This window comes from Gossypium hirsutum, chromosome D11, assembly GCF_007990345.1.
Source record: "Gossypium hirsutum isolate 1008001.06 chromosome D11, Gossypium_hirsutum_v2.1, whole genome shotgun sequence".
Lineage (NCBI taxonomy): Eukaryota > Viridiplantae > Streptophyta > Magnoliopsida > Malvales > Malvaceae > Gossypium > Gossypium hirsutum.
Window position 1 is genome coordinate 6768650 of NC_053447.1, and position 70375 is coordinate 6839024.

Below are 70375 nucleotides of genomic sequence, written 5' to 3' on the forward strand. Positions count from 1 at the left end.
TAAAAATTATTTTTAAAATATAAAATATGTAAAATTCAATTTTATCTAAATTAGACCAGACCAACTAGTTGAATCGAAATTGGTTGGGGTATTGATTCGATGAGAGATAAAAACATAAAAATTTTAAAAAATATGAACAAATAAAAACTCTTTAAAATTCAAAAAAAAATTAATTATAAAAAATTAATAAGTTCAATGTTATTTAAACCGGATCGAATTGATTGGATAAAAAACCAGATGGGGATATGGGTTCGATAAGAGGTAAAAAATTGAATCACCCACAAGCTGGTACGAAATGGTTAATCTAAATTAAAAAATCAATTGAATTGGTAGATGAACTGATTTCTATAATTTTTATTTTTGACTTTTTATAATTTATTTGCTTTGAATCGTCTGGTGCTCTAGGAACCAATTGGTTAGACCAGTTCAAATTTGATTCAACTAATTTTTTTAGCTCGATTAAATCAGTTGGTTAAATCAGTTTGTGCTAGTTCACGAGTCAACTGATTTTTTACCTCTCATCAAACCAATACCCCAACCGGTTCTCAGTCTGACTAGTTGGTCCAATCTGATTTAGATAACATTGAATTTTGAAATTTTATTATATCTTAAAAACATTTTAACTTTTTGTTTTTAAATTTTTAATGAGTTCTTTTTTCATAATTTTTTATTTTCATTTAAAATATGAAAAATAATTTTTAAAATTTAAATTTTATATAAAGTATATGGATCTAATTTTAAATTTTAAAAGTGTATAAGGATTTGAAAATCGAAATATCCCAAATCGATTTTCTTATACAAATTTAATTTCTTACATTATTTGATTTGACCACTATAATAAACTAAGACCGACTAAGGGTGAGTTTGGATGGGCGATGCGTTTACTTGCGGTTAGTGTAAAAACAGCGGTGACGGTGAGATTAGATACTGCAGTAACACTGTAGCGTGAGACAAAAAGTAAACTAAACGCACCGCACAGCACCCAATCGCCCATCCAAACCCACCCTAATACTTGACTAGATTGACACCCGACACATTTTGTTTTTATTTTTTTTCTCAAAAAATTATTTTGAGATGAATAAATTTGATGAGAAATGTTGAAATGGATTTGGAAAACAATGAATTTCCTCTCTTTTAAAATTTGTTCTATTTTGGAACATTGGGTATTTTATTTTGGAATTTTTAATTTTATTTTGTTTTATTTTTATAAAAATAAAGAAGAGTGTGCACTAGTTGCATAGAAATGGAAAAACAAGAATAATAATAATAATAATAAAAGAGAGGCAGAATTTGTGTATTTATTCGTCTGCTGAAATTGCAACCTTTTTTTTTCCCTATTCATACAAGAATGAATATTCAGAGGCAATTTCCTGTACAAACACTTGCCTTTACTTGACAAATTGAAGATGAGAAAAACCACAAAAAGACCTCCCCATGTAATTTACACATTCCCCGTACAAAATAATAATAAACAGCCAAGAAAAAACCCCTCCCAACTCTTATAAATTTCAACTGCAAAAATTCTTCAAGTGCAGAAAGAAAAACAAACGTATTCATCCATTTGATACGATAGGAACGGGAGCATACGGAGTCAAGTGCCTCGGTAAACAAGGCAGAAAAGCTGGTCAATGCTTGAAAAACCCCCGGCAAGCCGGTTTGAATATTATTCAGTGTCATTGCTCTCGTCACCTCTACTGCTTTGGCATGCCTCAACATCTCATCTTCCACTCGCCTTTGACAGCCTGCAAGCTCCGATTTTTTCTCAGCAAGGGGATCCCGAGCATCTAGAACCTGCCCATGATCAGCCCCAGAATCAGGAAGTCCAATACCAACCATTGAGTACGAGTGGTAGAACTTCCTCTCTATGTTCCGGAGAGACGATGCCTTTTTCTCAAGCTCCTTTGATGCAGTTTCGGTTCGCTTCTTAATCTTAAGCTCTTCAGTTTGTTTAACAGATATCACATGGACAACATTAATGAAACTTTTGATAGCTTCAGAAGCTACTGTGTCAGGGACACGTTCGAGAGCAAGCTTCCACTCATCACAAAAAGCGTATACATCAGAGAGATCTGTTTTGCCATTGCCGTCAACATTGTCATTGCTGACAGGACGAAGGGTGAGCTTGAACCAGCCATGGATGGAGTGGATAAAATCCCGTTGAAATTTCATTAAACGGCAAAAACTAGAGTGCCAGGCAGAGACAGCTGACTCAAGATCACGCGTTGCCTGCCGATGCAGTTCAGAAGTTGAATCACCTTTTCCCGATCTGTTTATAAGACCAAAGACTTGCTGCACAATATTATTCTGAACTTCATGATATTGATGCATCGACCCCCACATATACCTGAAGCTGCATTCAAATTCATTTGATTCGTAAAGATAATATTCAAGTTGAAATTAATTTAGCACCAACATTTTACAATATTCTAAATTTCTATAAATGGACAACAAAAGTTACTCCATCCTAATATAATAAATCTAAACAACTAAAAGAAAAGGTAATTCAGAATAAGGTTTTCATCTAAATAAATCTGCCTGTTGAATTATTATTCTGTTCAACTTTCACGTGTGTCAAGTTATCTTTCTCTTCTCGTAGAGTGGTTGTATAGAGACGCAAGTTTCCAAAAACCACTGGCAAATTTTGTAGTATAAGCACCAAAATAAAATAATAAGGAGCTCAAACAGCCGATAACCCAGGAATTATGACCCATTTGAAGTCAGCATGCTTAATCTAACAACTGATGGTACGCTACAGATGCTGATAATATAAGGGCTTTGACCAGTTCAGCAATTTCAAGTTTCAACAACCCGTCAAATTAGATTATGGTGGGTCATATGTTAGTTAACTCCAATGCACCTAATCCCCATCCCCTACTTGTTCTTGGCTGAAAAGGTCTATAGAAGAAGAAACACTGTCAAGTGGAACTGGGGCCACCCGATTAAAAGAGCCAAGACCACAAGGCACATGTGCTCGGAGTGGGGATGATCAAATGGCATAGCAGAGCAATGAACCATTATGGTTCACCTACCCTGCAAGCAGCTAAAATCCACACTGCATGTTTCACATGAGATAAAACCATTTTGAGATTCTATTCCCCTCATGAAGCACTCAAGCCACTGAGATTGAAAAGAAATTCACCTCTACAATATTTTACTCTACTGCTAACATTGGACTTGGATCAGTATTTCATGATTCATATAATTATCCAAGAGAATACATAGAATATTTAATAGTCTATGGATCCAGATAGTTGCATTGCATCATTAATGTTTCAAAAGAATTTCTTATCAATATAAAGACAAAACAGAGAGTAAGAAAAGGATACTTACCCATGACATATTTCAATAAGCTGTGGAACAAGATCACTGTCTCTAAGCCCAATAATGGCAGTAGAGGTGGTAGAGACAGCCTGGGATGTGACAATAATTAGCGACTGCAGCCGTGTTATTGATGCCTTGGTTTTGTCTATTTTGGTTTCGTCCTCCCCCTTGTATTCTTGACTTTGCAACGTCGACAATTTTTTCTCATGCTCAATCTTTACTCCTTCTCTAGCCTGAAATTGTTGAACATGCATTGCCTATACATCAGCCCGCATCTCAAACCAACCAGGTGAATTATCAAATTATCTTTGCACCACATGTTTCTTACTATTTTCTTATCCACAGATAATATGCACCAGAATCAACATGTCCAACCAATTCAACAAACTTACAATTCAAGCATAAAGGCAAACACCTTCACATTCTCTACCAACCAGCAACAATTTAAGTAGGTGGGAGGTAAGAAACTAAAGTTCATTCACTGATGTAAAAAGAAAACATTCCCCAGACATGAAATCTCCCACTACATTACCAAAGGCAAAATTGGGAATCTAGAAGAAGCACGGGTAATAGAAGCTAAATTAATATTAAGCCTACAAGATCAGTTAGTTGGACACGGAATTCATGCCATTAATCTAAGCATGTCGAGGGTATTTTAGTCATTGCAACTCTGTTATACTACTTATGATACTGAACAGCAAACAAAACAAGGGTGATTGAAGTAGAATAAAAGAATTAAAAAAGATTAACACTACGACAACTATCCATTTTGACGACAGTGCCCCAAATGGAAAAAGCACATCACCATTTCAACAACCTAAAACTGCCGTGGATTTACGCTACCGAGCATCAAATATTTATCAGAAAAAAGCTAAATCTTTTTTAAAAACAATAAATATATGAAAAACTAAAAGAACCCTTTTACCTTGACTTCGTCGTAGAGCTTCTTCTCCCAAGCCAAGAGCCGGTCTAAAGTAGAACAAAGGCTCTTTGAACCGCCCGATTCATTGAGCGCGGTCGCGTCGAGCCGATATTTCACCGCCAACGGCGGTTTTGAAGTCCAGCTGGAGTTCAAGTTACTGAACATGCTACTTGAATGATACACAGTCTCTGTAAATGGAAAACAAATTAAAAAGAATAACAGAAAGTAAATGGGATTAAATCATTTAATCAATTTCAGTTTAAATTGGCTTAAAATAAAATTCTCCACATCTGGGACTTACTTTTCAATTGCCTGAAATTTTTATCAAGCTGAGCTCTACTGATCTCGAGCATCTCCGAGACCTGATCTCCGGCGGCGGCAGCTTTATCGAAATTCTCTTTGATCGCATCGACAATCTTTTTCAAATCCCTATGTCTAACTACCATCTTCATCTCCATCATAGCACCCGTTTTATAACTCCCCGCCGACGATCCCGCATCCTCCGATTTATTGTCCATTTTAGTCCCCGCGACGGCCCCATAAATCCGCGGCTGTACCGACGGAGGAGTCTGATGATGAGGATGATGGAACTTCTCAGACTCCCCTGTCATCGAAGAACCGAAATTGGAGCGATCCCCAATCTCGGATCTGGATGCGACGTCATCATCTTCCTCCTCGTCTTCATCCGATGAACTGGTTGTAGTGTAACGATCGTGGTCTCCCCATTCACTGCATTGCACTTCTTCCCTTTCCGTTTCCTCGTCAAAATTACGCTTGGAGTTAACGGAATTGGAATCGTAACGGTGATTCAGGTTTTGTGGACGGAAGAAATCGTATTCTGATTTTTCCGTCTCGGTATCTTCCGTATATTCGGGGTTGTTTGAACCCAAATGATGCTGCCAATGAGGTAGTTGTCGCATTCGCTGCTGTTGTTGTAATTTTTGTTCAAAGAATTCGGAGTCCGGTGGAGATGGAGGGTAAAAGTTTTCCCAGTTCCAAACGGAAGAATCCTGAGAAGGAGTGGTTGAGTAAGTGGAATTATTTTGATAAGCCGCTGGGAAAAAGCTGTTGGAGAAACCGGATTTTGAGCTTTGAGGAGAAGAACAAGGACTTGATTCGGACAAAATGTGCGGGAGTTTCGGGGGTAATTTACGTGGCCGACGACGATTGGATGTAGGAGATGGGAGGCTTGAAGCCGAGAGTATGTGAGGGAGTTTGGAGCTAGCAATTGTCGGAGAAGGGGAAGGGGAAGGAGATAAAGGAGGAGGCGGAGGAGGAGGAGGGGAGGGAGATGGAGGGGCACGTGGAGGGATCAGATTAGCAGTTGGTGGAGATGGGGTGGCGGGGTGGAGGAGGACGGCAGTGGTTTCGTCAGAGACGGAAAGGGGTTCACCAGCTGCGAAGGTGGAGAGAGCAGCGCCAGCAACACGGAGAGAACGGCAGTAATCGGCGTGAGCGGCGGCTAATTGATGCCGAGCGTGAACGGCCTCCTTCATCAGGCGGCGCCTGTCTTTGCATCTCCTTACCTTGTCTTCATTGTCTAGCTTCGACGCCGTACAGCCCATCCCACCACACTAATTACCCAAACCGAAAAAAAAAGGAAAAACAGTAAAATCTAAAAAGAAAAAAGAAGCTCAAAGCAGTGGAGCGTACTGCTGTAACGGTGGCGCCCAATTATTGCTTACTAGATTGTAGTACTTGAGAAAGAGAGCAAGAGAAGAATGAAGTGTAAGGCAAGGCAAAATGGCTAATGGACTATTTCAACTGTTCTCGGTGTGTGTCGCGGGGAACTTCCATTCCATGTTCAATTTTTCTTTTTTCCTTTTCGATTATTTTTTTAAAATACTTTTTTTTCTCACAGTCTGGAGCTTTACTGATGACAGTTTAGACTTTAGAGTGAATATTTTAATTTATGTTTAAAAATTATTGGTTGGCTTTTTAAATATTTATTAAATAACTTAGTGTAGCAGAAGGCTGCTTTTTGTTTTGACATTGTGCTTCACAGACGAAAGGCATAGACGGATGGACCTTAAATTAAGTAAATAGACATAAACTGTAAATTGAGATTAAAATAAAATCAAAACTCATATAAGGCAGCTAGGGTTAAATCTCTGCACCTGTAGGAACTAAATTAATCTTCTTTTTTATTAGGCAGAAGGGATCTACATCTACCCATAGAGAAACGCAAAGCAAAGCACACTGCCAGGCATATTAGAAAGGCAGAATCACGTATTCACGTTACTTAGATATTCCAATATGAATGATACTTTAGAAGAAAAAAGCAGTGGGAGGTGGTGTAACTTTCCCTCCTCTTTTCTCTTTCCCTTTTGGAACAGATTTAAGACGAAATAATGAAAATTTAAGGGTGTGAAAGAACCTTTATTGGGTGATGAAAGCTTAAAAAGGCCTTCCCTTTCCAATCTAACTAGCGAAGGAAGATGCCACTCGGTTCTTATGCTCAATTCTTGGGCATCTGATTCTCCATAAGGTTGCCACCCGTACCAGCAAAAAGCAATAATAATTACATTTACAGTACCTGAAAAATCTAAACACCTTATGTTTAAACACATTTCAAAAATCATAAACAGTTAGTTGAACAGCTTTAAATGGTGTTAGATTGGTCCAGCTCAGATAAGAGAGTAAAAATGGTAGGCGGCAATCCAAAGAAAATGATGCAACTCTTCTCTTCCCAATAGGCCAACATATGTGGACCCAAAAGGAACTGCATTTCTCTAGTTTGGGTATCATTTATTCTTCTTCTTTTTCTCCTTGGTTTTTGGTTTCCTGGACATGTTGATGCCAGCTCCCTAGACCCACATTCTGATTGTGGGCCCAATCTTTTATTTATTTTCTATATAAAATATTATTTTACCAGCAATTTTTTTATTACAATATTATAATTATTCAATCATATAAAAATTTACCGTTTGAAAAGTAGGTATGTTTTTCTTTTTTTATAAAACATTCAAGAAGATTATGATGGTAGTTGTAGGTGATATCACATGCGACAAAAAGCTCTAATCAGGAGGTTTTGAGAGACTAATTAGAGAACTCAAATCACCTATTTAATTTTGATGCCACAATTCCCTACCGCTCATATTAATGCCCCTTTGTATGCGTCTAGACCTCTCCATGGCTCACTTCGAGTAAAGTTTGAATTGACATCCGGACTAGCTCGAAAAATAGATTTTAAATTTTATTTAAGTTTGGCTTGGCTCGGTCTGCTACACTAATTTTTTTATATTATTTTTTATATAATGTTTAAAATATATATAATACATTAAAAATACTAAAAACATTACAATAATTATTTCTCAATAATTTAACATAAATTTTAAAAATTTATATTTAAATAATACTTACATAGGTACAACTTAACAATAAAATAAAAGTTATATAATAACCAAACGATAATAATAAAATAGTAGCAACATAATATTGAAATAGTAATAAAACAGTGAGAAAATAGTAAGAAAACAATATATCTTTTCTTTTTACAAATTTAGGCTAGGGTCAGGTCAAAACAACCTTACCCGAGGCCAGCTCGTTTCCTAAACGAGTCTTTCTTTTGCCCAAACTTATTTTTTGGATCTATATTTTTGTTCAAATCTTTTTACTTTTTAAGCCTATCCATGAACAAATCTATATACAACTAATTCTTCCCATTGTACCCCCATTTCATCTTTTCTTTTAATGTTAACCACTACATATAATTTAAGATTTTTATCATAATAGTTATTCAATGTAAAATAATTTTAGTACATATTATTATTAATATAAATATAACATAAAAATAATGTATTTTATTATAATTTTAACACAAATATAAATATAATTTTACATACATGTAATTTATATTTTATTATTTAATTTAAATATATTTTTAATAAATTTTAATAAATTATTATTATACATGCATTTTAGTTGAGTATCCTTAATAGCACCTTCTATCTATCTAAGCTCTTGTTTTTTTGGTGAGGTGAAGGTAAACTTATTTATGGGTTGGCTTATTCGTCTAAACTCGAAGGTTCGTCATAAAAATGACAGGATTTGGTTAGTAATTTATATAAATATATAATATAAAAAATATTTATTATATTTTTTAATATAGTAAAATATTTTATATTTATGGTAATGTTTTTAATATAAATACTTTTTAATATAAATAACATCAAGCTTTTTTTTAATTAATATTTTTAACATACTAGCTTATTTCGTTAGATGGTTAAATAATTGCGATTAAATCATTGAGTATGAGGTTCCATTATTTTTATAAGCATATTAATGTATTTTTTATTTCATACTCTGTCAAGTCTTTTATTTTTAATTAATGTTTTGATTATTTTTTATTTTTTTATTTTTAATTAATGTATTTTTTATTTTTAACTCTTTTTTATAAAATCTAATAATTATTACAAATATCATTAATTGAAAGAAAAATAATAACATGCTTATAAAAATAATTAAAATTAAAAAAGCTTGAAACAATATGAAATAAAAAAAATACATTAATATGCTTATAAAAATAATGGAACATCATACTCAAGGATGTAATCGCAATTATCTAACCATCTAACAGAATAAGCTAATATGTTAAAAATGTCAATTAAAAAAAAGAAGCTTGAAGCAGCATGAAATAAAAAAATACAAATGTAAGTGGTAGAGGAATCGAACTCGAGACTCAATGATATAATTACAACTATCTAACCATTTAGTGAAAGAACTAATATGTTAAAAAAATTAATGCACGTTTAGTTGAGGGGAATGGAATAGTCATTCCTTCATTATTCTTGGATGAACAGTGAAGCTATAGTTTGATTCACTGTTCTCTTCATTCGATGAATGTTTATTCCTTTCTTATTCTTTTGATTTACCGAGTCATCATTCGATGAAGGGTCTAAAAATAGCCTATTTAACAACAGACATAATAAAATTTTGTCCCAAACAATTTTACTCTGTATTTGTTCACCCGTCGATTCTGTCGTAACAACGAACGTAATAGTGGTGCCTCTCTCGATTCCGTCGTTGAGAACCATCGATTCATCTCCGACTCGTTCACCTTCACAGAATAATTCTCCCTACCTCCCCAAAGTTGCCTCATTTCATTTACGAGAACCTCTGTAAGTTCCCATTTTTTCTTCCTCAATCTATTATATAAATATTTATTAGAAATAAATAGATATTATAAAAAGAAACTAGATTATATTAATAATACAAAGTATAAGATCAATGATTGGTTTAACATAAACATAAAAAAAGGGAGTTAACCTTCATTTTTTCCATTTTCATTCATTGATTCACTCATTATTACAACGAGACAGGCATTTTTCTATCTCACATTAAGCCGGTAAATTAACAAAAAGTAAATCAGAAATTTTTGGAAGAGGCAGCAAGAAGTTATCAAAAATTATGTGTGTGAGTTTTTTTTCTAAAAAATTGGTTCGGTGGACAAAGCAAATCCCTTCATCACATGTTTCGATAAAATATATTGGATCTATGTCGAATTGTTAAGGTACATGTATTAATCAAATAAATGAATTTCGTTCTATTCTGATAAGCCAATTATGATTGGCCTTGAAACAATTCATTGCATTGATATTTATCAAACCCAATATCAATAAAACCATTTTACCCTCTACACGTTAAGTAAATTAGAATTTTCATTCCTGAGAGCTACTAACCACTATGAGTCTACTTCATATACATATATATAAACAGATCTTATCCATCTACTGATTCTGTAACACACCTTACATGTATTTAACGCCGGAACAGGGTTCGAGGCGTTATCAGACTTCAACACAAGAAATCATACTATTCCGAGTCATGTGAATTAATCTACATTAAAACCATTCAAAAACAATCATATCGTCCCTTACACGGCCCATGAGGCCCAAAACATACATTAGGAGTAGTTCGGGACTAAACCGATAACTTTGGGGTCTTTTGGGAAACTTAGTAAATTTCATCATGAATCAGGGCCACACGCCCGTGTGGTTTTGGACACGCCCATGTGGGTAGGCCGTGTGGTCACACATAGCATACTTAGGCAAGCAAATGACTATAAATAAGTTAATAACATATCATCCTCATATCATCATTTGTCTTACTTAATCATCCTATTTAGATCATTAAAAAAAATATGAGCTTCACATTCACACAAGACATTATCACATCCATAAGCTTATAATCAACATAAGCAATCATTCATAGTTGTATACCAATTGAACCATAAACTATATTAGGCCAACACATTTGGCCTCATTAACAATGACACAAAAATTTAAAAGACAAAGTCACCATACATGCCATAAACTTAAAACACTTACGTTCACTTATACCCAAATGATAATTTGATAGTGTGATAACATCTTCGGCGATCTCCAACCCGAACTAGCTGTATAAACATATAAGATGAGAGAAAGGAAAAAGAGTAAGCTATAAAGCTTAGTAAGTTAATATATAAATAATAAACAATTTATTAATATGCTTTTATCGGTCTTCACAATATGTTCTCAAAATAATACAATCATAAAAGCACATAGTTCCAATATTTACTCAAGTTTGTATCTAACTATCTACTCGCTCACTAAATTATTTATATCTTGAGTTACAGAACTCCAAATTAAGTTCTGCAAATTTTCCCTAAAACTAGACTCATATATCTTCTTACCATAAAATTTTCAGATTGTTTTGGTTTAGCCAATAAGTACATTTATTCTTTAAAGTCGCCCATGTTCTGCTGTCCGACAGTTTTGACCTTTCTACACTAAAAATTAATTATCTTCTTGTACAGAATTTAGATGATATTCTCGTTTGTTTTTCTTAAAAATAGACTCATTCAGGATTTTAAACATATAAATTCTAACCTATAATTATTTTTATACAATTTTTAATAATTTTTCAAAATTAGGACAGGGGATTCCAAAATCATTCTGACGCTGTCTCACTAAAATTCAAATATATCATAATATGAATTTTTTTTTGCTTATACTGTTTCTTTTATATGAAAATAGACTCAATAAGCTTTTATTTCATATCTTATTAAACCTCTAATTAAATTTCTACCATTTTTAGTGATTTTTCAAATTCACACAACTGCTACTGTCCAAAACTGTTTTATTTCAAATTTCACTCTTTCATGAAACATCATAACAAAATGCTCAACATTCAATAACATAATTCAACTTGCATGCATGATACAAGACTTTATCACTCCACTTACTCCTTTTCAACTTTACCACATTTCGATCACATACTGAACACATTGCTCGAGTATACACATACATATACCTGCACTTATCACCACATAGTCACACATAATTTCACTTAGTCGATTTTCCCAATGAACACTTTGGAATGATAACAGATACAAGGTGGTTCCGCACATAGCACCACCCTTATGATCAATGCTATCCGGTACACATAGTAGCCTACACTTAGTACTACACATGTGACCAATACCATCTGGTACATGTAGTAGCCTGCACATAGTACTACACATGTGACCAAAGCTATCCGGTACACATAATAGCTTGCACTTAGTACTACATATGTGACCATAACTATCTTATACTCATAGTAGCCTACACATAGTACTACACATAAGTTCTCATAACGTCCTTCGTATCCTTTTCTATTCCGAAAGTTCAACCAGGAAATTTCTCACTTATTCTCACTTTGTCAATTTCATCCATAGTCAATCTCAATTCATAATTTACATCAAATAATCATTCAATATACAACCACATCTCATGTAATATAACAAAATATTATAACATGAGTAAAAACGATATATTATTTACATACAAACTTACCTCGACACCAAAAGGGCAAAAAGGGACATAACCATCAATTCTCATTTTTCCCCCCATTCTAGGTCCGAACCTTATTTTCTTTGATCTATAATATCATATTTAGCCTAATTATAAGTCACATTATTCAAATAAATCCACAATTCATACTTTTGTAAAATTATAGTTTTACCCCTAAACTTTTACATATTTACAAATTAGTCCCTAGGCTCGTAAAACAAAATTTATGGAATTTCATCCACATCAAAGACTAACTGAATTATTTAGGTGCTTATAGCAGCCCATATAATCCCCAATTTCACTCATATAACTCAAAATCTTCATACTTTTCAAATTAAACCCTAATAGCATTTTACAACAAAAATCACTTAACAAGAAATGTTCAACACACAACAAGGTTTCATTTTCCTCCATTAAATTTCACAATCAACTATCATGCTTTCATGGCCCAAAACCCTAACCTTTCAATCATCTTGCAAATTAGTCCCCTATTTAGCTAGCTTAAGTTTCAAGGGTTCCAAAAACATATAAATCAACAAAAACAAACATAAATTTCACTTACGTGCAAGGGTTTAAGTTTTCTGAAAATTTGAGTTCTCCAATGGCTATTCTCTTGGTGAAAAACGGTGGAAGAAGATGAGCAAAGAAATAAAAATGATATTTTTAAGCCTTTTTGTTTATTTTATCATATAATAACCTAATACCAACCTAACCCATCCAACATCATAATTACACTCCATGTGCATCCACTTTCTCTTTTAATGGTCTAATTACTCAATAAGGACATCAACTTTTAAGTTTTATAGCTAATTAACACATTTAGCTAATAAAACATAACTTTAGCACTTTACGCGATTTAGTCATTTTGACTAAATTGAGTGCCCAAACGTCAAAATTTTCAAACGAGATTTTCACGAAATCATTCCGTGAAATTGTAGACCATAAAAATATAATTAAATAAGTTTTCTTACTTCAGATTTGGGGTCCCGAAACTACTATTCTGATTAGGCCCAAAATCGAGCTGTTATAGATTCATTCAGTAATTGAATCGAACTGCCCTTTTAACTCAGTGGTAGAGTAACGCCATGGTAAGGCATAAGTCATCGGTTCAAATCTGATAAGGGGCTTTTGACTTTTTTTTCACAAAACTCCTATTTGTTTTGTAATTTCAACTATGTTTGTATTATTGGTTCCATTTTTCCATTTATTTTAAGAAATATTTTCAGTTATCATTGTTATAAGAATGACCCAGAAGAATATTGAGAAATCTAGTTCGCATTAAGTAATTATTTTCCATAATTTTCTTGAATTTTAAAGAAAACAGAATTTTTTTTAGTTGTAAAGACTGTAGTCTGGGGATAATGTTAGAAATTGTAGATTTTGGTATCGGGACCTTTTTCATTAACCAACTGGTTAAATCCATGTTCAGAATTGAAAGTATTTGTTATAACCTGAATTTGATTTTTTATACTTATTGGCGGGTTGATTTGTTTAGTTATTGTTCACCATGGAAAGTTTCAAACAAGTAAAGGGAAATGGTGGTGTCATTGATCAAACTATGGAGGACGCAGGGGCCACTAATCCCAGAGTTCAGTGGAAGCAAATAGGGTACGAAGAGAAGACCATTACGGTTCATGAAGAAATGAAAAATTTGAATCAGCTTCCTACGACTAATTCTTATGTTACTCATCGCATGCGTGTTCTTAATAAAATTCTTCAACTATTGTCTATTTAAGTAATCAAATATGTTGGCTTGATTGGTTTAGTGATCTTGAAAAATACAAAGTTGAGTTTAGATCTTACTTGATAGTTTTGTGAAGGAGAGGGATTTGATGATTTATTGCCTTCTTGTTTATGCCAGATAATTGCTTTACAAGAAGAGGAGTTGGAGTTGCTCTTTGCTGGGTTGTCCTTATGAACTGGCACAATGGTAAGCTTTTGAACTCGATATCTACTTTAACCATAAGGATGGTTTTTGTACTTTATGTTCTTAGATGATTAGTGCTAGCTTATGTGGAATTGGAGGTGAAACTTGAATAAGCCACTGATTAATCTGAATATGGTAATGCTCATTAAGAGGTAGCTTACGACGAGTTATGATGCATTATAAGATGTAATGACCGTTACCATATGTGTCTTAGTCAGTAGCTTATAAAAAGTTATGATGCATGATAAGATGTAATGCTAATTACATATTGTACTGCATCATAACTTTTAAGTTACTGGTTAATCTACATAGGGTAATGCTCATTATTTCTTACAATGTAAGTTACTGGTTAGTCCACATAGGATAATACTCATTTCATCTTATAATGCACCATAACTTGTTCTAAGCTATCATTAATCTTGTCTACCACTAGATTAATGAAATATAGCTAACTAATGCCATTTGTTATATGCATTTTGTTCCTGGAGTAATTGTTGATTAACATCATGGCAAAACGTTAAACTAAGGGTCGTTTTCTGTAGACAACTTTTCCCAAATGTTTTATGCTATGTAAAGTATATCTCTTAAGTACTCGAATGAATTTATCTTTTTTCGTGCGATTTAAACTAGAAATTATATATTAAGCATTGTATTGGTTTTGATTTTACTTGTGAAGTTAGGTAGAATTTTTATTATTATTATTGAATAATGTCTTTTTTACGTTGCATAAATAAGATTATTTTATTAAAGTATTTTTTTTTCTGGGATCTCATTAGAACCAAGAATTCTGAAGACCCAATTTTATTCCTCAAAAAAACCATGTGAAAACCATGTATTGTCAACTATTTCTTCTATGATTTCTCATGTTTGTGTGTATTATTAAAGATATAGTGCTAATTTATTTATTTATTTATATGCTTATTTTCAAGTGCTCATTTGAGTAGGATTTTTTGCATGTTCTTTCGAGTTTTGACCTTCCAACTTCTAATTTTGCAGGTTTTTTGTAACACCCCCTTACTCGACCCAGTCGCCAAATCCGAATAACGGAATGTCACATTCTTTGCAAAAGCAATCCACGTCAATAACCTTCAAATTTAAATAAAATTTATAACCATTCCAAATCACATACCATATATACATAGTAAATTGAATTAGTAATGACCTAATCATGAAAATATAGACATGAAATGAGATTAGATTGTAAAATTTCAAGTTTTAAAGTTAATATAAAAAATTCATAGTTGGTATCGATATCGTATTGATACCTTTTTAAAATTTGATACCAAATTAGGATTTTCTTTCTTTTACAAATTAAAGGTATCGATATTTATCAACTAGTATCGGTAGTTTATGAAAAAGTATCGATACTTATATAAATATCGATATCATTTTGGCATTCTGTTTATTTTAAAACTGTTCATATGGTCAAGTATCGATACAAAATGCCAAAATATCGATACCCAAAGTTTAGAAATGGTAAAATCTCATTTTTAAAATGTCCATTTCATGCCAAAAAATCTAAACTCAAATGGTACCTTACAAACACAATTATAACATAAAAAAGCATCAACTAAGTACCTTTCTATTCATTTTTAATATGTCAAAAACATTACTTTAAACAATCAACCTAATTGTCTAATCAATATGCCATAATTGACACCTCAAAACATTGAACCTTATCACTTAGATGCAAGAATTAACAAATCATTTTAAACATGGCATAGCATAAGCATCATCTTTCCCTACCTATATCCTAGTATATCACCTAAGTGACTTATACTCAAATAACATACTCATCAAATACTTAACAAGTTATTATTGTAACATCCTTATTTTCAGTGGTGTCGGAAACAGTGGTTCGAGACCACCAAATCCAACGAGTAAGCTCGTAAATTTTATTATTTATTATTTACGAGTTAAATGTGATTTTAGAAACAAATTTGAATTAGTAATTTGTGTTTTATAAGAATTTATTTGATTATGTGGTTTTGAAAACGAGGTATCGAGACATCGATTTTATAAATCAAGCTGTAAATATTTTTATAAATATTTATGGAGTGTCATTAAGGTAGTATTAAAGTTTCGTTAGAAAATTTTAACGTTTTGATAGCTAATTAATTAAAAAAAGACTAAATTGAAAAAGGTGCAAAATTTTCTAAAGTGATTAAATAGCATAAATGGTAAATAAGGGAGGACTAAAAGGAAAAATATGCCAAGTCGAATGGCTAAGGCGGCATAAGTGTGAAAAATAAAATAAAATCATGTGATTTAAGGGCAAAATTAGAAATAAAATAAAATTAAATAGCCAAAATTTGATTTTAAGGATTTCTAGACTTTTCTTCTCCAAAAGTTCAGCCAAAACAGCCATAGGAAAGCTATTTCATTAGTTTAATTCTTGCCCTTTTCTTATAATTTTTATGTTTTTAAGAATTTTACAATTAGGTTGTAATGGCCTAAATTCAAGGTTATCGGAACAGTGGTTTCGTAACCACAAATCCGATTTAAAGAGAAATTTATTTTAATATTTTTGCATGAATATTGATATGATAGGAAAATCATATGAAAATATCGATAGAAAAATTTTACCGATTTAGTGGTTAGCTAGAAAAAAAGAAATTATTGAAGAAATTAGGTAAAAACAAGGTATCGAGACCTCGATCTAGTATATCCGAGTCAGAAATATTTTTATAAATTTTTATGAAATGTTAGTAATATGGTATTAAGATTTCGTTAGAAAATTTTAATGTTTGGGTAGTCAATTAAGTAAAAAGAACTAAATTGAAAAAGGTGTAAAAGTTAATAGAAGGATTAAATAGTTCAATTGTTAAATGAGGAGGGACATAAATTGTAAATAAGCCCAAAAGGAGATATTTTGGGCTGCATAAGCTGAAAAAAATCAGGAGAATTAGTGGAATGAGGGTAAAATGGGAAAATAACAAATTTTACTAACATAAAAATGGGACCAAATTGGAATATCTAGAATTCTCTTTATTTTTTTGCATTCTCATCAGCCAAAAATGTCCTAAGGGTTTATTCAAGCTGGTTTTTCATATTTTTTTCACCGAGTGAGTTAATCCTTGCCTTTTTCTTGTAATTTTTGTGTTTCTAAGAGTTTTACAACTGGGTCCTATTACTAAGTTCATTAGTTTTTGATTTTATGAATGAAATTGAAAGTTTCTATGAATATGTGCTGGAAGTTTATGATGAAATAGCATGAAATTGAAGCTTTAATTTATTTATGAGATGATTTTATTAGGTAATTTCAATAGAAATTGATTTGTAGGACTTAATTGTGAAAAAAGTTTGGAATTAAAGTCTAGTGCTAAAATTCTGATTTCCAAAGGTTATAAAATAGTTTAAAGTGATATAATAAAGTGTTAATTGAGAAAAATCAGCTCAATTGAGAGGTGAATTGAGCAGGGATGAAATTATCATTTATTGAAAGCCTAGGAGAAAAATAGTAATTAACATCATGCACTAAAACAGTTTTGGACAGCAGCAGTAGATTAACTTTGAAAAATCACCAAAATTGTAGAAATTGAATTAGAGAATGAATAAAATATGAAATTAAAGCTTATTGAGTCTAATTTCTTATAAAATAAACGGTGTAACCAATGGAATTATAAATCATGAGCTATAATAGATTTTATGAGATAAGGTCAGAATGAATTTGGGTTCCCCTGTTCTGACTTTAGAAAATCATTAAAAATTGTACAAAAATGATTATGAGTTATGATTTATATGATTAGAATCCTTAATGAGTCTATTTTCAGAAGAAACAAACTAAAACATCATCTGAATTCTGTACAATGAGATAATTAATTTTTAGTGAAGAGGGGTTGGAACTGTCAAACAGTAAAACAGGGGAAAATTTAAAGAATAAACTGTACTTATTGGCTAAACCAAAAATTCTGAAAATTTTATGGTAAGAATATATGTGAGTCTAGTTTCTGGAAAAATTATCGAATCTTAATTTGGAGTTCCGTAGGTCACGATATAAATAATTTAGTGACTATGACTCAGTGAGACAGCTTTGAATGCACTATAAATAATAATGGAATTATAGAGAATGTTACATATGAACATGAAATGTATTAGTTTAATGATTAAATTTATTTATTTAGATCCAGAAAATTCAAATACGAAGCTAGATCAAGGAAAAGAAAAAGTTCGGGATTAGTAGATTTTTTTGTTTACAAACAAGTATCGAGGTAAGTTCGTGTAAGTTGAAATATATTCTTAACTGCCTGAAATGTTTTTTATTGATGTGAATATGATTTGAATGTTCATTGTATGAAAATTGATGAAACATTGATATATTTGATAAAAAGGGGAAGAAATCCCGGTTGAATGGAAGGAAATTCGATGGATCTCTGAAAAGGAATTGGCGGTAAAAAGGATCTAGCCCGGACGGGTGGTCTTATCCTGATATAACCCTCCCGAAGAATATGTGGAAAATGGATTTAGCCCGGACGGGTAATCCGAATTAGGGTCTGAATTTAGCGTGGACTGGTAATTCAGATCCAAGCTTATTAGAGTAATTGTCGTTGCAGGGGATTTAGCTTAGACTGGTAATCTCGACAATACTCTATGAGTTTATATTACAGGGGATTTAGCCTGGACTGGTAATCCCGCTGTAAGCATGAGGTTCGCGGGAGTGTGCTCTCTGAAATGGAAATGTGCGCAAATGAATATGAATTGACGAACCCAGATTTGTACACTTAGGTGTACCCCTGAAAATCCATCGAAATTCTGAGAAGTTCAACGGGATAAATATGGAAAAATAACAAGGAAATGAAAATCATGGAATTGATGAGCTCATCAATCATGGTATAAATTATTGATACATGGAAATTGTTGGACTAATTTGAATGTTGAGTTTGTGCATGATAGGGGAATAATGTATGGAATGGGTGTATGAATGTTTATTGCATTGTATTGAAAATATTAGGTAAGTATAATTCTTGTTACATGAACTTACTAAGCACAAAGTGCTTACCCTGTTTCTTTTTCCCCTGTTTTGTAGTGTTAAGAGCTCGGACGTCGGATTCAGTCAGAGGCGTATCACACTATCAACCTCAAGATCTCGGTATATAAAGAAACTTTATTTTGGAAATCAATGACATGTATAAGCTAGTAAAGTAAATGTTAATGTGAAATGAATGTATGGTTAGCCATTGGTATGGCTAACAAATTTTGTTTTTGGTATGTGATGAGGTTATCTGATGAATACGTTAAATCTATCTTGAAAATATGTTGAAATTGATTGGTTGTGTTGGATTGGTCTCGGTTTAAAATTGCACGGAAGATTAGATACTTGTAAAAGGGGTTATATTGAATTAAAATTTTTTTGGGATTTTGCGAAAAATTTATTCGGTAAAATTTGGTAATGTCTCATACCCTATTTCGGCGACGAATATGGGTAGGTGGTATTACATAGGTCCAACTAGCTATTTCATTAGTTTTTTTATTTTATTGGAAATTTTGAAAGTTACCATTGATAAATACTAGATATTTTTGATGAAATAACATGGATTTAGAGATTTAATTTTGTTAGATATTGATTTTAGGACTAATTTGTGAAGAATTAAAAAAATTAAGGTTTGGTATTAAATTTATATGTATCAATGGCTATAAGATAGCCTAGAATATTTAGATAAATTGCCAATTGAGAAAAATTAGTTCATTTGATAGACTAATTAATAAGGGGCTAAATTGCAAAAGTTGTTAAAGTTGGGGTAATTGTGTAATTTCAAAAATTGAGGGGTATTAATTGTGAAGTTAATAGAAACTGAAATATATACTAATGAATGAGTAATTTTATATTTTAGATCATGAGCCCGTAGATACTAGTGAAAAGGGGAAATTAGCATTATAGTCCCTAAACTACTACAAATCTTACAATTTAACCCAGGTAAGTTCGTATGGTTAAACTTTAATATTTATATATTAAATTGATGAATGATATTATGTATGTATTCATATCTATTGTTGAAAGAAAAATATTATGGAAATTATGAAATTGAATTGAGTGTTCCAAACAAATGAAACACGGGATTGAGTACAATCGTTCTGTGGCAAAAAGACAGCAAAGGAAGAATTGACAGCAAAATTACCCAAGTAAAATGAGGTTCAACATTTGTTGTGAACTTTCATGTTTACTTTTCGTTTAACTCTCACGAGCTTCTGTTTAACTCATATGAGTTTCAGTTCAACCCTAATGGGTTTCCATTCAGCTCTTATGAGCTTCCGTTCAATCATTATGGGTTTTTATTTAGCACTTGTGTGCTTCTGTTCAGTTTTCGGGCTTCTAAAAATGATGTACCCATATCCTTAAGCCATTCTCTGATTCGGTAAGATTTAGTAAATGACTTATGATATTGAAATTGAAAGATTTATTGTTATTATTGAATTTGATTTGAAAGAAGTGTGTTCATCAATTTCTGTTGTGATTGAAAGGGAGAGTGCATAAATAATTTACTATTTAATTTGTTATATTAAGTTTGGTAAGATTTATGTTTAACCTATCGAACTTACTAAGCTTCATTAAGCTTAGTTGTGTTATTTAATGTTCTTGTAGATTAATGTGAGGTCGGGAGATCATATTAACACAGTAAGCCACACTATCCAACTTGTTTCGATAGTTTTTACAACGCATATTAAGGTTTATATGGCATGTATAGGGTTGGATTGGTTTGTGTAAATTTTAAGAATTACATTTTGTTTAAATTCCCAATCAACTTATATATGTATGGTTTAATCATGTTTGATATATGTGTTTGGAGCAGTTAGTTGATGGATGACTTATAGGTATATAAGGGAATTGACTAATGTGGTAAATTAGAATGTTAGGATAAATGTGATAATATGAAAATATTAGAGCTAGGAATTGGTTGTTTTGAAGGCATTGTTGTGGCTTATAAGTATGAAATTTGAGATGTTTAGGTTGAAATCAAGATTGGGTGAGAAAAATGGCCTTGAAAAGGCCTATTTTCGTCCACACGAGCAGAGGCATGGGCGTGTGTCTCAGCCGTGTGCGGCACATGGTCTAGCACATGGGCGTGTGGTCTGGCTATGTGTCCCCTGCATCTTTAAAATTGAGAAACAAAATGCCCAAGTATTTTCACACGACCTAGCACACTAGCATGTAGCTTGGCCGTGTAATCCAAGTCAGAGTGTTACACGAGTATGGACACGAGCTGGGACACAGCCGTGTGCCTCACATCGAATGCCCACATGGCCTAAGACACGGGCATGTCTCTTGGCCGTGTGAGCCACACGGACGTGTCCCCTGCACCTAAGGAACATTTTGGAATTTTGGAAAAAAATTTCTAAGTTTCCGGTTTAGTCTCGATTTACTTTTAACGCGTATTTTGGGCATTGAGGGCTCATACAAGGGAGAATATGAGTGATTTATGATTGGTTTTTGATATGTATTTTAAATGTTATGCTATGACAGCCCGATTTCGACCCTAATCAGACATAGTGGTTTTGGGACCACAAATCTGAGTCGAAAAAGTATTTTAATATTATTTTGTGTGTTTATAATGTGTGAATTTGATTGTGTGAAATTTTCGTATTTAAATTTTATCGTTTGAATGACCGATTAAAGAAAATGGCTTAATCGCGTAAAATGAAAATTTGATAGTTAAATGTGTGAATGCCTAATTGAACTTGTTTTTATAATATGATGCATTTATTTTGAAATTATGTCATAGCTAATATTAGTGGACGGCATTGACATTAATATATAATAGTTATATATTGTTTTATAAGGTTATAATGGTAAAACATGAAATAACTTATGTTAAATAAAATAAAAACAAAATATTCATGCATGAAAACTTTGTTCTTGCTGAAATAGATAAATAAAAGAAAAATAAGTTAGGGATACGACTATGTGCTTCTTCAATTGAGGTATGTTTTGCTTCGGTTTTTGATAATTTTTACGTTTTTGTGAGCGTTGCTTTGAAAACTACAAAACCTATGCCTTAATTTTCGAATTTGATGATTATTTTGTGAATTTTCATTGATGATAGCTTGTAGTTTTAGTGGTTGATGATGAACTATTAAAGATATGTGAAAGATTATGATGTTTTGTTTTTGAATTTTTGATGAATTTAATTATTTTGAGTTAAATTGTAAAAATATTAAATTGATGGACTAAAATGTGAAATAAATGACATGCATGGACTTATATGAGTCTAGGGAACATTCAGCCAAGCTATAGTGTGGTTAATTTGGAATATTTTGGGTTTTGTACAAGTTGGACTAAATTATAAAAATGTAAAATATTAGGGGCAAAATGATAAATTGCCCATTTATGTGTTTTTGGATTAAATTGAATGAAATTATGTTTGAATGAGTACAATTTGAATATGTTTAGATCAAGAATTAAAGAAATCGGACTTGGATCGGGGGAAAACTAAAGTCGTCGATTAATCGTTTCGTTTCGGTTTATCATCGTCTGAGGTAAGTCTATTAGCAAATAAACTTTATAAAAAAAAAATTGTATTTACATATAAGTTTTATAAGCTGAAAATAAGTGAATGAGTTGTAGGTTTATGATAGTCGAATATATATATTTGAATTCTATAAGTTAAAACTAAAAGTATGAGATATATATATATATATATATATGTGTGTTAGCCAAGGTATGTTTTGAGTACTATAAGTTGAAATGAATTTTATAAACTATATATATATTCTTTAGCCGAATATATGTTTGAGATTTATATGCTGAATGTAATTATGTGAATTATATATATTTATGTTAGCCGAAAGTATGCTTACTAAGAAGATTTGGGTATGAATTCGATTTTGTTGAGATACGATAATTGAAAAGTTTTATACGAAACTTAAAGAACATTTAGAAATTTCTTATAATGTATTATGTGAAAGATCAACTTCGTATCCAAGATATTCAGGCTCTATGTGCCTAGCAGGCTTGATGCCGGTGAAATATTTCAGATTTTATGTCTAGCAGGCTTCATGCCGGTGTATTAAATCAAGTTTTAAGCCTAGCAGGCTTTGTGCCGGTGTATCATTTCAAGATATGTGCCTGGTGAATTCTATGACAATGTGATATCAAATAGAATTGTAAAGGTATAATGACCAGGTATGTGTTATATCATATCTTATTCGATGACTAGGTAAGTACATTGATTAATTATAAAATAAAAGATATTTATGTGTGTAAGTATATATTAAGTAAATTCGGCCTTATGCGATTGATATGTATAAGTTTGAAAGATTATTAAATAATTATAATTAAAATGTCTTGAGATTAATGATTGTTTGGTAGTTGTTGTATAATGTTTATTCGGCTTCGGTAAAATTATCAAAGGAATTATATGATTTATATGTATTTTTATGTTATGCTAAAGATTTACTAAGCTAAGTTAGCTTACTTTGTATTTTTATTTATCTTTGTTTTATAGATTTTTGGAGGTTGTTACGAGCTCGGGAATTCGTCAGTAAAGCTCACCACACTAACAAATAATTACGGTATCTTATAAATTGAAAATTATTTTGGGATTATGGCATGTATAGATTAGCTTTGAAGTTTGCTTAAAATTCGAATGTGTATATATATTTAAGCCATGCGAAAATGGCTTAATTAGCTTGTTGTGTTCGATTTTGGATGAATGGTGGTTTATACATATTTTGACTCAGGTTTGGCATTTTATGGATAGTAGTACATATGTGTGGAAGTTATATGTGACATGTTGGAATAGTAGTAAAGTGAATATATAATATGAACTATAAATGGAAGTGTATTTTTAGATGTCAATGATGAGTTACTTACTATTAGGGTGAATGAATGTTTATATGCTTGTTTGTGTATTGATCTGGATTTGTGGTTTGGATATGAAATTTGAAGATGGTATGTTTAAATGTGAGAGTTGAATTTAAATGAAAGTTTATATGAATATGTTGTTAAATTAATGAGTTTGCCGATGGATATAAATTTGATATTTGTTTATAGCATATAATTTCACGGTATGTATTAAGTGATTTAATTATGAGCAAGTATGTGCGTGCATAAAAAAATGGTCAATTCAATTATAAGTTTTTAAACAGATTCATGAAAAGTTGTATATGCATTGGAATTTGATAGATAATTTGGTTAGTAAGGTTGGTTTTATTTTAAGCATATAATGCAATTTGAATTGGTAATAGTTGGACCACATTGATTCGATTATTTAGTAGATTAAATTTAGCTATGCTTGGGTGAGCATTTGGTTATAAGTAGGATAAATTGGTTTGGTCATCTAATTTTAATATAATCATATTTACATTCGTTTTATTTTACAGATGGAACCATTAAATATATGTCTATATTATGATTGAATGTGAACGGATCATTTTTAATAATTATAGTAAATTGTATCATTTATTTTATGCAATAAGTTTGTTTGTAATATGAAATGGTTAATGACGCATTCATCTAAGAACATCGAACCATGTTTAAACATGTATACATATATATATATACTGTATAACTTTAAGGCATGTTTAGTTGTCTGAATATTATGACTATATTCTTAAAATGAATTCGAATAAATTTATTAAGGTATGATTTGTGCTTTGATGTGAGTATGTTACTCTAGATCTTATTTATTTGGTTCTAGATTATAACTAGTTTTATAATGTTAATTGGAAGTAAATTTCTTAAGTATATAAATTAAGAGTAAATTATTGGTATATGTATTTGGTTTAAATATTAAGCATGCAAATTTGGTATATTTGGGTTTATCTCATTTTGTATGAGTTATTTTTTTTTGTTAGAAAAAAAATAGGCATTAAGTCTGGTAATGCCTCGTAACCCCAATCCGGCGATAGACACAAGTTAGGGGTGTTACATTTTATTGGTATCAGAGTTGCAGTTTAGTTGATTCTATGACTAACGTAGCGCATGCGAGTCTAGCTATACATGCTATAGTTTATACTATGATAGTCTGATGACTTCTGACTAATGAAAATGTGTTTTTGTATAGTAAATGGATCCCGATCGAGCCGTAGCAGATGATGTTGAAAGTATAGCGCCTGTTCCCGCGCAAGGGACAGTGTCAGTTGATTCTCGGCCTACCTCGAGTAGCCATGAGGGGGGCTAAACAAGCCTTCTATCAAATGATGGACGATTGGTTTACTCAGTATATCCGAACTAATTCGGCTGTTCAACAACCCCCACCCCAGAATAATCCATCTCTGATACCTGTGGTACCTCCGATGATTGATCTGATGAGATTTAATAAGCCCCATGTTAATAAAATTATAAAATACGAGGCCGAAGAATTCAGGGCCACAGTTAATGATGATGCTGAGCGGGCTGAATTTTGGCTCGATAACACTATCCGTGTATTAGAAAATATGGGGCCGAAAAATTCAGGGCCACATTAAGTCTGGTAATGCCTCATAACCCCAATCTGGGGATGTTACATATGCAATGTTCATAATTGATCTGAAAAGTCCGGTAATACTTTGTAACCTTGTTCCGGCGAAGGATAAGGGTTAGAGGTGTTACAATCATTATCATGATCTTTACCATCACACACACAAATATATACATATGATTCACAAGATGCCAAATAACCCAAAATGGACATCATATAACCATAAAACTTATTAGGTAAACGCCAAGACCCAAAAGGAAACACATCACCAACACTTGAGTACGGGATTACTGTTGGATGCTGAGTTGACACTCAAACCGATAAGTACCTAATTTGTGCACAGAAAAGAAAACCGTACACTAAGTATAACTCAGTAATATTTCTATAATCTGAACATAAAAGCAAAACATAGACCATAAAGATGTACGAGTTAAAAACCAAAATGCTATGCAACTTAACAATTTCAAAATATCAATTCACATATTCATAGATTCAAAACCAATTTATTTCTATGATATTAGTATATGACTATCAAATTTCAAATTTCATTTTATAACATATTCCTTGTAATGGCTCATTTCATTTTAATTTCTACTCTCATGTTTTCATGGAACATGATATTTCAATGTTCACAAACCAATCCACACTTTCATATTTTATTTCTCATTCAAATCCATTTCTTATTCTTTTGACATATCAAAATCAAATAACTCATTTTATCGTTTATATCCATATTAACACAACCCGGACTCGGATGGATACACTAATTCAACCAACACACCAGTTTGGCACCTAGTGCCTCATCGGATAAATCCAAAGCAAATAGTTGTACCCAATGCTATAAATAAGATGACAGCTAGTGTCTCATTGGTTAAACCGAAGCAAATTGACACCTAGCGTCTCATCGGCTCATAGTTGAAATAACCTTGAACTCTTTCTATCCTATAGCATGCTATCTATATTCGACTCAGCTCGAACATTTAATAGGGTTTTGTTCCTTACTTCATACTCAATCAATATATAAATTTACCTCAATTATATCATGAATTCATTTGTTAAATCATATGACAACATCAAACATATCAATATGTATTCAATTTCATAATTATACAAATATTCGCATCTTTCACATATATTCAATTTAGTCCTCAAGAATATTAATTATTTTGACACAACCCAAATACATCTCATCATCACCAATTGACTTACCTTATATTCTCAACATGCATATATAGTTCAAAATGCAACAATTTACAAGTAGTTCGAATTATAGAAACACAAACCATAAACTCTGAGCTATTTGTTGATGACTTTGTTTTTTTCCTTTCTTTCTCGAGGAATTCGGGTCGACGTTAGATACAAATTAAAAAAAACACATCAAATTATCAATGTACAACCATTTTCGCATTCAATTGCTAAATTATGAAACTTTTATATTTTATTCAATTTAGTCCTCAAAATCGATATTAACATAACTTCCAAATTTAACCCTAAAATTTATATTAATTTCAGTCTAAACCTAATTTAACTCCTTATTTCTCATTTCTACACAAAAAATTAATATTTTATTTATAATTTGGTCCTTATTGCACCAAATCATCAATTGATTTTACAATTTAGTCATTTTTTGATTCTAAACTTAAAATCTATCAAATTAATCCCTAAAACTTCAACTATTCAACTGTAGTAACATTCTCAAACTTTAACAATACCAAAAAATATGATATGAGTCTGCTAACTCGAGGTATCAGAATTCCAAAAACATAAAAATTACAAAAAAAAAAATTAAACTAGCCAAGCTTGAAATATTAAAACCCTTGCGGTTGGTACTTCTCCCTTCTTCTTTGTTTCGAAACTTTGTGAAATGAATAAGAAAAGATGTTTTGTTTTCCCACTATTTTAGTTTTATTATATTTATATTTTATTGATTTTATAACATATATTATTAAATATAACCTTTATAACCTATATATATATTAATAATTTGCCTCATGACCGTCCACTACAATAAGAACATGGGTGTAATTGCTTTTTAAGTCTCTTAGCTATGTTTTTCCTTATAATTTAATAGCATTCACACTTTTATCATTTATGTGATTTAGTCTCTGTACTAAAATTAAGTACTAATTTGATAAAATTACCTGACCAAAATTTAATTCACTATTAACGTAACTCTGTAAATATTAAATAAAAATATTTACGAGCCCAATTTATGAAATCGGGATTCCGAAACCATATGTTCTAACACCATTGACTTTCGAGTCGTTATATTTTTATATTTATTTATTGGAGTAGGCGTGATTCTCTTCATTATCTAATGTTTTTATTGTATTGGCACTGCAACAAGGAATTTATGTTGCTTGACTTGTGTATCCTAATTTCTTCCATTCAATTTTACATGTTTTGGCCATATGATAACACTTAAACTTGGTATTTTCAGAAATTAGGAGGGCATTTTGCATTGGATTATTGAAAAATATACATAATTTGGCATCGTAGTATGGATACATGGAACTTAGGGAAACAAGATGAGAAATTCGATTTATATACATATATTAGATTGTAGGGATTAAGCATTGTGAAAATATAATCAACTAACCAACAATCCAAGTCATTAATTATTGCAGACTTCTACTTGGTAGGAAGAGGACGTTGAATTGGAGGTATCTTCTGCATGATGTAGTTGAGTAATCGAATGACAACTAAACACAGTGATACATCTCACGCATAGATGGTGAAGTTCAATGATGCACAAAATAAATTTTAATTATAGATTTCTTTTAAACCTTTTTGTTCACATTTCCCTGTAACCAAACCCCTTCTTTACACGAATCAAAGTAAGTAACATAAAACTTGTTTTTTGCATTTCTTGTTATCTCATTGATTTAGATAGTAATGAGGAAGAAATGTAAAATTCAAGGTTGTTCATATCACTTGTTGATAAACCTCAATCTATGTAATGTTAAATTTCATTTTTTTTCCCTAATGAAACAACATATTGTGCCATAAAATTGACCTCCTGTTCTAGCAGGTACAGTGCAAGTGGTTGTGATTTGAAGGTTTAAAGATCATAATAAACCATGCAAATGCACTATGTGTTTGTTGTGTGTCAACTATAATGAAGATAACTTAGAGAAGCAATGGATTCTAATAATAGTGTATTATTTTAAAATGTGGTAAATAAAATATTTTAAATATTTTAATATAAAAATAATTATATTAAAAATGTTATTAAATTATATATTATTTTTATTTAATTATATTTAATAATAATTATATAAAAATATGATTAAACTTTTTATTCTTATCTTTATTAAATTATATTTAATAATAATCCTATTAAGATTTAATAACAAGAATCACCTACCTAAAAAAGTTCTGCAAAGGGTACACTGGTCATTTCAACTTTTTTCCTTATGCTATTACAAATTTATTCCATTCAAACAAGAACAAAAATACTATTACAATTTTATTTTATTCCAGTTAACCAAACGTAAAAGTTTGAAGTAAGATGAAATAAAAAATACAAATGTGAGAAGAAGAGGAATTAAATTCAAAACTCAAGGATGTAATTGTAACTATTTAACTATCTAACCAAATAACTAATATATTAAAAAATTAATTAGAAATTTTAAAAGCTTGAAGCACGCTCTAAAAAGATATTAATTTTTATTTTTGTATTTATCAAAATTTCTTATTTATACTAATATAATTTTTTTTAACAAAAGTATTAAAAATTTTGGTAGAAGTTAAAAATTCTTATATGCGTTAATATAAAAAATTCTTTTTTTTTTTAATTATAAAAATTAAAAATTTTGCTATGCGGGAGTAGAATTTTTGAACAATTGTTGCTCCTTGCGGGCAAGTTCTCTTTTTTTGTGCGTGTGTTTGACGCTTATGCTTGTTTTTATGATGGTCCTTGTTAGGGGAAAGATATTTAACAATTTGTAGTAGTCTGGGAATTATTGCGCCATTTTCTCACGTACGAGTGGCTGACAGCCTAAGATTACGACTTGATTAACCCATTGCTCGGGCTCAGGCACAATTTTTTGGAAAATTGATAATTTACCAATCACATTGATTGAAATAAAATAAAGTATTAAAATTTAAAAAGTTATAATAATCGGACACTTTTGCCGATGATAGTATATGCATTTTTGTGGATGAACTTCTCTATTCATCTTGACCAAGACAAATGTTGTTCCTGGTGGACTCTGCTTTTCTATTCTGCCGTTTGGGTTTAGGTCTGTGAGCCTGAGGTGGATTGGGCTGTTGTTTGTCCTTTTATATTTGTAAAAAACAATTTAATAAATTCGATAGTTTCATCATCAAAAAGCAAAGCCTGGAGGCGCTAGACACCTGTGAATGTGATGCCATGCCGTGATTTCAAATTTGCCGATCGTGAAAACATCACCTTTTTCCTAAAATTTATCTTTTTACGATAATAAAATAGCTAAAGCGTTCGTATAATATATTGTTTTAAAGCTGCAGTCTAATGAAAAGAATGCTAGTTACAATTTCTTATAATTTTGCACATCATGCTTAAAACCCTATATGAAATTTAAAATGTTATAGCAATTTCTCTCATTTTCATTGTCACAGGAACTATCAAATCGCAAAAATTCCTTTTTAACTTGGACTCTGTGTATTTTTGTCTTGAGGAGGTCCTCATTGAGTTCCATTGTCATCGCCTAAATTTTCTGTATTTTATTTTAATACCTAAATTTTTCCGTCGTTTAATTCACCGTCTCCACTCTCCAACGCCAAACCCTAGTTTTAATTGACTTGTATATACATCTCTGAATGCATTTCTTTGTCTATCGGTAGTTTTTGTTATCAAAGAATATTTCTTCAATCATTTTGTTTAAATCTTCTCTTTCCCTTTCCCCCCCTCCTGGTGTGGTCTCGGAGGGGTCAAGTTTTGAAGATGGATATCGAGCAAAATCAAGCTGAGTTAATTGATAACTTCGTAAAGCAAGCGTCGGCTCAGAAGGGAACCGCCCTTGGTTCCGTAATCCTCGAAGCGACGTCACATCCTTCCCTCTTTGCCTTCTCCGAGATTCTTGCCCTGCCCACTGTCGCTGAGGTCAGAACCTATTCCATTCTCATTTTCGTTTATTGCCCTTCTTTCTTCAATCTGAGAAATCAAAGCCGTCAAGAATTATTTTCTTGCTGCACATAGCTTATTAACTGTTCGATAAATACTGGCCATGTCATCGCCCTGTTTGGTAAATGAGAAAATTTAGTGAAAAGTAAAGAAAATAAAATTTGATTATTTTACTTCTTTCTTTAGATAATACGAAAATCATTTATCCAAATATTTTGATTATTGTGTTTGGGGTTAGAAGTTGGATATATTTGTACACTATTCTCTTCACTACTTGCTTATCTTCGTTGGTTAATGTTTTTTATACATTGTGTAGGAATACCATGGATGGAATTAGGTTTCACTCTTCTGAGATATATATGCTTTTTAAAGTTCAATTTAGAAGTTATGTCGGGCAATTATTTCACTGGTTTCCTGTGCTTTTCAGTATTGACCAGTGGGTTGATCACTAGTCAAAGAAGTTAAATGTTGTGTTTATACAAATGTGAATTATGCTTTCCTAGCAATTATATCGTTGTTGAACGTGCTATTAAATTGTTGTTGTTGTCAATAATATGGTGTTTTAGTTTTCTTCATAGCTTCATTTTTGGTTTGATGGTTTAGTTTATGTGTAATTTTACGAAATCAATACCTCTGCAGCTTGAAGGAACTGAAAACTCGGTGTACCTCAAGGTGCTTCAGTTGTTTGCCCATGGCACATGGAGTGATTACAAGAGTAAGCTGGAAACCTGTGCTTTATTATTTGTGACAAGTTTGTAATGCCTTCAATGCACTTGTTCCTTTCTGCACCATATGTTTTCTATTCGAGAAAATTTGAAGATTATTTGCATTAAATACATATCGCTACCATGTAAGTTAAGATTGTTATTGAATAACAAACATCTTAAATGTGTCATTTTCATTGTTTGAATTTAAACCTGAAAATTTGTCTTCAAAACTTGTCCTTTACTTGATTAAACTACTTGATATATTTCTGTCTAGATTGCTCTTATAATTCTTCTTCACGTCATAATGTGATCACCTTTGTCCATTTAAAACTATTTAATTAGGCAACTGTTCCAGTCTTCCTCAATTGGTCCCTGATCAAGTTCTCAAGCTAAAGCAACTCACTGTCCTTACACTAGCTGAGACAAATAAGGTATGTAGTTGAGTTATGAGTTGTTTACTCATCTAAATATGCTAATTGCCAGTCTGTTACATTGTTGTGGTTACAGTCATTTTGATATTCATCAAATATGCCACTTTGGCGTAACTGACTTCGTAACATGATGGAACACATTCTTTAGAATCTCTTAAAAAAATTTAACCCTTTTCTGAATTGATGTTTTTCCTCTTTCTAACTAAAATGGGTATATCTATAATTTGTGGGGAACCTTTGTATGACAATTACTCTATAGGTTTTTCATATTGGTTTCATCCAGTTCATTTAGCTTTTCTAATATCTTCCTCAGGTACTACCATATGATGAACTAATGATGGAGTTAGATGTCACGAATGTCCGTGAACTGGAAGATTTTCTTATCAATGAGTGCATGTATGCGGTGGGTAGTCTCCCAGTGTAATTTTCTATTCCTATTCCTTTTTCATCCAAGGATTTACTCCATTGTGACCTGCTTTAGCTACTGGAACAGCCTTGAAAAGCCCTGGGGTGTGATCTTTTGATTGTTAACGGATGATTTTCATTCAACAAATGGCATGTGAAAGAGTCATACAGTTGCGCATTCATGGTTGATTTTAGGGAGGGTTAACATTGAGTGTGGATCTGAACCTTTGAGGGTGGATCTGCATTGTACACATGGCATGCCAAAGAAGCATCTTGATATTTTATCACCTTCATATGTTTTGCTTTACAAACATGTATCTACAGCTATCTGAACTTCCCTTTGGTGGTTGTGCCCAATACCTTAGATCAAACTCCACTCTCACAAGGGTCTAGGAAAGAAGGGGAAAAAGGGGAGGGGGCACCATCCTCCCCCTACTGCTATCTGAAGTTTCCCTTTGGTTGTTGCATCCATATTCTGCTTTCACAAGGGTTTGGGGAAGTAGGGGAAAGGAAGGGACCTGCCTTACCTGTGGGGTGTCTTGAATTTTAAGGGCAGCAAGTTATACTGGGGGTGCAGTTAAACTGAAGCTGTGCTGATTTTCATTCTTTTTTTCCTTTCTTTTTGTTAGGGTATAGTAAGAGGAAAGCTGGATCAGCTGAGAAGATGTTTTGAGGTGAGTTTATTGTTCTTACCTCCAAAAGTTTTTGCTTTTGATTTATTATTCTTTACTTATTGAACTTTCTAATTTTTGTTATGGAAGATCCAATTTGCTGCTGGGAGGGATTTGAGGCCAGGACAACTTGGGAGTATGATACAAACACTATCAAACTGGTAACTTCTCTGATTCTAATAGAGCTTGTCATTAAGTGCCGTGCCCGTGCTGCAGTCATAGTTGCTACCATGTGGTTTTGTATTGCCTTTTGCCTTTGTTCATTAGAGCTAGTTAGTCCGTAGGCCTGATAGAAATACAAAGTTAAATTTGATAAATATCAGCCTATATATGTATAATAATTAATCAATATTATGTATAACATCTGTCTATGGATTTGAACTTTGAACCTAGGTTGGGCACATCAGACAATTTACTGGTCTCAATTCAAGAGGAGATAAAATGGGCTGATACTATGAGTGAGTTGGACAAAAAACATCGAAAGGAGGTTGAAGATAGGGTGGAAGAAGTAAAAAAGTCTGTATCTGTCAAGGTCAGTTGAATCCAGTTTTCCTTTTTTGTATCGATTGCTCGTTTGCAGTAATTTGGTATTGGACTAAAAAGTATGATAAGCTAAATGCGGGTGAGAGTATTTTCGTTAGTTTCTTTGTTGTGTTTTTTAGGTTTAAAGAGAGCTAAACTTATTAGATTTTCAACATCCATGGTAGTTGTGGATCTAAATGCACTCAACTGATATCAAACTTTTTTTTTCTATTGGGGGGTTGGGTGCAAAAATGCATATACTAAAAAGATTAGAGCTTTTGCCCCCACCCCCCCCCCACCCAAAAAAAAAAAGAAAAAAGAAAAAAAAGATGAGAGTTTAAAGCTGTGCCTTCCTAGTTAAGATGCAAAGGAGAGAGTTTAAGAGGACCCAGAATTAGCTTGCCATGACTTTACTCTTTCAATATCGAGATATGTTGGTCGATGTGGCTTACTTTGTGGCAGAAGTTACAAACTGTAAGCAGGCTGAAGTTGAGTTCCGAGGGCTCGAAGATATCTACTCTGAACCTGGTGGAGTGATGGACTATGAAGAGGACCGAAGCCGACCAAAGAGGTAATTTCTTTTTCTACTTTTTGAACTTTAACTATATATCCGGCGTCCAATGGTTTCTGTTTTTAAAGCCATCTGTGGCCTGATTTTGATTGATACCTTTTATTATACTATCTTGAATTCACTATGGTTATTGTGACTTCTAAAAGTTAGTAAACGGATGGAGAAAATGAAAGATCAGATTGTATCCTCTGTACTGACTGGTTTTTACTGATGGATAATCCAGGAGACGACATCCAAGATCATGAAGATAGAGAATGCAACCGATGGACCCAATGTTTAGCTGAGCAGCCAGATTTTGTTGACAACCTTTCAGCGACAGATGATTCTGCTTTTGAGACAGTGATAATGCTGCCTGCTTTTGTGATTGTTGCTTTAAAATTTGAGAAATACGAACTTGTGTTGAAACCTTTGTTTATTCCTTTTTGAGTTGGGAAGGAAGGACTTGATCTGGTGGTGCGGCTAAAGAATTACCCAAGATTTAAAATTCAAGTTATTGTAACTTTTGATTCTGACCTTCATACATACTGCACCATGAAGAATCCTTATATACAGCTTTATGTTTCTTTTCGTAAATCTAGTATTTAGTTCATATAGCTTTTTGAATTACTCAAAAAAGGGCATTAATTAGCATTCAAATGTAAATGATTATATATACTTTCCGTAAACGGCTAACGGTTCGTCAAAATTCAGTTGACATCAATTGATGTATGTCATCACTTCCTAACTCGCTTATCCTCCGTTTTGACTTGGGAGTTCCGTCATCCGACATGGAAGACGAAGAGGAAGGCGAACAGGGCTCTGGTGACCGGCGCTTGTTATTGCTCAATCTCACCGGCTGCACCTGATCGGAACCAATAAGGTGAGGAAAATTCAGCTTGGCTTTTGAGCCACGCATTTTAAAAGCCGCTCTATCGTAAGCCAGTGCAGCATCTTCGGGCGTCTCATAAGTACCAAGCCAGATTCTGGCACCGTTCTTCTTGGGATCCCTTATCTCTGCTGCGTACGTCCCCCATGGCCTCCTCCGTACACCCTTATAATGCACCTTCTTCGGTGGCGTTTGAGGAGTGTCCACCTTAGAAGACATTTCGCAGCTGGGAAATGAGACCTCAGCGGCAGCCTCCGCTGCATCAAATAACTGATCAAAGGTCATCCATTGATCAACGTTAATTGCAACAGCATCAGTTTTGGAACAACCCATCTGAGCCGAAGTAATCGGAAGTTGAACATTCGCTAAATTTTCGGAGAATGTAGCTGGATACTGGGTTTCAAAATCATCATCTTCCAAAAGATGCCGACGAATGGAGTCCAAGAGGCGGAGGTCAAAATCTGAAGTAGCTTCACAGTACATATTTTGGTTTGTTGGTTGGAGGATCTGGAATTGGGACTGGGAGAGGTGGAATTTAATTGGAAATCCAAGGATGGGTTTCTTAGATTATATATACTCTCAGACTTGGTATTAAATTATTAATATTAATCCTGGTTTTCTTTATAGGAAGTTTCTCAGTGGTGAGATTTGCATCACGTTTTTCAAGTGCTTTCTTCAGCGTTGTTCTATTTATTTTGGTTATGAAATAGGTACACAACTTATATTTTAATGATCATCGAAGTTGGGAAAATATAGAATACTTGGAGTTGCTGGTGTATTCTTGGATTAAATAATTTGATTGATTCCCTCTGCTTTGTCCATTTGGATTAATAATCAAGGAACCTGGCTGCCATGTTACTTCCTCTACACTTTATTACACGATAAAAGACAAAAAATAAGTTATATTAATTTCATTTATTCTCTGATTTCTAAACTCTAAAATTGCACAATAATAACAAAACTATAATGCTCCATAATTTTAATATGCATCTAATTAATTATTTAACCTTTAATTCATATCCATATATAATGTTTTAATTAAATTAACTACTTTCAACCCAACAAAAATAAAATGGTACTGCCAAAATATTTATCACGTGTTTGAAAAAATGAGAATTTTCACAAAAATCTTTTGAGGCATAAAAAATATAACGGAAGCACACTTGAAATGAAATAACAACAAGAAATAAAAAAAAAAAAGTCAAAAAGGAAAATAGCACGCCAAGTGTTTGAATAAATCCTATCAAATATATTCACATTATGAATGGAATGAATGAAGTGGTTACAAATGAAGGGGGAGACTTCTATATATAGTTGAGCTCCCTCAGAACCAACAATATAGATTGAGTTACATCGAGGTCAAGATTAGAGTCTATCTACAACTAAGAATTTTAAGGGATTTAAACTGTATATAATCTTATCACTTTAGGATTTACACTATTTATCCTGGTAGCTCTAGTTTTATTGGGCCACCAATGCTTCAAGTAGATGAGCTTCTTCACGGGTTTCACGAGTCGAGCCAGTTCATGTGGATCAAATAAGTCTCATTTAATAAGTTAACCTCTATGGAGCGTTCTGTGCGCAATAATTACGGGCATGATCCCCGGCCCGTGACATAAGAGCCTTTTTTTCTTGCCACTTGTCCGTTAATTTCCTTATTGTTTTTTAGGTAAATGGTCAAAATTTACTCTCTCTTTTTGTCCTATTACTTGTCCATGAACTATATATATATGGTATGATGAGTTGGAATAAGTAGTTTTTAAAAATCAATGTCATTTATTGAAATCATTAAAGTATTAATTATTTAGATTAACTAATGACAACTCTTTTTTCTCTTATTATTATTATAAGACAATGGTAAATTGCAGTTCCAATCACTCTATTATGCTTACATTTGAGGTTTAATTTTTATATTTTTAATTTAACTTAACTTGATCCTCATCTGTAATAGATCTTTTGCATCGCTCATCATTCATCAACAATCAATTGCAACTTAAGATCCACAAAAATTGGCGCACCCTTTGAGATGCCTTGAGCTTCCATTTAACTTCCCTATAGATCTCCTTTTAATTATTTTGGCTAAAACGGTGACATGAATTTTTCTTAAAAAAATTTTGCATGATAGGTTAGAAGGTGTATTTTTAAGCAAAAAAAATTAATTTTAATATTTTAATTAGAATAAGTGTGTCAACTATTTCAATTAACGAATGATATTATGCAAATAAACTAAATTATGTCAAATTAAAATATAAATATTAAACTATAAATTTAAACATAGTAGATAAATCATAATGACTTAAAACAATCTATGGTTAGCACAATCTTTTGTCCTTTAAATTAATAAAAAATTAATATTTTTAATTTAATTTTATTACTATAAATGACTTATGTATGCATGGGAAGCGAAATAGGAGTAGCTTATAATGTTTTTAATTTAATTTTAATAATGTAAAATTTAAAGAATTTTGTAATATTTGATTAACTTAATATATGAAATCCCAGGGGTACATTAACACTGGTTAAATAAAAGGACTCATTTCAATCATCTCCGCAGCTAAGCTTGCCTCAGCCTGAATGCTAATTTCGCGATTCTTCTTCTTCTTGGGCTTAGCGGGACAATTGGTGGATCCGGATAACGCCGTCCAAGCTGAATGTTCCGGTGAGCGGCGCCTTGACCCTACTCTAATTGGCTCCCAACTACAATCAGTTCCAATCAAGTGAGGAAAATTGAGCTTAGCCTTAGCCCCATGCATTTCGAATGCGGCTTTATCATAAGCCAATGCAGCATCCTCGGGCGTCTCGTAAGTCCCCGCCAAATCCTCCCACCTTTCCTCTTAGGGTCTCTAATCTCCGCAGCGTACGTCCCCCATGGCCTTCTTCTCACTCCTTTAAAACGCATCTCCTGCTGTGGCACCGCCACCTCCACCTCCGCCTCTGCCACCGTCTTCAAATCAACCTCGCTCGGACCACTCCACCCGGGGTTCGCCGCATCACGCAAAGCACCATAGACCAACATATCCTCGGAATCATCAATCTTTAAGGGCAAATCACCCCGGCTTTCGTTCAGAAAAACACCACTAAAGCTTGAACTTCTGTTATAGAAAGGTTCAGGAACGACACCGGTGAAAGCTGTTGTTGCTGGACATTCGTCAAAACCATCGACAAGATACATGTTGAGCTCTGAATCTGATATATTATTCTCCACATACCTTTTCATTGTTTTTCTTTTGGGTCATCTGTCGGTGATTTTTACAGTATGGTGAGAAAGATTTGTTGTGGTTTATATATAAGGAGGAAACTAACAATCTGAAGAGAAGTAACAAAAATCTTGATGTTTTAGTTTTACATGAAAGACATATCCATGAATGTTCCCCCGACGCCATTGAAGTTGGAGGGTTTTTTTGGTCACATGTTTTAAATATCTTTCCCCTGAACTAAATTATTCATCTGCACGAACCACCACGTTTTTATTAAAACAAAACAAAAACAAGAAATAAAAGATGGCGATTTGGAATATTATTAAAATAAGACAAGATTCTAGTAGTTGATTCTATTTCAATATTCAAAGCAAAGACTTGGAATTTCACAATTTTATTATAATAACTCATCGTGGAAATCATGATCACTTTTTACCTTAACATCTCTAATTAATGTCACTAATATTCCTAGTATGACAACTTCAATTTTCATGTTATTGTTTTGGACTGCAACTCTGACCCATTAAGGTTGTCATTAACTATAAGTGGTTGCCCCTCCCCCATGACTTCAAACTTAAAATGCTATAACTGAGAAACTTTTAAACAATATGCCTCATATTTTTCTTAAAATCAACTTCTTTTTCAAAATTTATATTCCTGTGATACATTTTTTAAAGCAAATGCAATTTTTTTTAATTTAATAAATTGTTTCTAGAAAATGTATGCAGCACTTTTCAATTTTTTATCGGTTACTTTGTAAAAATTAAAAATGTGTTATATGTTAGACTAAAAAAGAAAATAAACCCCTTAACCATTGAAAATATTTTAACCCATGGCTAATCTATTCTTAAGATTTGTGGTAAATATTTAATGGAATCTTAGGAAATGTATATATATATACACTACAATTATGACGTAGGTGGGTGAAAAAATATAAAATAAAAGATTAATTTACCAAAGAATCAAACGCATATTTAATAGATATATAAACAAGTTCTTTATCACTACACTAATAATTATTATTAGCTATTTTAAATAAAAAAAAAACATTTTCTTTCACCCACATCATGTATATAGATAAATTTCATTGATTGAGTTGGTGTCACAAGTCCACTCAACATCGAATTAAGATTCATGACAAAGCTATTATAAACAATTACAGTGCATTTCATATTCTTAATATGATGTATTTATGTTTTTAAATTTGATTTTACTCACAATTTAATCTAATTTTTCATTTTAAAATAGTACATATTGCATGTGTTATTATTAATCAGTTTTAAGCCATACATTTCATTGTAGATTGTGTGTTATTTTGAAGCACGCCCTTATGTTCTAAATACATAGTTTTCACATGTATACACAAATTAATGACAGAATTGTAGTATTTTTTTTTATACAAGATAAGATTATAGTATTGATAATATCATTGATAGAGCTTGTGGCACAAATCAACTTAACGTTGAATTTTTTTATATTGAATTTTCCTTTCACCTACATAATAATATTTTGGCATGCTATATAAAAATGAAAATTCTATATTAAATAATAGGAGTGCATTTAATATTCTCAATATGATGTATTTATGTATTTAAAATTTTTTACTAGAAATTCAAGCTATTTTTTCCATTTTAATTTCATATGTTTTGCATGTTATTGATTGAGTTACAAGTATCACAAGTTAAGTCGACATCAACTCAAGATTGATGACAACACCATGATAAACGATTGTGGTGCATTAAATATTCTTAATATCGTATATTTACGTGTTTAAAATTTACTTTATTCACAATTTAATCTAATTTTTTATTCTAATATTGCACCTGTTGCATGTGTTATAGTTATTGATTAATTTCAAATTACATGTTTTTGATTGTTATTTTTAAACATAAAATATAGTTTCCACATGCACCAAAATTTGATAAAATTTCTAGTATTTATTAAAAATTGTTGAGATACCAAGTAGCTTAAACATGATTTTGTACTTATGTGTACCGGTCAATAACTTTTGGTTTAAGATTTCACTGTTTTAAACAAACTTATAAAATTTGTTTACTTTTAACTTTTTTTGTATTTTTTAAAAGTTTTGGTAAAAAAAAACTACAATAGACCTTAATATATATAATAAATAAATAAATAAATAAATAAATCACCACCAAAATTCACTGATTTTGATAATTACGTACAAAAGAAAAAAGAGTAATAAAATATTTCCAAAGTTATACCTTTTTTGTGAAGCAAAGTCTAAATCCCATGAAACAGTTTGTAGCAATTGTCAAATATGTTTTTTTTAATCCAATTAAAAATAATTTATTTATTAGAAATATTGGTTAAATTATTGAAATAAAAAAATTAAGAAAAAATAAATCCTAAATTTGGAAATATCAAAAGTTAGAATTAAGAAATCTCAACAATAAAATGATGTGTGAATAATGGATGGGTAGTTGATTCGAAAATTCAAAATTATAGAAGAAAAAGTTGGAGCAAAGATTTGACCGAAGGAGGGTGAGATTTGTAAAGAAAATTTGAAGACTTCTTTTTTACTTTTACCCTATTATTATTATCATTTTTCAATCACTTAAAGATAATAAATTAATTAAATTAATTGTCTAATGGGTGGACTATGCTCAAAATTGGGCCCATCCATATGTAAAATTATAATGTGTGGCCTATGCTCTTCTGGGCGATCCATACCTAGGTTTTTATTTTTTATAGTTTAAAATTTAAATCTAAATTTTGAAATACGGAGGGTTATAAGGAGAAGGATACGTATGGTGCCTTGGGTGAACAAGAAAAGGAAAAAGAGAAGGAAACATGCGATGAGAGCGGCTAAAGAATAACCGAAATAGCAGAGATGATGCAAAAAAGCATATCCTCTTTACTTTTTTCATTTGAAAGCCGAGGTTCCGTAACTGCCATTGTTATGCAATGTCACATACCCTGTTTCTTATAGTCCCCAGCTTTGCTATATATTCGCCATGCATCTGGGCTTTGCTATTCCCCATCATCATCCCTCCAGGGAGAGATTCAAGCTCGCCTAGACATTTCAACAAATACCTAGTGATCTTCCTACTAGAGAAACCAAAAATAAAATAATGAAGAGTGCTGTTATCTCAGTTTTTGTGATGCTAGCCATGTTTCTATTCGTGGTGAAGCAAGGGCAGGCCGCCGTAACTTGCAAACAAGTTGATGATGCATTGGCAGCCTGCGTTCCTTACCTTACCAACGGCGGGGTTCCTTCGACTCCGTGTTGTAATGGTGTAGGGGAACTCCGGACTAGTGCCGTAACCACGGCAGACAGGCAAGCAGCTTGCAACTGTGTTAAACAAGCCGCCGCTCGTATCCCCACTATCAAAGAAGATAACGCCGCAACTCTCCCTGCAAAGTGCCATGTCCAAGTTGATTTCCCAATCTCCAAGAACACCAACTGCGAGGAGTAAGTTATCAATTATTTTTACCAATCTTAACGTTATATAGTGCTTAATAACTAATGTTTCCTTTTCCTACTTTGTAATTTGTCAGCATCCACTAAGATGGAAGCCACCAAGACGCATACCGCCACCTATTCAAGTATTATTAGCCATATGTCGTACTTGTGTCAGAATAGTTGTGAAGCACGCACATGTTGTAAGAGTTTTTACAAGCCTTTGTATTAGTAATAAAAAGGACTTTGATGAAAATTTCCTGCACTTTGTAAGCTCAACCAAGTGTTTGAAACATAAATTGATGTTTAGTGTATTTACAATCAGCTTTGCTATTTGTGACCTATTATTTTCTTAATTACTGCCGCCCTCAATCCCACTACTTTCCTTACTGTATTTCTTTCCTTCTATCCAATTATAGTATTTTTTTTAAATAACAAAATTATTATAATTACTCAAGACATTAATTAATTCATTCTTACATATTCGCCATTTTTCTTTGATAATTTCGAATTTTGTATTTATTTGAGTCATACAACACAATCATAAATGACCGATAGGGTTTGAACATTTTTAAGGAGACTATTGTTGTACAAACAAGTGACAGTCTTATTCAGAGAATTATTGTGTAATTAATTTTTTTCAGCATGTCACTTCCAAAAAAAAGAATCATTAGAACGTTACTCAACTTAGCTTCTGATTCTGAGCATAAAAAGTAAAAATAAGAGAGCATTGTAATAACACCTCAGACAGTAGGACGTTAAGGACTTATGTCAGCAGTGTTTTTTCCTAAATTGTAATGAATAATAAGTCACCTCATCAGATGCATCACAGTTACTACAGAGCTTAAACATCAAAATTCACTCTTCCAACAAACTGAGCGACACTTTTGGGGTCAAATTAAGAAGCAACCAAAAATCTGTTTAGGCAATTCGAGGAACCAAAAATGTGCATGAAATTTACAAGAAATCCTATACAGCTTGAATGCATACGAGAGATCGATGTGCTTTTAAAATATTATCTTCTTTTTTCTCTCTCATTTCTCCCTCTTGACGGCGCTTAGCAACCCTTTCACCAGTCTTTAGCTGCTCCTGTGCTTTGCTCTGCTCTACTCTTGCTTCCTTGCCTGGTTGTTAAGTCTCTGTCAGCATCGCATCTCATCCCAGATGGCCAATGTGTTGCAATCACCCTCTCCTTGCCTAGCTTTATCGTCGTTTCAATCCACCACCTGCGTCCGCCGAGCACTATCCCCTTCTCAACTTATGACGGGCGTCCTTGAGTTCAAGCACACAAACGCCGCTCTACTTTGCCGAATTTCCACCTCGGTCTCTGGATCACTTAAATCTTTAGATTAGAGATCCTGAGCAACTGTGTTTAAGCCTTTAGCTTTAAGGTTTGGTTTTTGTCATGGTGGTTGGCTTTTTTTACTGTTCAACAACTGGCCACTAGCCGTCATACTGCCCCTGGCTTTGTCTCGATGCTAGAAACCACCCATTTTTTCTGATAGGATGAGCCGATGAGGACAAGCCATCATGATAATAAAAATTGTGTGGCACACGGGCCGGGTTGTGCTTTGGTGTCATGTGATGTTTTGCCATGACACTCTTAAGTCCCATGGTGACTCAATTTCTCTAATTTCTTAGTAACTTTTGGTTTATCAAGTTTCAGTGGGAACATGATTTTGGCTAGAATCCTATTGCATCCACTGCCGAAGGCAAGGACCTACTCAGAGACTCACCACATCAAGGTTTATATTCTCAATGGCTGAGTGTGTCATGTTTCATGTCGTGAGTTCTGGCGGTCTCTTTTTTTCTTCTTTCTAGGCAGGGAGGCTTGATTCAAGCAACGATTATCTTTTTTCTGCCATAGTGGGGATACTCACCTTTCGAAGAGGGGCGTAGCCAAAAGAGGCGAACAGGGATCTTGACATGCTTTGTTGAAGCAGTTTTGTATTTTTCACCCCTTTCAAAAGTTTAAAGATTAAGACATTTTAATTCAAAATTTTTTACTTTATATCTCTTGATCACATAATTACTAACTTTGCCCCTACGGAGCTCGGGCCCTTGAGGCCTTAATTGCTTCCTTCACTTTGTTTCATTTGATTGGTGGCCTTGATGACCCTTCTGAATTCTGTGTATGGTTGTCCTTTTTTGTATAAAATGAATTGAGAAACTTGAAAAATAAGCGCTTATTATTTAGTTTTCAACGATTGAATTGAAACGTACTTGAAATATTTTAAGTTTAATTAAAATATATGCAATAAGAGTTTGAAGTTTCAACTACAATTATTGGGTCAAATCATTTACTTGATCCAATAGATTGACATAAATTAAATTCAACTTAAAATAATATTTTCAAATCTAGGTTGGATTGACTAGTCTTGGATTCTATTTAATAAATACTAATATTTAAATTTAATTATAAAAAATCAATGTTAATTTTTTCAGGGGTTGATTCATATGGATATTGTTACTATTATCAGAGAACGTGAATTTAAATGCGCTGAAACACATTACCTTTCTATTTATGGATTAAAAAAAACTATTAATAGTTCTAGACATTATTAAAAATAAATATCTTTTCAAGGATAAAGTTTTAATCAAACAAAATCTTTACAGATGGGATTGATCCAACACAACCCATAAACTAAAATAATTCCAAATTCAAAGCTATGGCCCATGACAATTAAAAGACATTTTCTTTTGATTATTAAAGCGTTTTTGTTCTTTGCCTAAAAGACAAACATTTTACAAATTTGGAAGACTTTCACCATCTTAAACAATTAAACTTCCGTTGTAAAAATTGAAGCATTTTGATGAAAAATCATACCAACCAATATCAATAGGCAGGTTCTTCCTCAATCTCTATGCCTCAAGAAAGATTGGAAAACTACACTTGCTCTCTGTCTCTCTTACATGACCGTCTCAACTTGAGTCAAACAGGAATCAAATATCATACATACATACATACATACATACTCCATTCTCTGTATAACCCGACCAAAAATGAAAATAACACAAAAGCAAACACAATGCACTTTGGAAAAACAAAACTTGAAACGTTGATACAAAAAGACACTCAATTTAACAACTTGAATTGATGGATACCAACAATCAATAAACCCGAATGTCGATACCAAGACTGCTCAATAGCTTCCTAGATGCCTTTTGTTCTGCACGGCAGCGTAACCATAGGCAAGAAAGCCTGGTCATAGCTGCTTGACTAGCAAACTGCAACCTGCCAGCTAGGCTTCCCTCATCCAACATCTCGTTGCTTAACACATCTGTGTCAAAGCTAGCGTCATACCCGTCAAGGTCCGACTCTGTTACAACAACTACAGAGCCATCATCGAAGACCGCTATATCCTGTTTTTCAGGTACAACTAGAGTTTTCTTTATTATCATTGAGCAAGAGTCTCCACAGATTCCATTATTATTGACCTTGTGAAGATAGTAATCTTGAACAGCCTACAATTAACAGAAATAGATTATATGAACCACAAAAGTCCCAAAAAATAATCTGCCAAGTCATCAAGATAGATCTCACATACCTGCTGCTGTGCAGGTGCCAGAAGGACCCTAGGTCTGATAGATCTCACATACTCATAAGCTGCATCAGGAGTCATATGCCTATGTTCTACCTGTTTTTAATATATATGCATATAATTTTAAGAAAAGTAAGATTAATTCATAAAGTAACTCAGGAAATTGATTTTAGGTTTTTACTTGGTGCATACCAAGTAGCAGAGAACAATGGTTGTGCTGCGTCCTCGACCTGCCTTGCAGTGAACATACGTAGTCTTTCCAACAGAAGCATTCTCTTCATAGAGCCGAAAACAAGTGAATGTGTTACTACTTAACAGAAAGTTAATACTCACTAACAATAAAGGCCAGAAGACATATACCATGTATGAAATCTACAGCTTGGCAAATATCAGCAAATGACGGAGCAAAAAGATAATCCCTTGTTGGAATCACCAAATGATGAATATTGTGTGCCTACCGGAGTAAACAAGAATAAAAATAATGAATATTTGAGCTCTGAGGCATATCTATGACTGAACTGAAAAAAGGGTTTCAGATGGAAAGTAACATGCAGCATTTCTGAAATTCTTCTTCACTGAAAGAAACATTGACCACCTTCAACTGTGCATTGGAGATAAAAAATAAATCCCATTGATTCCACTGTTCTTATCATACCTAAAATACACACTAGTACCTTGAAAGTAAAGATGAAAAGGTGTTCAACATAAAGGGCTCCTTCTTCAACATCTGAAATTCCCACTCACTAAAAGATAGATCAGATTGATCAACTTTTCAAGGGTGAGTAGTTATATCTCCAATGAAACTGCTATTATCGAAAATTTATAATTATTTACTTAAACATGTATCATGTTCGGACTTTTCATCTATAGAATCAGCATAGATGCTAACATAGGAGCACACTCACATGATATAGCGATGTTGGGACCAAAGTCTCGTATGGTTCATTTAAGGTCACAACTCCAGAGACACCAAGATCCTTCAACCGGGGAACATCTGCTGGGAAAGGTACGGCACCTAACAAAATAAACTGAATTCAAGGCAGTGAGAGAAAAAGGATTCAACAGATACCATAAAACATGCATATTCAGCATGATTGACAGACTAACAAATAAGTAATCCATGGCAAAGTAGGCTAAAAATAAGGACTTAAACAGATAACCACAAAGCCATACAAGCAACAACATCCAGCTTCAGCATAATTTAACATTCAAGTGAAATTTCGGCCAATCTATGAGCGCTGGCAAACCTAACAAAAAGGATTCCAGAAAAGCACTACCCCCTCCCTTCCCTTGCCCGCTAGAGACATAACTTGCAAGAAAAAATACTCATAGTTTTGCAGCAAAAGAACTTGCATAAAAAAGGTCAAATATTATACCTCATCAACTCTATCCCACCATCTAAATTCAGACTGGATCTTGTTCCTTACAAGATTGTACAACAACGTTGGGTAAAAAAGGGCGCGTGCTCCCGCTCCCACCAAAACCCTTTTTGCGTCCCAAACAACCAATCTATCTTCACACAATTGACTCTGATCTTGATCCTGCTGCTCCCCTTCTTTCAATTCCTCAATATGCATCTCTTTTTTTTTCTCTATCTCGAATAAATTCAGAAAGATGCAGACATAAAAGAAGAAGAAGAAGAAGAAGAAGACAATTTACCCTTGAACCCTAAAAATTACACACAACAAACTCAGATTAACAAGAAAAAAGGTACCATTTAACCTTAATTACCAAGAATTGGAATCTACAAAAAAAATTAACATGGAAATCAACGAAAAACAAGGACGACAATCAACTAAAACAGATGAAAGCTTTAATCAAACAACAATAATTAAGATCTTCAAGTAAAATCCGACTATGGAAAGATGAAAACATGTTTGACCTGAAAATATGCATGATATTCGAAAATTAAGAAAGAAAAAAAAGAGAGAAAATGTTAAGAGGGGCGGTTAAGAAAATAAAGAAGAGATGTCGAGAAAAAAAGAATCCTAAATTAAAGGATTTAAAAGACAAAGCATTAATTTTGGCCCTTTTCTTGCAGAGTCAGTTACTATTTTTCTCTCGCTTTCCCTTTCTTCAACAAACTCTGGAAAGTAACGCTCCGTAATTTATATTTCCATTTAAACTGTAATTATTATCTAATCTCCTTAATTAAGGAAACCAGCAAACCTAAGGCCACTCTGGGATTTTCTTGTTAAACGACGACGTTGGGAAGACAACTTTCGTCCTATCCTTTGTGTGATCACGACGGCACCAAGCTCGTGAACCAATAGTAATTGTTGGATATTATTTTTTTCTAATTGATTGCTGACAAAATGGATGACGTATATTTTAATATAATTTAATCTCCACAAATCATTTTACTAAATATTGTTATTTAATCGACATTATTATTAGATGAACATGCACATAATAATAAAATATTTATAAATAAGTTTAATCTTATATTTTATATTTGTAAACTAGATTTATGACATACTCACAATACTAAATATATTTGTTAAAAATCGTATTAATATTTTTTTAACATATAAAATATTAAATGTCAAATGCGTAGGAGTCAAATAATATTTAGAATATAGTATTAGTAGCAGTAATTTTCTTTTCACTTATTGAAACAAAAACATTTTATTCAAAGTTACAATACTTTTTTCCAGTAAACGATAATGTCGTGTAGTTATTAAATTGGTAGTTGGATTGAACTGATTTATTTGTATTTTGGAAATAGTTGGCTGCTTTTGTTCATGCGATATGATAATAAAAAGAATTTTAACCCTAAAAAAAAAGAAATTAAATAAGAGCCCATCGAGCAATGGGTTGTACCTAAAACAATTAATCATACTCACCCACGGTTTATTTATTTTGAAGAATCATACTCATCCACTGGTTGTTTTTTTTTTTTAAACATAAAATATCACTCCGTTGATAGCATAAAAGGGCATTAGACAAATCTTACAACATGAAAAACAGAACAATAGCTTGTAAGGCTATTCATGTTCTTATGGAGCATCATAAGTAAAAGACAAGCATTTCTAACAACAAAAAAATGACAAGCAAACACGACTCTAAATTTATTCCATAGGCATAATTTGAGAAACCTCACACGAATAAGAAAGAACAGGATACCCTCACAGGGTGAACCCATCATCTTCAAAATAAATGATATTGCGATAGTAGCATCAATATTCTTCACCTTCCTCTTCATCATCTCCACCTTCAGCACCAACTTCTTCATAATCCTTCTCAAGAGCAGCCAGATCCTCACGGGCTTCCGAGAATTCACCTTCTTCCATGCCCTCTCCAACATACCAATGCACAAATGCTCTCTTCGAGTACATCAGATCAAACTTGTGGTCAATGCGTGCAAACACCTCTGCCACTGCTGTGTTATTGCTTATCATACAAACAGCTCGCTGCACCTTAGCAAGATCTCCTCCAGGGACAACAGCTGGGGGCTGATAGTTAATACCGCATTTGAAACCAGTTGGGCACCAGTCAACAAACTGCACGGTCCTCTTCGTTTTGATGGTAGCAACAGCAGCGTTCACATCCTTGGGCACCACATCTCCTCGATACATCAGGCAGCAAGCCATGTACTTGCCATGCCTTGGATCGCACTTGGCCATCATGCTTGAGGGCTCAAACACAGCGTTTGTGATCTCAGGAACTGATATCTGTTCATGGTATGCTTTCTCAGCTGAGATAACAGGCGCATAAGAAGAGAGCATGAAATGGATCCGAGGATATGGCACAAGATTGGTTTGGAACTCTGTAATGTCTACATTAATGGCTCCATCAAACCTTAAAGAAGTCGTCAAGGACGATATGGTTTGAGAAATCAGCCGGTTCAAATTGGTGTAAGTTGGCCTCTCGATATCGAGGGATCTCCGGCATATGTCGTAAATTGCTTCATTGTCCAAGAGCACGGCCACATCTGTGTGCTCAAGAAGGGAATGAGTGGACAGAACACTATTGTAAGGCTCCACAACTGCAGTTGAGACCTGAGGCGAAGGATAGATGGTGAACCCGAGCTTTGATTTCTTTCCATAATCCACCGACAAGCGCTCCAACAACAAAGATCCAAGACCAGAACCGGTTCCACCGCCGACAGCATTGAACACCATAAAGCCCTGCAGACCAGTGCAGTTATCAGCTAACTTCCTAACTCGATCTAGGCAGAGATCCACAATTTCCTTCCCAATTGTATAGTGGCCTCTGGCAAAATTATTAGCAGCATCTTCCTTGCCGGAAATAAGCTGCTCAGGGTGGAAAAGTTGGCGATAAGGGCCGGTCCGGACCTCATCGATAACAGTGGGTTCCAGATCAACAAAGACAGCTCTAGGCACATGCTTTCCCGAACCCGTTTCGCTGAAGAAAGTGTTGAAAGCATCGTGTGCGACGCCCATAGAGGTGTCGCTCGGCATTGTTCCATCAGGGTGGATTTCATGTTCAAGACAGTAAAGCTCCCAGCATGAATTCCCAACCTGAATCCCAGCTTGGCCAATGTGGACGCTAATAATCTCTCTCATCTCTCCCTTCCTCTTTCTTCCTTTACTCGAGAAAAGTAAAGATCTGGAATTTAGAAGACCCGATACAGATGGATCTGAGTTAAATCTGATCGGATCTGATGCAGGTTTGTTAGGGAAAATGGAACGAAACTATGAAAGCAAAGGATAAGGAGTGAACTCAACTGAAGGCTGAGAAGGTGCAATTATACAAAATATCCTACTCATCCACTGTTGAAATATAATAGTAAAAGTACAAACGAGAATCCTCTGCATTTTACTTTTCTATATATCAAATACCAAATTTATCCTTGTTAAAAATTTATTGTCAAAAATGGATAAAATAGATGCATACATTCGTTTTTAACCATAAAAATAAATAAAATTTTTAACAAAAACAATTAATTTACTAATATATACATTTTCTAATAAAAAATAAAATATAATTCCAGTTTTACCAAAATATAAACTGCGGGGTTTTATGGTAGAAAATTCTAAAAGACAAACAACATCTCTCAACGCTAGGCGCATAAATCTCACTCGGGTGCGTGAAGGTAAAGTAAATCCATCAAATCTACATAACTATTTTCATGTACTTTTAAAATAACAAATAAAATCGAAAAAGTCATGCGGATCAATCACATTTGTAATTGAATCCGCCGATTTTATCTATGCCGCACCATGTTACATTTTTAATAATAACTTGTTTTTAAAATATTTGTTAAAATTTTATTTAAAGATTATTTTTTTAAAAAAATTTAAATATTAATTTTAAACTACCATTGCATTATGGCAAAAAAAATATCCTTGAATAAATATATGTTAATTGTGAAAAAGTTATTGAAAATATTCAACATAACATTGAATATATTTTAAAGTTTTTTTTAATATTTTAATCTTAGTTTTAGATTGAGCTCTCAAATATATTACAAATTGTCGAAACCATTTTTTTGAAAAAAACAAAAATTTTAGGTTGTCGACTTTAAAAAATAAAATAAATGGGAGTCGCCACCAATCTTTTATTGAGGTGTGATTGGATCACCTAAAATGATTTTGATCTACGAGTTTTAGAAAAAAACAGGTTCGGGAGTCAGTTACGTACGAGGAATGATTAGCACCCTTGTAACGCCCAAAATTTGGTACCAAGTTGATTAATTAGTGTCTTAAGGTCGAAAATTTTAAAAATATAATCTTTTAAAAAAAACTTAAAACGTTGCGTATTAAGACCCTTGTCAATTTAGAGAAGCAAAAATGTCACACCCAATGCGTTAGGCACAACATTCTAATTTCCTCCAAAATGAATTGGGCCAAAATACTAGTGCAATAAAACTTTAAAAAAAACATTCACTTATCCAATATTTAAGAAATCGCACCCAATACGTTAGGGCACGATTCCTCTAAAATCCCAAACTTAGAATATTTCCTTTACTTTAAAAGAACATCCATTTATCCAAGATTTAAGAAATCACACCCAATACGTTAGGGCACGATTCCTCTAAAATTCCAAACTCGGAATATTTCCTTTATTATTTTTAAAAAAAATCTTCATTTCGAGAAATCAATGCGTCACATCCAATACGTTAGGACACAACGTGTTGAATTCCCAATAATGAGTTCTTATTTTAGTTGGTTTAAAGAGCAATCCTCGATCATTAGATTTTCAAAAAAATCGGAACCCAATACGTTAGGGCTCAATTTCCTTGAGAAATCCTAAATACGAGTACTATCTCTATTTTGAAAAGTTTGATTTTTAAAAAATTGAGTAAAAAAATGTAATGTTATACCACTTTAAATATATAATGTAATAATAAATATTACGATAGCATAAAAATAATGCAAATATATAAACAAATAAATACAATAATGGCATGCAAAATATCAAATAAATGGGCCAGATAATAAAAATATGTAAACCTAAATCAATAGGCAAATGATCGAAATAAATAAAAAAATGTATACATGTACACATAAAAATATATAGGTTTAAAATAAGTAAATAATATCTACATTATCGAAGTTAATTAATGAAATAAATATGTATACACATAAACATGAGAAAAATATTAGTTGCAAAAAAAATAAATGTATAAAAAATATACATATATATAGGTTTTTTTAAAGGTAATATAAGGAAAAAATATTATTAATTGATAATAAAAAAATAATGATGGAAATAAAACTAAATTGAATTGCAGTTTAAAAAAATGGGTAAAATTCGCAAATAGTAAAAATTAAAGGACTAAATTGAACGCGCGAATTACATAGAGGGGCTGGAAGGGAAATTTTCCCTTCTCCTCTAAAACGGCGCCATTCCAGTAGGATTAAATTGAAATGGAAAATAAATTAAAGAACAAATTTAAAAAACACAAAAAAACCTAATTGAAAATTCATTAAAAGGCGGATGGGTCAAAAATGCAATTTGCCCCTCCGCATGAGAAACACGCGGATCCTGGGTCCGGGCCGGGTCGACACGCGGATCCTTCCCTCAAAAACGGCGTCGTTTTCAAATGGCTATTTAAGCCAAAATTAAAACAAAAATTACATTTCAAAACATTTAAAAAAAAAACCAAATCTTTCAAAAAAAACGCTCTAGGCCTTTTTAATATTTCTGACCCCTCTAGGCCCAGATCTGGGCTAAAATCCCCAAAATCGATAAAAAAAACACTAGAAAAACCCTAGAAACTTTTTGGTTTCTAGTCGTCTGTCATCGGAGACGATTCCTCGGCCGTTCACGGCGATTAGGGCTTAAAACCCAGGTTCTTTATTTCCTCTTGTATTATTTATATATATAAACGATAAAATAAATACATATAACAGAAAAAATGTAACAACCTTTGATTTGGTTTTTTTTGCTCTCTATATTGCGTAAGTAGAAGTCTTTTTTATTTCTGATTTCGAAATCGGATCCTTATTACAGTATGCTCAATGGCCTCTTATAGCCGTATGAAATAAATCTAAAAAGGAAAGAAATCTATTCTTGATTTGATTTACAAATATTGTTGATTTGCTTTCCACTTTTGTTTTCCTCGATGCACAGGTAAAAATCCATGGAGATTCGAAGCTTGCGGCGCGAGATGTTGCTGCTGCTAGGGTTCCAGAAATTGTTCTCATCATTTGGGCTGAACTGTAATTGGGCTTTGGGTTTGGGTCATTTATTTTAGGCCTGTTTCACTGTAATTGGTTTGGGTTTTGGGCCCGTTTAGTTGTAACAGGACTGTTCTATATATGCCGGGTAAAATTGAGGTATTGCAAATTAATTTGCATACTCGTGCGATGCATTAATTAAATGTATATTATAATTTTAAATTCAACATTTTATTCATGTTTTGATAAAAGTTTTGTATGTATTCAAGAATAAATTATTTGATAATATAAAATATTAATATCATAAATATACAATATTTTAGAAGTGAATTTTTAAAATTAATAGTTACTGTGACTAATACGTATATATATTTGCATGAACTGTGACTAATACATATGTTTATTGTATCTGTATTTGAGATTGTACGTACAACATGTCTTATGTTACTATTAAATCGAATACATAATAAGCATATTGATTACTATTGTATTGTTCTGTTAAAATCATAATTAAATGTTACCGTATTGATCCATTTTGAACAAGCCATGTTGCATTGCATGGGGTGGGACAATTGAACGGAGGAAGTAGTCACAGTTTATATGCTCAACTAGTGATTTATCCACAATGTATTTTAGTGGCAGTCATATGCTTGACCAATGGTTTATCCACATCAACTTTTCTTTGCATAAACGGATAGTTCATCCACCAATATATTTTTATCATTAGCAGTTCAACTGTAATGATCAGTGGTTCTTCGACAACTAGCAATGCAAATAATTATGGTAGGAGAGTAGAAAGAAATTTTGTTTCTATGATTTCAGGTGTTCCAGACAAAATAAAATTTAACTCCTATTTATAGGAGTTCTCATGTTTCATCATAGGAACACAACTATCTAAATGGATAGTCATATCTTTTAACAATAAATATAATTACTCAATTAATAATCATGATTCATTGTTAATAATAAAGTGATATCATTTTTGAATTTAAGAGACATAATTCATCTTTATGAAATGTGACAACTCTTGATTAATAAGCAAGTGATATAACTTTTGTTGCTTATAACTTTTCATTTGCAACTATTGAAATATTATATATATATTGAAAATGTTCCAACAAAAATTACACAATTCTTCGAACTATTTCTAAACACGATAATGTGGAGAATGAGCTCTAACAAAAATAGAATTTATCATAATAGCCATAATTATTTTTAGGGGAAAATGTGTGAATAAAATTTAGGAAGGATTAGATCTGAATAATAAATTTTTGGAGGAGTCAGAAGATAATTTTACTATTATATATATTTATAAATTTATAATTTTAAAGGATTTGAAAACAATTTTACAATTTTGAAGTACTAAACACCTGCCTACCCCTAAATTAACTTTTGATTATTTGTAAAATATTTTTAAGACGACAAGTGTAAAAAAGGTGTTGGATAAATATTTATATTTTTATTCATGGAGTAATTAAAAAAATAAATATAGTTATTAAATTCATGAAAATATTAAATAAAAATTAGAAATTAAATGAAAAAAATAAGAGAGGGTCACTTGGCGCAATATGAACTTATATACCTTGTTATATTATTTATTAATTTTTTTTATTGGTGGAATGCTCTAGATGTGAATGGTCGGGCTGGGTCGGGCTCAACTAAAAATTTAGGCCCATTTGTTAGGCCTGGGCTCAGCCCGACTCGAAAAATGGGTCTAAAATTGTGTCCAAGCTAACTCGGATAAAAATGTTAAAACTCGGGTCCGACCCGGCCCGCCAATATTAATTTTTATATTTTTATATAATTTTAAAATGTATACAATACATCAAAAATACTAAAAACATCAAAATAAACATTTCCCAACAATTTGAAAATAAATTTTAAAAAAATATGTATACTTTAAATAACACTAAGATAAACGCAATTTAACAAGTAAATGCTTCTAAAATAATAACAAAATTAACAAATGTCTTTAAAATAATAAAAAAATTAATAATAAAATAAGTTTTATATAATATCCAAATAATAACAACAAAATAGTAGTAACAAAATAGTGAAATTATGAAAGAAATTTGATTTATTTTGTTAGGTATTGATTATTAATTGATAAACAACTAATTATTTTTTTAGAAAAATTATATTAAACAATAAAGCGGGCAAAATACCAAAAAAGCCACTTTTTTTTAAATTTACCGAAATGGGCTCGGTATTTTATTATTTACCGAAATGGGCCCTTTTCCCCTAAATCGCGTCCACGTCAGCGCGAAGTCAGGAGACGTATCAGCAAATCACGTCCACGTCAGCGCGCTTTGCTGACGCGGGCGCAATTTGCTACCACGTAGCGCGCCCCTGGGGACGCGATTTCCCCGCGCGTGAACAGTGCAACGGTCATTTTTTTGACCATTGCCCCCCCCAACGGGTAAAAAAAAATCTATAAATACCTCCACCCTTTATTTTTTTTCACAAACTAATTCTCTCTCAAATTTCCTCTCAATTTGCTCTCAAATTCCTTCTAAATTTCTCTCAAATCCATATTTAATCTCAAATTGCTCTCAAATTGCTCTTAAATTTCTCTTAAATCCCTATTTTTAAATAATTTTAAATAATTTTATTTTTTTTAATTTTTTTAAATCGTAAAAATTTGTACGATTTCAGCAATGGTCGGAGAATTGACTCGTCTAGATAAGCAGCACATATCCGTCGAACAAATTAAATGGCAAAATACCAAAAAAACCACTTTTTTTTAAAATTTATTGAAATGGGCCCGGTATTTTATTATTTACCGGAATGGGCCACGCTGACGTGGACGCGATTTAGGAGAAAAAGGGCCCATTCCGGTAAATAATAAAATATTGGGCCCATTTCGATAAATTTAAAAAAAAAAGTTTTTTTTGATATTTTACCAATAAAGCATTATTTATACCAAACAAATATAGAAACAATGTAATATGTGACCCACAGTATTTAAAAAATAATGTATATTTCAATTTATAAAATTTTATTCTGCTTAAAAAGAAGCAACAATTATATTTAAATAAAAAATAAAAAATGGGATGCACCACTTGTAACAAACATAGTGCACGTACCAGATAATTATATATGATTTGCATTAGATAATTCGTTATTATTTCAATTCATAATGGTTAAATTTGAAAAAAAAAAAGTATCAGACAATAATATTAAGGTCACCACGCTAGGACAACGAGGATGAAGAATCCTCAACTTCCTAAGAGTGACGAGTGATATAACTCTTCTATTAGAAATTTACAGCCAGCAAATACTTTCACTCTAAAAAATTCACGTTGAACCCTTTTAGTGTATCAATTGATGTTGTTCTTTGAAGCCTAATCTGCTCTCTGAACTTGGCTATAAACTCACCAGCCTTCCTATCAACCTCATAAGTATCACTTCCTGCTACACTCGTAGTTCCAGACATGGTTGCTTCATCTGACCTTTCTCCAAAATCTTCATCCTCTCTCTCCGACTCGGAATTCTCCGCAAACTCTTGATTCCGGTTTCTGGAATATGTTGGGTTTGGCATGTAAGCATTACCTCCAAGATTCTGCCTGTTGAACACAACCGAGGGATTACAATCTCCTAATTTTGGGTCACTTCCACCTTTGTAACCCTCAACCTCTTCAATTTCATCACATCCCTTTGTATGATTTTCCTGCTTCTCTCTGGCATCCCCAGACCCAACTATGGTAATGCCACTGCCTCTAAAGGTTCGAACAGACTTCCCTCTTGAGGAAGCCTTGGAGGGAGCTATAGGCTTTGCATCAAATTTCAAGGGATACCTTGACACCCTTTCTTTGTTGGCTGATGAACCATCATCCTTTTTGCTGTCACAGAATTCCTCCCATTCATCCTCAAAGCATTTCCTTGAGCGGGTCCCCAATAAGGAGCCATCACTATACTGCCGAGAATGCGATGCAATTACTGGCTTCCGTCTTTTTAATGGTGAAGGCAGAGGAAAAGACTGGCTGGGATTCCTTTCCTTCAGGGATTCAATCATTTTGGATTTTGGTGGTTCTGAAGAACTCGGATGCGAGGGAGACAAGCTACTCGGTGAATGTGATTGGGAAGCGAGTTGGGAGTGTAAAGACCGTGATTTGAGTGATTGAAATTGAGATTCGTCAACTGAGAGAGGCCTGAAATGAGAAGGGCGTGTGACACTACCACCGTCAAATCGTTGTCTCATCCTTCCTGATCTCCAACGCCAAGGCATCGGAGAACCCAAAGCACCACTCTTGTTCGACTTCCCCTCGAAATTTTCGCGAGTCAAATCACTAAAGCTCCCATTTTCACTCTTATCGGAACCATCCGATGAATCCATCGCACTCGGACCCGAAGAATCACTCGATCCATTGCCAAATTCAGGACTCAAAACCCTGGATTTTAAACTCCTAACAGGCAACCCCAAAGGTTTATCATCTCTAAACGAAATCAATTCACCATACTTTTCGACACCACAATGTGGTTGAGCCAGCACAACCGTGGGTTCCCCTTGGACATACTTTGAACTCCAAGCTTGAACAACATTTTCCTCGTAAGGGTTGTCAAAGCTACCATTTTTAACATTAAAACATCCAGCTTTACCCTGTCCACTACAGTGCATGGAATGATCAAAACCATCTTCAAATATAGACGAAACATGGAACATTCCAGAAGCATGCGAGTGAGAATCATCAAGATTACCATTATCAATATATCTACGACCGAACAAGCCATAAGAAACAGCAATGCCAATCAACATAAGATGAAGAAGTTCCCAAAACTTGTTGAGTACTGTTTGGTTTATGAAATCTGGAGGTTGGGAAGGGAACAATGGGATTGCAATGAGTAAGAAAGCAAAAAACAGCAACTTACCAAGAAAGAGCGCGTAGTTATTGCTATCATTGTTTCTGTGTATGTTGTTGGCCCTTGTGAAGGGAGGATCTGAATCCGCCATTAATAAAGTACAGAAGCTTTCTCCGCTTCTGCTTGTTTGTTGGGTTTCTCTTCTTCTTTTGGTAAGTGAAGTGAAAATGGGGGGGGGGGAGGTCTGAAGATGTATTAAACTATACTTTGATTGATGGAAGAAAGGAAGACTTTGAAATCAAGGAAAATAATGGTCCAGTTGCAAAGAGAGTAAAGTTGAACTTTTTTATTTTTTTAGAAAAACAAAAGCAAGGAAACTAAGGGTCCGGTTGCAAAAAGAGTAAAGTTTTTTTTCTTAGAAAAACAGCTGGCTTGCATTTTTTTAAAAACACAAACAAACAACACGAATTAAAAAGTAATAACTATCGTAATAATGTCATGGCCGTTGAGTTAAATGACCAAATTGGCCGACGTTGCATTGTCGCTCCGTGAGGGAAAAAAGGGTGGTCCTTTTGGGTCAAAGGATGGGACGACGTCCTAACCACAAAAAATAAGCTAAAAAGCACATTATCTCCCGTCCAAACCCACCTTTTTAGATTTTTCCTTCATCCTATGCTATCCTTTGTTGGGAAACGCTTTGACAGATCTCTGGAAAACAACAGGAATCTGATCAGACTTAACTCCGTCCTAACCACGATAATTGATATTTTGATTGTTATATGCTCCCAAAGCAATTGGAATTATGGTCTAGAAGCAGGGGCATTGAAGGGTCGATGAGTAACAGGCAATGGCAATGCAGCCCAAGAACTAGCGGGTACCGGCCTTTGATGCTTTGAGTTAGGGGCAGAGGAAGCAGCCAAGGATGAGGACGAAGAAGAAGCAACGGCCACACGTTCACAAGAAGGGCACATGGTGAGGGTTGTGGGAGGGTTGATGTGGGTGTATAGCTGTGGGGAGAGTTTTAATGCTCGAAGTTCTTGCACTTCCTTCTGAAGCCTTCTGTTTTCCTCTGTTAGATTGTCGCAACATCTTTTTAGATACTCACAGTCAACTTCCGTTTGCTTCAACCTTGTCCTGAACGTTTGCACCAATGAAGAAAAACAATGCTGAGTTTTCATTTCCCTTCAGAATACCCTCAACAATTAATTGAAGAAATAAAACATAACAAACTTACCTAGCTCTTCTGTTCTGGAACCAAACCTCCACTTGCCTAGGCCTCAGATTCAATTGCATTGCCAGTGCCAACTTTTGCTTCTGTATTATAAAACACAACTCCAACATTTCACTTCAAATATCAAATTGTTAAACTACCTGACGTTTTAAAGACTAATCGTTAACTAACCGGATTAAGGGTGCTATGTTCCTTGAAGGTTTCTTCAAGCACCAACGACTGTTCCTTTGAAAGCCTAAGCTTCTTCCTCGAGGCATCGTCACCAGCACCCCCGCCATCTTCATCGTCACTGGAACGAGAGCAAGACGGTCTCTCAGCCTCGGTTTCATCGCACACAGGGTCTCTCCCGTTTCTCTTCCCACCTATGCTTGAAACGGTGCTGTTAGGCGAGGAAACCCCATCTTCCTCGCATTCAGCCAAGGCCGGTGCCTGGTTCACATCAATTCCACCAGCAACTGATCTTGTTTCCAACTGTCCATCTGCATGCATACGGTCAATCACAAAACTGATTTCGTTGTGTTGGTCAAATCACAGTGATGAATGTAAGAGATATGCAATGCAATCCAATGATGGAAAGAGACGATAAAACATCAGATCTCAACATATTAAGGAATAGAAACAGGAATGAAACATGACAACCCCGTAAACTGGTGATAGAAAAGGGGAGAAAAACATACCAGAAGACTGAAACAGTTCATTCCAAATGTTCCTCTGCTGAAGATTTTGCATGGAAGGTAAAGCTAAAGGCATGAGATTTAGCTTCAACGAGGGCTGATTCTGAGCACATCCCAAGCTCAAACTTAACCCCAAACCGTCATCTTTATCACCCATCTCTCCTTTTTTTGTCTTAAAAACTTCCACTTTCCCCAGAGCAGAACCAATAGAAGTTCTCTGTTTTTTCCTCTTCCTTTCTGGGTTTTCTTCCTTGTGTGTTTGGTTTCTGAGAAAAAGCAAAGCGGAAGAAAAGAAAGGGTAGAAAATGGCCTGAGCTTTAGCAGCCTTTTTGCTTTTGGTGCAGTGGGACAGGGAAAGGGTGGGACTTATATATAGAGATAAAACAGAGCTTGCAATTGGCTCAATCATGACTTATATAGATTCAAATCATAACTTATGTCAGTGACCCTATTGGCTCAATCATGATTATATAACCTTTTTCTCTTGGCTGAGCTTGCAATTGCATGAATTAACTTACGCAAGTTCAACACCTTTTTCTTTCTTCCAAAAACAATTTCCAAAACCACTCACTTAGTCTCTATACATTTGTTTCTTGTATAACTTTTTAAATAATAAAAACTCATTATATTTTTATACTAAATTCGTGAATATTAAATATTAATATTCACAAATATGTATCAAAATAAGATTTGAAAATAAAATTGTTACACAATGCTTGAAAGATTAAAACCAACTTGGGCACAATAATTGAGACAGATGGGGATAGAAAGTGATAACACACCGTTAATCGGTACTCTGCGAAATGGTCTAGCAGCAGTCATGGTTATTGAAATTTGAAGATTCATGAATGGTGTTCTAAAGAATGGCAGGTGAAATTCCGACACATTTTGAGAGACAAAAATAAAGTTGCAGATTGTATCATGAAGGAGGCAAGGGACGTTCCTGGACTTCTGCGTGTTTTCGTGGATCCTCCGTTCTATGTAAGGAAAATTCTCGAAAACGATATACCTCTTACTGTGGATGGTGTTCCAGATGGAGCTTAATTGTTTGGGATTTCTTTAATATTGTACTAAATTCATATTCATAAAACTAACTATGGTATTAAGTTGATCATATATATAAACATTTTAAATGGTAATTAAATTTTTAAGTTTCTAAAATATATATAAAAATTTGTTAAATTATATGATATTTAAATAATTTAATATAACAATAAAATAAAATATTTAAAAATCTTGAAGTAATTAATATAAATTATTTTTAAAATTAAATATAATAATAAATAAGATTTAAATAATTTAATATGATAATACAAGAAATATTTAAATAATTCAATTAATAATCTTCACTCTCAAACACAAGTTAAAAGGCAAAAGCACCTAAACCCTAGCTTTTGCATTTGGGTGAAAAGTTTTTTAATTGATTTTTATTTAGATTTAATTAACCCACCGATATTAAGTCGTTCGTTTAGGTCAATTAAGGCATATGCCAGTAAATTAGTTTATTAAATTTAAGTTGGTTAAATTATAAGCTCTCACCTAAACACAAATAAGGATATATGAATTTGTATATTTGTGGATATTCGATTAACTATTATGAATTCGAATAATTTAAAATTATCATTCCTTGTTGTATTAGAATATATATTTATAGACACTCTAGATTTTTATTATTCAGATAAGGGATGTGGATTCAAATTCGGATATTTATATTAGTTTTTCGGATTTAAAAATTTCACGGATAATAGTATTTTATTTGAATTTTTATAATAATAGTCGATGATTTGTGAATAATAAACTAATTGGTATATCGATGGGCATATTGATATATATCATTGGTATAACTATATAGAGGTGATCATGGGTCGGGCTGAACCTCAAAAGAATTTTAGACTCGTTTTTAGGCTTGGACTCGACTTGGCCCATTTATATGGGCCTAAAGTTTTGACCAAGCTCGGCCTAGATAAAAACGCTAAAACCCGAGTCCAACCCGGTCGTATTAAATTTTTTTTATATTATTATTTTTATATAAAAACTAATCTAAAATATGATACATCAAATACACTAAAAACATTCAAAGAAATGTTTCCTAACAAATTGAAAATAAATTAAAAAAATTATTTGTACTAGCAAAATTAAAAAACCCGAACAAAATAAACTAAGAAAGGTATAACTTAACAAGCAAATACTTTTAAAATAATAGTAAAATTAATAATAAAACAATAGCTATACAATTTTCAATCAATAACAACAAAATAATAGTATTATAATAGTAAAATGACACCAAAATAACAACAAAAAGCAACTGTTTTTTTTTTTTGTCAAATTCAGGTCGAATCAAGCCCGAGTAAAAAAAACATACCCACAAATCAACCCGTTTAGAAAATAGACCTCTCTTATTTTGTCCAATCACACTTTTCAAATTTATATTTTTGTTCAAAATTTCCAACTTTTCAAATGAACACTTTCCGAATTTATATTTTTGTTCAAAATTTCACTTTCCGAATTTATATTTTTGCTCAAAATTTCCTGAGATTGGTGGCCCAACCCATGCAGCTCTAGCTACACTTATCTCATATCCATCCGTAAATAAATGAATGTATCAAAAGGGCGATGCACGAAAACTCAATAAATTTGTCCAGCTTTTGAATTAATTATCCAACACATGTTTGTAACAATTATTTGAACATGGTTTTTCATGAACTTGCTCAAACAAAAAAGAATAATACTAATAAATCATATCTTCAACCATATAAAGAAAGACATTATAGAATGACAAATATTAAGGTCACCACGCTAGGACTACGAGAATGAAGAATCCTCAACTTCCTAAGAGTGACGAGTGATATAACTCTTCTATTAGAAATTTACAGCCAGCAAATACTCACTCTAAAAAATTCACGTTGAACCCTTTTAGTGTATCAATTGATGTTGTTCTTTGAAGCCTAATCTGCTCTCTGAACTTGGCTATAAACTCACCAGCCTTCCTATCAACCTCATAAGTATCACTTCCTGCTACACTCGTAGTTCCAGACATGGTTGCTTCATCTGACCTTTCTCCAAAATCTTCATCCTCTCTCTCCGACTCGGAATTCTCCGCAAACTCTTGATTCCGGTTTCTGGAATATGTTGGGTTTGGCATGTAAGCATTACCTCCAAGATTCTGCCTGTTGAACACAACCGAGGGATTACAATCTCCTAATTTTGGGTCACTTCCACCTTTGTAACCCTCAACCTCTTCAATTTCATCACATCCCTTTGTATGATTTTCCTGCTTCTCTCTGGCATCCCCAGACCCAACTATGGTAATGCCACTGCCTCTAAAGGTTCGAACAGACTTCCCTCTTGAGGAAGCCTTGGAGGGAGCTATAGGCTTTGCATCAAATTTCAAGGGATACCTTGACACCCTTTCTTTGTTGGTTGATGAACCATCATCCTTTTTGCTGTCACAGAATTCCTCCCATTCATCCTCAAAGCATTTCCTTGAGCGGGTCCCCAATAAGGAGCCATCACTATACTGCCGAGAATGCGATGCAATTACTGGCTTCCGTCTTTTTAATGGTGAAGGCAGAGGAAAAGACTGGCTGGGATTCCTTTCCTTCAGGGATTCAATCATTTTGGATTTTGGTGGTTCTGAAGAACTGGGATGCGAGGGAGACAAGCTACTCGGTGAATGTGATTGGGAAGCGAGTTGGGAGTGTAAAGACCGTGATTTGAGTGATTGAAATTGAGATTCGTCAACTGAGAGAGGCCTGAAATGAAAAGGGCGTGTGACACTACCACCGTCAAATCGTTGTCTCACCCTTCCTGATCTCCAACTCCAAGGCATCGGAGAACCCAAAGCACCACTCTTGTTCGACTTCCCCTCCAAATTTTCGCGAGTCAAATCACTAAAGCTCCCATTTTCACTCTTATCGGAACCATCCGATGAATCCATCACACTCGGACCCGAAGAATCACTCGATCCATTGCCAAATTCAGGACTCATAGCCCTGGATTTTAAACTCCTAACAGGCAACCCCAAAGGTTTATCATCTCTAAACGAAATCAATTCACCATACTTTTCGACACCACAATGTGGTTGAGCCAGCACAACCGTGGGTTCCCCTTGGACATACTTTGAACTCCAAGCTTGAACAACATTTTCCTCGTAAGGGTTGTCAAAGCTACCATTTTTAACATTAAAACATCCAGCTTTACCCTGTCCACTACAGTGCATGGAATGATCAAAACCATCTTCAAATATAGACGAAACATGGAACATTCCAGAAGCATGCGAGTGAGAATCATCAAGATTACCATTATCAATATATCTACGACCGAACAAGCCATAAGAAACAGCAATGCCAATCAACATAAGATGAAGAAGTTCCCAAAACTTGTTGAGTACTGTTTGGTTTATGAAATCTGGAGGTTGGGAAGGGAACAATGGGATTGCAATGAGTAAGAAAGCAAAAAACAGCAACTTACCAAGAAAGAGCGCGTAGTTATTACTATCATTGTTTCTGTGTATGCTGTTGGCCCTTGTGAAGGGAGGATCTGAATCCGCCATTAATAAAATGCAAAAGCTTCTCTGCTTCAGCTTGTTTGTTGGGTTTCTCTTCTTCTTTTGGTAAGTGAAGTGAAAATGAGGGGAAGATGTATTAAACGATGCTTTGATTGATTGAGGAAAGGAAGGAAGACTTTGAAAGCAAGGAAATAATGGTCCGGTTGCAAAGAGAGTAAAGTTAAATTATTATTATTTTTAGAAAAACAAAAGAAAGGAAAATAATGGTCCGGTTGCAAAGAGAGTAAAGTTAATTTTTTCTTTTTTAGAAAAACAGCTGGCTTGCATTTATTTCAGAACACAAACAAACATCAGGAATTAAAAAGTAATAACTATTGTAATAAATGTCATGGCCGCTGAGTTAAATGACCAAATTGGCCTACGTTGCATTGTCGCTCCAGGAGAGAAAAAAGGGTGATCCTTTTGGGTCAAAGGGGGGGGGACGACGTCGTTGGAAGGAAATAAAAAGAAACCTTAATTAAATTGGGATGAACCCGTTGAAGCTCTTAAAATTGCACTCGAGGGCTCTGCCCCCATGACCCAGGACAACCAATGCAAAGATTTGACAAAAAAACAAAAACAGATTTCCTTTTATATAATCACAGAAATACAAACTTTTTTTCTATTTTGGATTTTGGCTTTGCAGACGGCGAATTGGATAGTTGTTCATAGGGGGTTGCTGGCCATAAAAAATGTTGAAACTACGATTACTAACTAGCCTCTCCTTCTGTTGACTAATCATTACCTGAGTTTTTTTCTAGAATGACCAAATCGAATATGCTCCGTACTTGTGGATTTGACATTGCAAATGACTAACAAGGTCATGATTGTTACGTTATTTTCCAAATACTTGTATAGAGAGGATTTCCCAACCGGAGATCGTCCCATATGTGATCCATGAGAAGCTGACAGAGAGCTAGTCATTGCTTTCATCATTGTAATGCTTCTTTTTCCTAGAGACTATTCGATTAGATGGCATCTCTTTTCTAGAAACTATCCAAGAGATTAGATGACATGAACAAATCATATTATGATTTCAATTTAGTAGATTTTTCCTTCATCCTATGCTATCCTTTGTTGGGAAACGCTTTAACAGAGCTCTGGAAAACAACAGGAATCTGATCAGAGTTAACTCCGTCCTAACCACGATAATTGATATTTTGATAGTTATATGCTCCCAAAACCATTGGAATTATGGTCTAGAAGCAGGAGCATTGAAGGGTCGATGAGTAACAGGCAATGGCAATGCAGCCCAAGAACTAGCGGGTACCGGCCTTTGATGCTTTGAGTTAGGGGCAGAGGAAGCAGCCAAGGATGAAGACGAAGAAGAAGCAACAGCCACACGTTCGCAAGAAGGGCACATGGTGAGGGTTGTGGGAGGGTTGATGTGGGTGTAGAGCTGTGGGGAGAGTTTTAATGCTCTAAGCTCTTGCACCTCCTTCTGAAGCCTTCTGTTTTCCTCTGTTAGATTGTCGCAACATCTTTTTAGATACTCACAGTCAACTTCCGTCTGCTTCAATTTTGTCCTGAACGTTTGCACCAATGAAGAAAAACAATGCTGAGTTTTCATTTCCCTTCAGAATACCCTCAACAATTAATTGAAGAAATAAAACATAACAAACTCACCTTGCTCTTCTGTTCTGGAACCAAACCTCCACTTGCCTAGGCCTCAGATTCAATTGCATTGCCAGTGCCAACTTTTGTTTCTGTATCATAAAACACAACTCCAACATTTCACTTCAAATATCAAATTGTTAAACTACCTGACGTTTTAAAGACTAATCGTTAACTAACCGGATTAAGGGTGCTATGTTCCTTGAAGGTTTCTTCAAGCACCAACGACTGTTCCTTTGAAAGCCTAAGCTTCTTCCTCGAGGCATCGTCACCAGCACCCCCGCCATCTTCATCGTCACTGGAACGAGAGCAAGACGGTCTCTCAGCCTCGGTTTCATCGCACACAGGGTCTCTCTCGTTTCTCTTTCCACCTATGCTTGAAACGGTGCTGTTAGGCGAGGAGACCCCATCTTCTTCCTCGCATTCAGCCAAGGCCGGTGCCTGGTTCACATCAATTCCACCAGCAACTGATCTTGTTTCCAACTGTCCATCTGCATGCATACGGTCAATCACAAAAACTGATTTCGTTGTGTTGGCCAAATCACAGTGATGAACGCAAGAGATATGCAATGCAATCCAAAGATGGAAAGAGACGATAAAACATCAGATCTCAACATATTAAGGAATAGAAACAGGAATGAAACATGACAACCCCGTAAACTGGTGAAAGAAAAGGGGAGAAAAACATACCAGAAGACTGAAACAGTTCATTCCAAATGTTCCTCTGCTGAAGGTTTTGCATGCAAGGTGAAGCTAAAGGCATGAGATTTAGCTTCAACGAGGGCTGATTCCGAGCACATCCCAAGCTCAAACTTAACCCCAAACCGTCATCTTTATCACCCATCTCTCCTTTTTTGTCTTTCAAAACCAGCAAAAACTTTCACTTTCTCCAGAGCAGAACCAATCGAAGTTCTCTGTTGTTTGCTCTTTCTTTCTGGGTTTTCTCCCTTCTGTGTTTGGTTTCTGAGAAAAAACAAAACGGAAGAAATAAAGGGTAGAAAATTGCTTGAGCTTTAACAGCCTTTTTGCTTTTGGTGCAGTGGAACAGGGAAAGGATGGGACTATATATAGAGATAAAACAGAGCCAGAGAAGGAGAGAGATGGGGTATAGATTCAAATCATAACTTATGTCAGTGACCCTATTGGCTCAATCATGATTATATAACTTTTTTCCCTTGGCTGAGCTTGCAATTGCATGAATTAACTCAACGCTCTTTTGACCATAGATTCAAACTCTAACTGTGGTTTTAGAAAAAGTACGCTCCGTGGCTGAACTTTAAGATGTGTGTGTAAGTGTGTTACTTGTAACTGAGATCTTTAAACTTTATTAATCATGTTAAGGTCTTGTCTTGGGGAGGGTAATGAAGTTGGCTTCAAAAGCGGCTTTCTCTCTGGTTGACCGATGTGAGTAAATGGGACAGCAAAAGCAGCTGCAATCCCCCTACACGCAGGGACCACGATCTTTGAAAATCCATCAGATATGATGGTAAATCATGTGCACAGCAATCTCTTACTCTCCCAAGCCCAGCTCTTCCCACAAGTCGGGCCCATGAGTGGCTCTTTTGCCTACATGCCAACCTCAAATCACGAGGCAAATGAATGTGTGTTGGGGGGATGGACCCCACCTGTTGTCTTGTCCCAAGGCAATAGAAGGCGTGCGGGCTGATTTGGCACTGCTCTCCATGGGAACCGCATCGATGGGCTCATAGATTTTCGAGGAAACTGCATCCTCGTGATGACCTGGTTAGGGACTTACCATGGAAATTGGGCAAATTAATGCCCCATTAATCACTCTTAAGTTTACAGATTTTCCTTCAAAACAAATTTACAGGTTTGAAAGAGCTAATGATTGCTCTAAAACTCTTAAGTTAAACCTTCAATTTATGCTAATGTCGCATATTAGATTTTTTTTGGGGGGGGGGGGGTTCGAATATTACATCTTTCATTAATATATAAGCTTGCGATAATATTTAAGCTTCGGTTTGTATTTGTTTGTTGTTGTCGTTAAACGTAGTAAAATTCTAATATACCAAATTAGTGTGAATTACTTGGCTTTATATTCTATGCCCAGTAATTTACAAAAATTGAAAGGGTAAATATTTGCAGGATTGTTAATATTGCTTGTGAAAATATGTCCTTCGAAGTTTATTGTGTCTGTTGTAATATAAGAAAATGTGTATTTCAGTATGTTGAAACACATTATACTCCTATTTATAGATCGGAGAGAGACTAAAAACATGTATTTCAGTACGTTAAAACGCATTATACTCATATTTATAGATTGGGAAGAGACTATAAGTAGTTTTGAGTATTATGTCATTTTACACAAGAATATATAACAAAATCATATAATTGATGATTTATATTTTGAGAACAGAAAACATTATTCTCGTGAAAAGAAATCTTTTTTTTTCACTACTAGAATGAATATAGAATTTGAGATAGGAGCAAAATAATATTATAAGCTTAAATACTATAAAATATAGGAGAATATTTTATGCATTATCAGTGAATAAGATATTTCATCAATAAATAAAACAAAAAAAATAGTGGAGTATTTAAAAGTAAATACTAATAACTTTATAAGAACATAATTAAATAATAATTAATTATAAATAAATACTAAATTTATAAACCCTAAACTCCTAAACTCAATATCCTAAATCCGAATGTTATAAATATTTATTTATAATAACTACATTTAATGTTTAATTATGCTTAAATAAAATCATTAATATTTATTTATGTTAGAATTGTGTGACCCAAATTCTAAGAGATTGCTTGCAAGTCAAGTTAAACAAAAATATATTTTCTTTCTAGAAGATTTAGTATTTATTAGTATAATATATTTAGCATTTATTAGTATAGTTTATTTGACTTATTAATTTAGCCTATAAATAGGCTCCTTTACAATCTTAGAATTAAGAGACACCCATTAGATTAGAACTCATAACACATTCAGAGAATTTTGTGTTTACGTTTGAGGGTTCTTTGTTTTTCGGGTTTTCGGGGTTTAGTTTTTATCTCCATCTTTTATACTCTTCATTCTTTTGCCATTATAGTAAAATTATCTTTGCCCGTGGTTTTTTATCCTCTTTTGAGGGGGTTTTCCACGTTAAATTTGTGTGTTCATCTTCTCAATTTCTTCTACTATTTTTACTTGTTCGTTGCTTAATCGGGACGATCCTAACAAGTGGTATCGGAGCTAGTTTAACTTTCATAGATCAGCCCGGTCAGAGATGGCAGCAACAAGGTTTGAAATTAAGAAGTTCGATGGTGAGACAAATTTCAATCTGTGGCACGTTCGGATGATGGCAATTCTAGTTCAAAATGGCTTGAAAAAGGTTGTTACAGGGAAAAAGCTTGAGAATCTAAATCAAACAGAATGGGAAGAGCTTGATGAAAAGGCATTGTCTGCAATCCAGTTGTGTCTCGCGAATACAGTATTGCAGGAGGTATTGATAGAGAAGACCTCATTTGCCTTGTGGAAAAGGTTAGAAACTCTTTATGCGACTAAGTCTCTGGCTAACCGTTTAGTGTTGAAACAACGTCTATTTACGTTTCGCATGAACGAATGTGAGCTTCTTAAAGATCACATCAGTCAATTCATTACTCTTTTAAATGATTTAAAGAACGTTGAGGTTCATATTGACGATGAAGATCAAGCTATGCTATTATTGTGCTCTTTACCCTCTTCATACAAGTCTTTCAAGGAGACCCTGATTTATGGCAGAGACAAACTCTCGTTCGAAGATGTGAAGGGTCATTTGTTGAGTAGAGACAAACTCGACAATGAGTTTGATTTGAATAGCAAAGCAGATAGACAAGTTTCCGTTTTGGTAGCATCAAAGAAACGAGACAAAAGGTGTCGCTATTGCAAAAAGTTAAGTCACGTCAAAGTAGATTGTTATAAACTGCGAAATAAAAGAGCTGCTGAGAGTAACGAGGAAGATGTAGCTGGTGCTAATTTGGTCGATGAAGGCGGTGATGATTTCTTGTTAGTGTCAACGAGCGATAACTCCAAGCTTACGTCTGAGTGGATCCTAGATTCAGGATGTTCTTTCCACATGTGTCCCAATAGAGAATGGTTCTCCACATACAGTTCAGTTGAAGGTGGAGTTGTGCACATGGGAAACGATTCATCTAGTAAAATAATCGGTATTGGTACTGTTAAAATTAGGATACACGATGGGACGATTAGGACACTCTCAGATGTCAGGTATGTACCTGATTTACGAAAGAATCTCATCTCCTTGAGTATTTTAGACTTGAAAGGATGCAAAATCAACATCGAGTCGAGCGACATTAAAGTATCTCGTGGAGCTCTCGTTTTGTTAAAAGGTAAAAGAACCGACAGTCTTTATATTCTGGAAGGTTCTACAGTGACCGGTGAAATCGGACGTCCCTCGTCCGTTACGGAGTCAAAGTCAACTCATTTGAAGAGGAGGCAACTTGGTCATAGGAGGGAAAAAGGTATGACCGTTTCGTTGAAGAGAGGTTCTCTTTTGGATGCAGGTTTTGAAAAGTTAGGGCACTGTATTCGTGAAAATCAGACCCGGGTTAGTTTTGATTTGGCAGTGCACAAGTCGAAGGCTAGAAGTCTTCCACCTTCTAAGCATAGATTCGACTCAGTTAATTCCCTGCATAGTTCAAGATAGGCCCATGGCGTGTTTTGGCAAAGATGGCATTGAAAGAATTCGTGTCAAGGTGGAAATTGTTAGAATTGTGTGACCCAAATTGTAAGAGATTGCTTGCAAGTCAAGTTAAACAAAAATATATTTTCTTTCTAGAAGATTTAGTATTTATTAGTATAATATATTTAGCATTTATTAGTATAGTTTATTTGACTTACTAATTTAGCCTATAAATAGGCTCCTTTACAATCTTAGAATTAAGAGACACCCATTAGATTAGAACTCATAACACATTCAGAGAATTTTGTGTTTACGTTTGAGGGTTCTTTGTTTTTCGGGTTTTCGAGGTTTAGTTTTTATCTCCATCTTTTGTACTCTTCATTCTTTTGCCATTATAGTAAAATTATCTTTGCCCGTGGTTTTTTATCCTCTTTTGAGGGGTTTTCCACGTTAAATTTGTGTGTT

General features: G+C 33.6%; 10 protein-coding genes, 1 long non-coding RNA gene and 1 pseudogene across 16 annotated transcripts; 2 read left to right on the forward strand and 10 right to left on the reverse strand.

Annotated features, from left to right (window-relative positions):
* Window positions 1–1282: 1282 nt before the first annotated feature.
* LOC107924216 (nitrate regulatory gene2 protein) lies at window positions 1283–6772 on the reverse strand. The gene is made up of 4 exons (XM_041105767.1): window positions 4545–6772; window positions 4247–4431; window positions 3331–3554; window positions 1283–2350 (listed from the first exon to the last, which is right to left on the reverse strand). Exons 1-4 carry the CDS (start codon window positions 5806–5808, stop codon window positions 1357–1359), a joined length of 2667 nt encoding a protein of 888 aa, XP_040961701.1. The 5' UTR covers window positions 5809–6772; the 3' UTR covers window positions 1283–1356.
* Window positions 6773–9002: 2230 nt separating this feature from the next.
* On the reverse strand, window positions 9003–12722 carry LOC107923773 (uncharacterized). Its single transcript, XR_001691623.2, has 3 exons — window positions 12620–12722; window positions 10573–10640; window positions 9003–9390 (listed from the first exon to the last, which is right to left on the reverse strand). It is a non-coding gene; the product is annotated as an uncharacterized lncRNA (long non-coding RNA).
* Window positions 12723–29646: 16924 nt separating this feature from the next.
* LOC107924537 (COP9 signalosome complex subunit 7) lies at window positions 29647–34367 on the forward strand. Of its 4 annotated transcripts, none has more exons than XM_016855032.2 (9): window positions 29652–30466; window positions 31127–31202; window positions 31537–31625; window positions 31939–32028; window positions 32660–32704; window positions 32792–32862; window positions 33095–33233; window positions 33686–33794; window positions 34018–34047. In XM_016855032.2, exons 1-8 carry the CDS (start codon window positions 30308–30310, stop codon window positions 33758–33760), a joined length of 744 nt encoding a protein of 247 aa, XP_016710521.1. In that variant the 5' UTR covers window positions 29652–30307; the 3' UTR covers window positions 33761–33794; window positions 34018–34047. The 4 variants fall into 4 exon arrangements, with proteins under 4 accessions (XP_016710522.1, XP_040961702.1, XP_016710521.1 ...); XM_016855031.2 differs by having other exon boundaries at window positions 29680–30466; window positions 33706–33794; window positions 34018–34367; XM_016855033.2 differs by lacking the exon at window positions 34018–34047 and having other exon boundaries at window positions 29647–30466; window positions 33689–33791.
* LOC107924539 (ethylene-responsive transcription factor 2) lies at window positions 34214–35334 on the reverse strand. Its single transcript, XM_016855035.2, has one exon. The coding sequence runs from the start codon at window positions 35140–35142 to the stop codon at window positions 34474–34476; it is 669 nt and encodes a 222-aa protein (XP_016710524.1). The 5' UTR covers window positions 35143–35334; the 3' UTR covers window positions 34214–34473.
* Window positions 35335–37113: 1779 nt separating this feature from the next.
* LOC107924538 (ethylene-responsive transcription factor 13-like) lies at window positions 37114–38040 on the reverse strand (annotated as a pseudogene).
* Window positions 38041–40594: 2554 nt separating this feature from the next.
* Window positions 40595–41622, forward strand: LOC107923622 (non-specific lipid-transfer protein A). The gene is made up of 2 exons (XM_016853806.2): window positions 40595–41292; window positions 41379–41622. The coding sequence occupies exons 1-2, from the start codon at window positions 40952–40954 to the stop codon at window positions 41386–41388; spliced, it is 351 nt and encodes a 116-aa protein (XP_016709295.1). The 5' UTR covers window positions 40595–40951; the 3' UTR covers window positions 41389–41622.
* Window positions 41623–44052: 2430 nt separating this feature from the next.
* LOC107924351 (phosphatidylglycerophosphate phosphatase PTPMT2) lies at window positions 44053–46939 on the reverse strand. Its single transcript, XM_016854751.2, has 6 exons — window positions 46199–46939; window positions 45728–45850; window positions 45183–45276; window positions 45015–45097; window positions 44829–44918; window positions 44053–44745 (listed from the first exon to the last, which is right to left on the reverse strand). Exons 1-6 carry the CDS (start codon window positions 46397–46399, stop codon window positions 44392–44394), a joined length of 945 nt encoding a protein of 314 aa, XP_016710240.2. The 5' UTR covers window positions 46400–46939; the 3' UTR covers window positions 44053–44391.
* Window positions 46940–47678: 739 nt separating this feature from the next.
* LOC107923971 (tubulin alpha-3 chain-like) lies at window positions 47679–49524 on the reverse strand. Its single transcript, NM_001327230.2, has one exon. It carries the CDS (start codon window positions 49349–49351, stop codon window positions 48002–48004), a length of 1350 nt encoding a protein of 449 aa, NP_001314159.1. The 5' UTR covers window positions 49352–49524; the 3' UTR covers window positions 47679–48001.
* A 5970-nt stretch (window positions 49525–55494) lies between these two features.
* On the reverse strand, window positions 55495–57362 carry LOC107923466 (uncharacterized). Its single transcript, XM_016853663.2, has one exon. It carries the CDS (start codon window positions 57360–57362, stop codon window positions 55695–55697), a length of 1668 nt encoding a protein of 555 aa, XP_016709152.2. The 3' UTR covers window positions 55495–55694.
* Window positions 55495–59540, reverse strand: LOC107924456 (homeobox-leucine zipper protein HAT3). 2 transcript variants are annotated; one of them, XR_005921004.1, is made up of 5 exons: window positions 59120–59540; window positions 58614–58921; window positions 58446–58525; window positions 57281–58345; window positions 55495–57018 (listed from the first exon to the last, which is right to left on the reverse strand). XR_005921004.1 is itself a non-coding variant. In XM_016854915.2 (4 exons), the coding sequence occupies exons 1-4, from the start codon at window positions 59523–59525 to the stop codon at window positions 58012–58014; spliced, it is 1128 nt and encodes a 375-aa protein (XP_016710404.2). In that variant the 5' UTR covers window positions 59526–59540; the 3' UTR covers window positions 55495–58011. The 2 variants fall into 2 exon arrangements, 1 of the variants encoding a protein (XP_016710404.2); XM_016854915.2 differs by having other exon boundaries at window positions 55495–58345.
* A 2460-nt stretch (window positions 59541–62000) lies between these two features.
* LOC107924082 (uncharacterized) lies at window positions 62001–63668 on the reverse strand. Its single transcript, XM_016854358.2, has one exon. The coding sequence runs from the start codon at window positions 63666–63668 to the stop codon at window positions 62001–62003; it is 1668 nt and encodes a 555-aa protein (XP_016709847.2).
* Window positions 63669–64223: 555 nt separating this feature from the next.
* Window positions 64224–66404, reverse strand: LOC107924083 (homeobox-leucine zipper protein HAT3). 2 transcript variants are annotated; one of them, XM_016854360.2, is made up of 4 exons: window positions 65967–66404; window positions 65457–65767; window positions 65289–65368; window positions 64224–65188 (listed from the first exon to the last, which is right to left on the reverse strand). In XM_016854360.2, the coding sequence occupies exons 1-4, from the start codon at window positions 66118–66120 to the stop codon at window positions 64855–64857; spliced, it is 879 nt and encodes a 292-aa protein (XP_016709849.1). In that variant the 5' UTR covers window positions 66121–66404; the 3' UTR covers window positions 64224–64854. The 2 variants fall into 2 exon arrangements, with proteins under 2 accessions (XP_016709849.1, XP_016709848.1); XM_016854359.2 differs by having other exon boundaries at window positions 65457–65794; window positions 65967–66381.
* Window positions 66405–70375: the final 3971 nt, after the last annotated feature.

Bases quoted from the DNA above. Each gene is read 5' to 3' on its own strand.
- LOC107924539 (XM_016855035.2), bottom strand. From the start codon at position 35,142: ATGTACTGTGAAGCTACTTCAGATTTTGACCTCCGCCTCTTGGACTCC.
- LOC107924351 (XM_016854751.2), bottom strand. From the start codon at position 46,399: ATGCATATTGAGGAATTGAAAGAAGGGGAGCAGCAGGATCAAGATCAG. The intron at 45,851-46,198 runs GTATAATATTTG...CCTTGAATTCAG, and splicing joins GGTGGGATAGAGTTGATGAG to TTTATTTTGTTAGGTGCCGT. The intron at 44,746-44,828 runs GTATGTGAGATC...TGTTAATTGTAG, and splicing joins TGGCACCTGCACAGCAGCAG to GCTGTTCAAGATTACTATCT.
- LOC107924537 (XM_016855031.2), top strand. From the start codon at position 30,308: ATGGATATCGAGCAAAATCAAGCTGAGTTAATTGATAACTTCGTAAAG. The intron at 32,029-32,659 runs GTGGGTAGTCTC...TCTTTTTGTTAG, and splicing joins TCAATGAGTGCATGTATGCG to GGTATAGTAAGAGGAAAGCT. The intron at 33,234-33,705 runs GTCAGTTGAATC...AACTGTAAGCAG, and splicing joins AAAAGTCTGTATCTGTCAAG to GCTGAAGTTGAGTTCCGAGG.
- LOC107924216 (XM_041105767.1), bottom strand. From the start codon at position 5,808: ATGGGCTGTACGGCGTCGAAGCTAGACAATGAAGACAAGGTAAGGAGA. The intron at 4,432-4,544 runs GTAAGTCCCAGA...TTCCATTTACAG, and splicing joins AAATTTCAGGCAATTGAAAA to AGACTGTGTATCATTCAAGT. The intron at 2,351-3,330 runs GTAAGTATCCTT...ATTTGAATGCAG, and splicing joins CTTATTGAAATATGTCATGG to CTTCAGGTATATGTGGGGGT.
- LOC107923971 (NM_001327230.2), bottom strand. From the start codon at position 49,351: ATGAGAGAGATTATTAGCGTCCACATTGGCCAAGCTGGGATTCAGGTT.
- LOC107923466 (XM_016853663.2), bottom strand. From the start codon at position 57,362: ATGGCGGATTCAGATCCTCCCTTCACAAGGGCCAACAACATACACAGA.
- LOC107923622 (XM_016853806.2), top strand. From the start codon at position 40,952: ATGAAGAGTGCTGTTATCTCAGTTTTTGTGATGCTAGCCATGTTTCTA.
- LOC107924082 (XM_016854358.2), bottom strand. From the start codon at position 63,668: ATGGCGGATTCAGATCCTCCCTTCACAAGGGCCAACAGCATACACAGA.
- LOC107924083 (XM_016854359.2), bottom strand. From the start codon at position 66,120: ATGGGTGATAAAGATGACGGTTTGGGGTTAAGTTTGAGCTTGGGATGT. The intron at 65,795-65,966 runs GTATGTTTTTCT...CAACGAAATCAG, and splicing joins TGAACTGTTTCAGTCTTCTG to TTTTTGTGATTGACCGTATG. The intron at 65,189-65,288 runs GTGAGTTTGTTA...GCAAACGTTCAG, and splicing joins TTCCAGAACAGAAGAGCAAG to GACAAAATTGAAGCAGACGG.
- LOC107924456 (XM_016854915.2), bottom strand. From the start codon at position 59,525: ATGATTGAGCCAATTGCAAGCTCTGTTTTATCTCTATATATAAGTCCC. The intron at 58,922-59,119 runs GTATGTTTTTCT...GTATGCATGCAG, and splicing joins TGAACTGTTTCAGTCTTCTG to ATGGACAGTTGGAAACAAGA. The intron at 58,526-58,613 runs GTTAGTTAACGA...TTTATAATACAG, and splicing joins AACATAGCACCCTTAATCCG to AAGCAAAAGTTGGCACTGGC.